The sequence below is a fragment of the Lolium perenne genome, chromosome 4 (genome assembly GCF_019359855.2).
Source record: "Lolium perenne isolate Kyuss_39 chromosome 4, Kyuss_2.0, whole genome shotgun sequence".
Lineage (NCBI taxonomy): Eukaryota > Viridiplantae > Streptophyta > Magnoliopsida > Poales > Poaceae > Lolium > Lolium perenne.
The window spans coordinates 399,304,253-399,376,341 of NC_067247.2; the positions used below are offsets into that span (position 1 = coordinate 399,304,253).

At 46.5% G+C, this 72,089-nt stretch overlaps 1 protein-coding gene and 3 long non-coding RNA genes across 5 annotated transcripts; 2 read left to right on the forward strand and 2 right to left on the reverse strand.

The window, feature by feature from the left end:
• The first annotated feature begins 29,144 nt into the window (after nucleotides 1–29,144).
• LOC127349307 (uncharacterized) lies at nucleotides 29,145–30,245 on the forward strand. The gene is made up of 2 exons (XR_007880197.2): nucleotides 29,145–29,561; nucleotides 29,742–30,245. It is a non-coding gene; the product is annotated as an uncharacterized lncRNA (long non-coding RNA).
• Nucleotides 30,246–33,393: 3,148 nt separating this feature from the next.
• LOC127297567 (uncharacterized) lies at nucleotides 33,394–35,519 on the reverse strand. The gene is made up of 2 exons (XR_007849245.2): nucleotides 34,274–35,519; nucleotides 33,394–34,192 (listed from the first exon to the last, which is right to left on the reverse strand). It is a non-coding gene; the product is annotated as an uncharacterized lncRNA (long non-coding RNA).
• A 3,425-nt stretch (nucleotides 35,520–38,944) lies between these two features.
• Nucleotides 38,945–44,401, reverse strand: LOC127297566 (uncharacterized). 2 transcript variants are annotated; one of them, XR_011744228.1, is made up of 7 exons: nucleotides 42,797–44,401; nucleotides 42,085–42,194; nucleotides 41,705–41,766; nucleotides 41,521–41,609; nucleotides 40,050–41,414; nucleotides 39,372–39,978; nucleotides 38,945–39,268 (listed from the first exon to the last, which is right to left on the reverse strand). It is a non-coding gene; the product is annotated as an uncharacterized lncRNA (long non-coding RNA). The 2 variants fall into 2 exon arrangements; XR_007849243.2 differs by having other exon boundaries at nucleotides 40,050–41,609.
• Nucleotides 44,402–61,946: 17,545 nt separating this feature from the next.
• LOC127297565 (pollen allergen Lol p 1-like) lies at nucleotides 61,947–63,112 on the forward strand. The gene has a single exon (XM_051327888.2). The coding sequence runs from the start codon at nucleotides 61,995–61,997 to the stop codon at nucleotides 62,784–62,786; it is 792 nt and encodes a 263-aa protein (XP_051183848.1). The 5' UTR covers nucleotides 61,947–61,994; the 3' UTR covers nucleotides 62,787–63,112.
• The last annotated feature ends 8,977 nt before the right edge of the window (nucleotides 63,113–72,089 follow it).

The window sequence follows — 72,089 nt, forward strand, 5'->3', positions numbered from 1 at the left end:
CCTCGTCGTCATCATCATCATCCTCCTCCGACCCGGCGCGGAAGCGCTTCGCCGGTGGGTACTCATCGGAGGAATCGTCCTCCGCTTCCTCCTCCTCGTCGGAAGAGGAGAAATCGCCCCAGGAGAAGAGGTCATCATCGCTCTCCTCCTCCCACTCCCCGTCCACGAGGAACTGGAGGTTGTCCTCCCCATCAGTCAGGGATTCCTCATCCTCGGACCCAATGGTGAAGTCCCAATCTCTCTCGTCCCACCACTCTGGGGCGCGGGCCTCGTACGCCCTTATCGGGTCGTACTCCGGCATCGGCTCGCTAGAGGAATCGGACTGGAAGGAAAGACCAGAGGAGGCAGAGAAGGAGGAGGAGTCCATGGTGCAGAGGAGGGCTTTTCGGTTGCTAATGAACAAGGGGATGAAGAAGCGAACTGCTCGATGCGGTTAAATAAAGGGGATATAGTGGAGATAATTCAATGCTGCGGCGGTTTCCGAGGACGTGGTGTCGAATCTGTCAAGTCGTGCAGTACAGAGAAGTGGAGAAGGCAAGGCATCATGATGAAGGATACTGCAGCGGTTCTGCTCTGCCACGCATGACCCAACAAAAAAAAACAGAGTAGTTTTGGAATTATCATTGCCAAAACCAGGGGGGCATGTGTTATCACCAGAATTTAGCCAGAGCAGGAGATGGGCTATGATTGAGATGGGCTTAGAGGATATACACCTAAAGAGTTTCGGAAACGGCTTTGGGCGAGAATTTGGGCTAGATTTCCCGTGTATCTGTAAATTATGGTAGATTATGTGTCGGTTAGAATTAAGAGATAGAGTTTAGCTCGTACACGGTTGGGTTTATTCCCAAGTTAGAAAGTCTACGGACTATAAATATGTATCTAGGGTTATTGAAAAGGGAGGACAATCACGTTCACGACAAACCAATCTAGGCGCATCGCCACCCCTTGTTTCGAGGGTTTCTTCCGGGTAAGCGTCATGCTGCCTAGGTAGTATATGTTTATTCGTTGCTTGGTGTTGTTCGTGCTGAAGCCTTGTTGAGGGCGAGCAACACCGTTATCATAGATGTTTTGGGGCTGACGTGGATACTTTTCGGATATACTTGCTTAGCTATGCTGCCCCTCAACATCTAGCTGCCTTTGCGCCTATCTTGGGTGTAAGGGCCGCATCTTACTTAATCTTTGTTTAGTAGAACCGATCTGTTACAGTTGCTCCTTGTTCTCCAAGGATTAGTTTGATATCCGCATGATTAGGCCTTGCAAACGGGTTGAACGATCCAGTAGTGCGTAAGGCATAGTTTGCTGATCCTAGAGGGATTGTTCCGGGAATCAGCGTTATGTTGGTTTTTAGGCCTCTTTAGGACTAGCTTTCTATTATCTTACGTATCTGCCAGGCTCATCTACGTGTAGGATGTTCCGGTTATGCGGCGAAAACCCTAAACTGTCGTAGATTGATTTATCTTGGTATTGGTTAAGCAGGACCCCCATGCTAACGTAAATCCAACGTATACCATGGGTCAATCGGCTCTTTGAGCCGATTCACAGAGTAACCTAAGAGCCGATCGGGGCTCGTATTTAATGTTTGCGTGTTCGCCATGCAGGAAACTAATCGAAGCAATCCAACACCTTCCTGACCAGGTATAGGTCAGGTGGCACGCCCTCGCACCAGCTAGGACGTGTGCCGGAGCATTGCGGGCCGTCGCCCGAGGGACCAGGGCCCACCGCAGTCCTGGGAGCCTCCCGGCTCTACTGTGTTGCCCGTCGCTGCTCGCCGGTGGGTTTTGGTAGGCAACACTTAGCAATGAGAGACCTGGGGGCGGCATGATGCCCGCAATCCCCTGCGTGGATCTCCCTGAGGATTTCAATGCCATCTTGATTGGAGACGCATTTGAGAAATACTCCTGTTGCGCTTCGTTTGTAGAGCTGTCCGTCAACGATTGTGTAGGATCTTGCTCGTCTGATGATCTGTCGTGCGAGGACCTCGTCCTCTGGCAACTTGCGATCGATGAGGTAGTCCAGGAAAGGCTGTGTCCATGCCGGAATGATAACCATCACTTCCTTAGCCGGAGAGACTGCCACCTCTGGGTTTTCCGGGTTAGCGCCCTTCACCGAGGGTATCCGCAGATGCTCCAGGAAAATGCCAAGCGGAATTGGTTTCTTGCCGGATCCGAGCTTGGATAGCATATCTGCCGCTGCGTTATCATCTCTCCTGATGTACTTGACTTCGTATCCGAGAAAGCATTTGGCGATCTCGTCAACTTCGTCTCTGTAGGCCGCCATGACGGAGTTTCTGGCGTTCCAGGTTCCGGCTACTTGCTGTGCCACCAGGTCGGAATCTCCGCAGCAGATGATGTGCTTGATCCCTATTTCCTTAGCGATGTGCAGCCCATGTAGTAGAGCCTCGTATTCCGCCATGTTGTTTGTAGCTTCGAAGTGGATCTGCAGAACGTACTGCAGTTCTTCTCCGGTAGGGGACTTCAGGGTGACTCCGGCCCCTGAGCCTTGGTGCTGCTTGGATCCATCGAAGTGCATAACCCATGTCTCTGGTTCCGGTTCCAGGTCTATATCCGGAGCTTCTGTCCAATCTGCGACAAAATCCGCCAAGATCTAGGACTTGATCGCAGTCCTGGCTTTGTAGTTGATGTCGAAGGCGGATAATTCAATGCCCCATTTTGCTGTTCGTCCTGTTGTGTCAGTGTTATTGAGAATTGTTGACAGCGGAGCTTTGCTCACGACTGTTACTGGATGCTCCTGGAAGTAGTGCCTCAGCTTCCTGCTACCTAGGAACACTCCATAGGCTAGCTTTTGAAAGTGAGGATATCTTGGTTTGGATTCCGTAAGCACTTCACTAATGTAGTAGACTGGCCTTTGGACTCCATACTCGTGTCCTTCTTCCTGTCGCTCCACCACAATGACGAGGCTGATGACTCTGTTAGTAGCTAGTAAAGGAGCATGGGCTCTGACTCTTCTGGCACTGCTAGGATAGGTGGGGAGGTGAGTATTTCCTTCAACCCTTGAAGTGCTGCATCCGCTGCATCATTCCAGACAAATTTATCTGTTTTCTTCAATAGCTTGTACAGGGGTAGCGCCTTCTCGCCAAGACGGCTAACGAACCTGCTGATTGCTGCAATACAACCAGTTAGTCGTTGCACATCTTTGAGACAAGTTGGCCTTTTGATGCACATGATTGCCTTGATTTTCTCCGGGTTAACTTCAATGCCCCTGTTAGAGACAATGAAGCCAAGGAGTTTTCCGGCTGGAACGCCAAAGATGCACTTCAGCGGATTCAACATCATCTTGTACCGGCGGAGATTCTCCAAGGTTTCTGTGAGATCGCTGATCAAGTCGGATCCTTTCCGGGTCATGACCGCGATGTCGTCGACGTATGCGTGTACGTTCCGGCCAATTTGGTCCTTCAAGCACCGCTGCATCGTACGTTGGTAGGTGCCATGATACGTCTCCAACGTATCTATAATTTCTGATGTTCCATGCTAGTTTTATGACAATACCTACATGTTTTGCTCACACTTTATAATGATTTCATGCATTTTCCGGAACTAACCTATTAACAAGATGCCGAAGTGCCAGCTCCTGTTTTCTATTGTTTTTGGTTCCAGAAAGGCTGTTCGGGCAATATTCTCGGAATTCGACGAAACAAAGGCCAAACATCATATTTCACCGAGACGGACCAGGACACCGAAGGGGAGTCGGAGAGGAGGCCCAGGGCCCCCAGACCTGTCGTTGCCTAATCGACGGTACCTCGGAGGAGGGATCCTCACAAGGGGGAGAAGAAGTAGGGGCCATAGGGCGGAGTGCTCTCGGGACGGTGGTACGCGAGTTACCCAGCTTCGGAACACCTGCACGATGACAGGGCCTACTGCTGCTTGTCTGGAATTATCTGGGCGCTTTCGCGTTGTTACAATGAGTTGAGGTTCTGCCTCTAGGGCTCCCAGGATCCGGCTTATATAGGCGCTCGGATCTAGGGTTTACATGGAGAGTCCTAGCCGGAATACAAGTTGCCTAACTACGGTACAATGTCTTGCCGTGTACGTCAAGGATCCGCCTTCCTGCAAGTACGTGCTGGATCCGGATACTTCATGGGCTGTCACGGATCCGGCCTCCTTCGTAGGTCGGTTGAGATCCGGCTTCCTGTTCCTGGGCTGGACTTCATCCTTCATGATCTACAGCAACTGGGCCGCCCGATGGGCCACATGCCTCACCACCAACTATGGGCCACCCGGGCTTGCCGGATCTAGGCCATGCCGTTGATATACCCATAAAGTATACCCACAACAGTAGCCCCCGAAGTTCTCCGAGATTCATCATTCCTCCGACTTCATTCAGCTCGGATCCGAAGAGAATCTTGAAGAGCTTCAAAACTTTTACTTGATTCCGGGTTCGTTCGCTCGGAAATCCTTCGTCTTCAGATTAGGTATCGCAACGGAGACTCCGCTTTTCCCGCGCACAACTTCCTTTTTCCCCGCACTAAATTTTCGCAGATGCAAATCTTTAGCCGGAAATCTCGGGAGTACATGGTTAAGTTACCTCCACGTCGTTTTACCGCACTTGACCTAAAACACGTGTTGTCCATCCAACGGTGTGACCGTTCCGTTTCCACCGTCGGATCCGAATCCCGAATCTCCGTGTGTGGCCTATAAATACCCCGCGGCTCGGTTATTCTCCATTCTTTCACCTCTCCTCACCACTTCATCTTCCTCCTCGCGCCGCGCCGCCCGACAGATCTTGACTCCGGCGAACTCCACCACAGTGAACTCCGCGCGCCGCCAGTCCAAGCCTCTCCTCGCGCCAAGACCGCTTCGGTTGAACGGGAAATCCTTCCCGCCGCCAATTCGTGGTCACGCGAGGTGATTCCCTGCAAGTCCGGCGACCTCGACTTCACTGGAGCTCCGTCGAGCCACCGCGCCATTAACGGTACGTGCGCCGGCCTTGTAGAAGACAAACGTAGTGTAGATCCGGGTACTCAAACAATTTGCATGGGTGTAACCGGAAGCATGCCACGTGATTCATCGCACTGTACTGGTAGCTCTCCGAGTAGCCCGGATCCCAATTCATTAGAACCAATATGTCCGGATCCCATAGCATTCCTGCCACCATATGTTTCCGACATTAGGTTAGCTCAACCGTTTTCCGCATCTTCCAGCACCGCTCCAAGCCGGATCCCCTCCCTCAAAGAGCTTCAAGAAGAACTCGAGGGACAAGCTAGGATGGCAGCCAAAGTACAGGACGCGGAAAACAAGAAGGCATCCAAGGCCCGGATCCGTGAAGGAGAGCGAGGTCAGTGGTGGCCCTGCGCAACTACTGATGTGGAGCTTAGAGAGCTCCAGAACGAGGGTATGATCTCCACTCACTGGAGCTTCACACGTGATTCCGACGTCCCCAAGCCCGAAGCCGGAGAAATCGTCATGACTAAGGCTTGGGTGGAACGCGGACTATCACTCCCTTGCTCGGAGTTTTTCCTCTCCATCCTCAACACATACGGGCTCCAGCCCCACAACATCTGCCCAAACTCATACCTCCTCCTTTCCAACTTCGTAACTCTTTGCGAAGGGCACCTTGGGATCCGACCAGATGTCAAATTATGGCAGTTCTTCTTCCGGGTGAAGAAGGAAACGAAAGATAAAGCAATGGTGAACTGTGGGAGTATGACGTTCATGCTCCGACCTAGCCGCATGTATCCTCCCCACGATTCGCACGAATCCGTCCGGTACTGGAACGCCGGATGGTTCTATGAGAAGAACGCCTCAGTCCCGGACATCCACGATGGCTTGCCCAAGTTCATCAAAGAGCCTCCGGAAGAGCTCGCAAGCTGGAGCTTTGTTCCCTCGCTCGCCCAAACCCCTATCTTGGAGAAGGCAGCGCGGAGAATCTCCTGGCTAGTCCATGACGGGCTAACCGGATCTCAGCTTACCCTTAGCTGGTTCTCCCGGAGGATCCAGCCCCTGCGCCACAACACACGGCTGATGTGCGCTTACACCGGGGCGGACGATCTCCTCCGAGTCACTCGCCACGATCTTCCGGCCGACTCCCTCAAGAGAAGGTTCAAGACGTTGGTGAAAATTCCTCGGGGCCAACAGGTCCCGGAACTGATCAAGGATATCTACACAAACGACCAGTGTCCTCCGGTAAGCTCTGTTCTTTTCGTTACTTCAAACTTCACGAGTTTTTGGATGTTAACTTTAACTTTTATGCATATTCCTCCCAGCTCAACACTTTGACGGAGGAAAACTTCCGCACCATTATTCGTGTCCCTGTCAGCGGCGACGCGGCGGAGGAGGTTCCGGAAGACGAAGAGGAGGGAGAGGAACAGGCACCCCGCAAGGTGGCCCCTCGACCTTCGAAGCGTCCCCGCGCAAACGCTTCCGGCTCAGAAGCCGGAGCTAGCGGCGAGGCCTCCGCCAAGAAGTCCAAGACCGTGAAGCCACCTCCGCTAGACTCGAGGAAAGCGGAGCGTGCACGCCTGAAGATGCTTTCAACAGTTGGCAAACGCACGCGCCCCATCATCCCCGGCGCCCCGTAAGTTTCCGAATATGGTGCACCTCTATTTTGGCGAAATTATTTCTTATTCGATTCCTTTCACTTGTTTGCAGGAATCCGAGTACCACCGCCACGCGGACCATCAGCCAAGAACCTATCACTAAATACATGAAAAAGTCTCCGGCAGTTGGTCCTGCAACTCCAGCTCCGCCAAGTACTTCCCACCCTACTCCTCAGCCGTCTCCCCCTCAGGCTGATCAATCTCCCCCTCCTGCTGCGAACACTCCACCAGAAATAATTCCGATTAGCAGCGAGAAAGTGGGCGGAGAAGATCTTAAGGCCAAAGGCCCTGCCCAAGAAGACGCAGAAGAACAAGGCCAGGGAGAGGCTGAAGTCACTTCTTCTGAGAAGGCCGGAGACGGTGCTGGCGACATCGTCATTTTTCCGAAAAACTTTGGAGATCCGGCTGACACCACTTCCACCCCCAAGGCATATGCTACCAAGTTTTTCAACAAGTTAACCGAGGCGGAGAAATGGGAGTTTGAACAAGACTTGCTCAACGCCATACTGAACAACGCCTGGGGGAAGCCTGACGCCGCGACATCGGAAATTCATGACTTTAAGAAGGATGTCGGCCAGTTCTTCGACAAGCTCATCTGCAAGCAAAAGGTACTCCCAAGTAGCCCCCAAGCATGTAGGCGGAAACTCAAATAATAGTTAGCGCTTAGATGCTTAGAGATAAATTACTTCCGGGAAAGTTTTTAAATTGGACCAGTAGCCCCCAAGCATTATGGCGGAAAGGTTCCGGCAATAATGCTTTGAAAGAAACCACTGTTACAGGCCGAATTTTTACTCCTGCACTGTTTATGTTTTACAGGAACAGCAGGCGCTGCATTACGAGCTGCACAAGAACATTGCCCTGCAGCGCCGCGTTACTCTGAGTCAGGCGGAAAATATCCGGACCCTGAAAGATGCGAATGCGGAACTAAACAAACAACTGGCGGACGCCCAAGGTTGGTTTCCGTCTTTTTGGTCATTAGTTCATATTCCGACTTTGAACTTGTTTTTGACTTATGTTATTATAGGCGCATCCTCTTCCCTTGCTACAGCCTCGTCGGAACTTGAGAACCTGCGCTCCTCGTACCAAGAATTGGAAACGAAACTGAAGGAGGCGGAACTAAAGAAGGAGCAAGCCGAGAAACGGCTGGCGGAGAAAAACTCCGAGCACGTCAGGGAAAAGGGCGAATTTATATTGAAAAGAAATGCTGACAGCGAGACCATCAAGAGGCAGCAGAAAGAGCTCCATGGGTTCCAGAAATATATGGAGACCGTGGAACATCACTGGGATTTGCTCATCGAGAACATCTTGGGTACGATGCTGAAAACTTTGTCTAGATGTTTGCTCCGATTTTTTTCTTTGTGCTCAAATTGCATGCTTATATCCTGATTATCTTATGCAGAGCCGCTTGGTTATCCGGAAAAGCGTCGGAATTTGTTCCCACGAGACGACATTCTTCAACTTGCAGGCGATGATTGCAAAGATCTTATCTCCGCCTCCCGCAAGATATGCCACAACTTATCCATCAAGAAGAGTCGCACTTGCAACGTTCGCAAACTTGTTGGAAAAATGGACGTTTTTCCGGAGCTGGTGACGGATCTTCAAGCATCATCGGCCCGAGGCGCAGCTGCAATGACCTTAAGTATGTGCTTAGCACATAACCCGGAGCTTGATCTTGAGCAGGTAACCACGGGCGTTCCTCCGGATGCGGATGTTAACGCGCTCCTGGATGCAGTGAGCGGCTACGACACCCGTATCGCGCGCAGGATCCGGCATGATGAATTCTACGACAAGGTCGTTCTTCCTGCGGACGAGCCCTTGGAAGCCGAACTTCAGAAGGAGCGCGACGCGGAGGCACGACCTGCGGAATCCGGAGCCCAATTTACCTGGACCAGCTCCAAGGACGCTCCCCAAGAGGAACCCAAGACCAGCGCTGCAGTTTCTGAAGAAGAAGAAGAAAGTGATGAAGACGTGTCATCTCCGGCCGGAGACGCCAAAGGAAAAGATCCAGAGGGCAAGACTTCTCCGGCTAAGGGGGAGTGAAAACTTTTATTCCTGCGGGAGAAACAATGCATCATTTTGGCCCCAGCGAGGGTTTGTAATATAACTTTAAATTTTTAAGTATCTAGGGACGAAACAATTATGCATGGGCGGAAAACTTATCCTGCTATCCGTTAGAATTATTTGCATGTTTCGTTTGTCAAAAGCAAGTGCTGGTTTGTTAATTTTCCGGCTTACTCATTTGACCTTCCACGAGCCGGAAAACCTTTGGCCGGAAACGCTCGCCTGCGGCGACGAAGCCCAATGGCGTCCGTCCATAACCGCGGAAACAAGCCCCCAGCCTAGGTGCCGGAAATCGCTACCAGGAATCCACGAGTTCGCAACGAAAAATTTTTCCACCAGAAAACTTAAGCTTACGTCCTAAAGGACGATTTTGAAAATCACAACTTTCATACACGCCTAGGCGGAAACATCCAGCTCTGCGGTTTTAGTCGGAAAAAACATACACGATCTAAAATGAACAAGTAAAGGAGGTAAAAGACTCAAAGAGTGAACCATAAGCTTTATTTCATTGATCATGTATAACTATTACAGAGTTTGTAACTCGGAAAAAATATGCTAAGTGTAGAAAGGACGTAGCTGTGCGATGTTCCAAGGGCGATCTGTCTCGTCGTAGATGTCATCCGGATCCTCACGCTTGCGTTTCCGGTGCCAATTAGCAGGTCTATCCTTCAGCTCGCGGAAATCAACAAGGTAGTACGACCCGTTATGAAGCACTTTGCTAACGACGAAGGGTCCTTCCCATGGAGATTGCAGCTTATGGTCTTTCACCTGCCGAAGGCGGAGGACCAGGTCTCCAGCCATGAAGGAGCGGTTCCGAACTCGACGACTGTGATAACGTCGGAGCTTCTGCTGATAGATGGCGGAGCGCTGGTCAGCTAAGTTCCGAGCTTCCTTGATCAGGTCCACAGATAGCTGTCTGGCCTCGTCAGCTGTTTCTTCATTGTAGGTGGAAACTCGCGGTGAATCGTGGATGATGTCGGAGGGAAGCACGGCTTCGGATCCGTATACCAGGAAAAAAGGGGTAAACCCTGTTGATCTGTTAGGGGTAGTTCGTAAACTCCACAAAACAGCTTCCAACTCATCAGCCCAAGCTCCAGCTGCTCGTCGCAGCGGTTCTTCAAGGCGCGGTTTAATTCCTGATAATATCAGGCCGTTAGCCCTTTCGACTTGACCGTTGGATTGTGGGTGAGCCACAGATGCAAGGTCCAGCCTAATCCCTATTGTCTCACAGTAATCCCTCAACTCTCCTTGAGCGAAGTTTGTGCCATTATCTGTGATTATGCTATGTGGGATGCCGAATCTCATCACGAGACTGCAGACGAATTTTAGTGCTGTAGCACCGTCGGCTTTTCTCACTGGCTTAGCCTCGATCCATTTGCTGAACTTGTCAGCAGCGACCAAAAGGTATTCAAAACCGCCAGGAGATGATCTTTTTAACTTACCAACCATATCGAGCCCCCAGACCGCAAACGGCCAGGTGATAGGTATGGTCTTCAGCTCTTGGGCTGGAGCGTTTGGTTGAGTAGCATAGTACTGGCAACCTCGGCAGGTTTTTACCAACTTGTCAGCATCTTCTTTAGCTGTGAGCCAGTAAAATCCTAGCCGGAAAGCTTTGGCAACGAGGGACCTGGGGGCGGCATGATGCCCGCAGTCCCCTGCATGAATCTCTCTGAGGATTTCAATGCCATCTTGATTGGAGACGCATTTGAGAAATACCCCTGCTGCGCTTCGTTTGTAGAGCTGTCCATCAACAATTGTGTAGGATCTTGCTCGTCTGATGATCTGTCGTGCGAGGACCTCGTCCTCTGGCAACTTTTGATCGATGAGGTAATCCAGGAAAGGCTGTGTCCAAGCCGGAGTGATAACCATCACCTCTCTAGCCGGAGAAACTGCCACCTCTGGGTTTTCCGGGTTAGCGCCCTTCAGTGAGGGTATCCGTAGGTGCTCCAGGAAAATGCCAGGCGGAATTGGTTTTCTGCCGGATCCGAGCTTGGATAGCATGTCTGCCGCTGCGTTATCGTCTCTCCGGACGTATTTGACTTCGTATCCTAGAAAGCACTTGGCGATCTCGTCAACTTCGTCTCTGTAAGCCGCCATGACGGAATTTCTGGCGTTCCAGGTTCCAGCTACCTGCTGTGCCACCAAGTCGGAATCTCCGCAGCAAATGATGTGTTTGATCCCTATCTCCTTAGCGATGCGCAGTCCGTGTAGTAGAGCCTCGTATTCCGCCATATTGTTCGTAGCTTGGAAGTGGATCTGCAAAACGTATTGCAATTCTTCTCCGGTAGGGGATTTCAGGGTGACTCCGGCTCCTGAGCCTTGATGCTGTTTGGATCCATCGAAGTGCATAACCCATGTCTCTGGTTCCGGCTCCAAGCTTATGTCCGGAGCTTCTGTCCAATCTGCGACAAAGTCTGCCAAGACCTGGGATTTGACCGCGGTCCTAGCTTTGTAGTTGATATCGAAGGCGGACAATTCGATGCCCCATTTTTTGTGCGTCTGTTGCGTCGGGCCGTTGTTGAGAATCGTTGACAGCGGAGCTTTGCTCACGATCACATCGGATGCTCCCGGAAGTAGTGTCGCAGCTTCTGCTGCCTAGGAATACTCCGTAGGCTAACTTCGAAAGTGCGGGTAGCGCTGTTTGGATTCCGTAAGGACTTCGCTAATATAGTAGACTGGCCTTTGGACTCCATATTCGTGACCTTCTTCCTGTCGTTCCACTACGATGACGAGGCTGATGACCCTGTTGGTAGCTGCCAGGTAAAGGAGCATAGGCTCTGACTCTCCTGGAGCTGCTAGGATAGGTGGGGAGGTGAGTATGTCCTTCAACTCTTGAAGAGCTGCATCTGCTGCCTCGTCCCAGGCAAACTTGTCTGTTTTCTTCAATAGCTTGTACAGGGGAAGTGCCTTCTCGCCAAGACGGCTAACGAACCTGCTGATTGCTGCGACACAACCAGTGAGCCGTTGCACATCTTTGAGACAAGTTGGCCTTTTTATGCACAAAATTGCCTTGATTTTTTCTGGGTTTACTTCAATGCCCCTGTTAGAGACAATGAAGCCAAGGAGTTTTCCAGCTGGTACGCCAAAGACGCACTTTAGCGGATTCAACATCATCTTGTACCGACGGAGATTCTCAAAGGTTTCTGTGAGATCGCTGATCAAGTCGGATCCTTTCCGGGTCATGACCGCGATATCGTCGACGTAGGTGTGTACGTTCCGGCCAATCTGGTCCTTCAAGCACCGCTGCATCGTACGTTGGTAGGTGGCACCTGCGTTTTTCAAGCCAAATGGCATAGTAACATAGCAGTAAGTGCCAAATGGGGTGATGAATGAGGTCGCCTCTTGGTCAGACTCCTTCATCCGGATCTGGTGATACCCGGAATACGCATCAAGAAAACACAGAAGCTCCGCCCCTGCCGTCGAATCAATGACTTGGTCAATGCGCGGCAGGGGAAACGGATCTTTCGGGCAATGTTTGTTCACGCCAGAGTAATCGATGCACATTCTTAGTATTTCAGAATTCTTTTTGGGTACAAGGACGGGATTTGCAACCCAATCAGTGTGGATTACTTCTCTTACAAAACCTGCCTCTAGTAACTTTGCTAATTCCATTCCTATGGCGCGGCGCTTCTTATCTCCAAAGCATCGCATAGCTTGCTTCACCGGTTTAGCCCCCGGGTTTATGTTGAGGTAGTGCTCGGCGAGTTCCCTAGGTACTCCGGACATGTCAGAAGGTTGCCATGCGAAGATATCCATGTTAGCGCGGAGAAACTCGACGAGCGCGTCTTCCTATTTGGGGTCCATGTTGGCTCCGATTGAGACCTGCTTGGTAGCGTCATCTTCCTTGAAGTTGACTTTCTTGGTCTCTATCGCGGCCTTGAAGGAGTTTTTCTGTTCGGAGATCTGCTTCTTGGTGGTCTGCATTTCTGTCGGATCCACCGCTGCTCTGTAGCTTTTCAGCTCTTCTCCAGATATCACGGACTCTGCGAAGGCGGCTTCGCCCAACTCGCACTCATGAGCCTTTTTGTAGTCTCCGGATACGGTAATCATACCCTCAGGACCCGGAATCTTGAGCTTGTTGTAGATGTAGCACGCTCTCGCATGGAACTTGTGGTAGGTGGGCCTGCCGAAGATGACGTAGTAGGAGCTCTTGAAGGGCACAACTTCAAACGTGATCTTCTCTTCGCGGAAATTGTGAACATCGCCGAAGGCCACTGGAAGTGTGATGCTGCGGAGGGAATTCACCTTCTTACCCGGAACCACGCCATGAAACTCAGTGTTGCTGTGTTTGAGCTGTTCCTTGGTGAGGTTCATCCGCTCTAGAGTCTCCAGGTACATGATGTTCAAGCTGGCTCCACCATCCATGAGGCACTTGGAGAAGTCATACCCGTCTATGCGGGGACTTACAACCAAGGCGTAGCATTCTTTTGGCACGACGGCAGGGTGATCCTCCCTGCCAAATGTACACGGGACTTCCGACCACCTGACATACTGCGGCACAGCCGGAACTGTGGCGTTCAGGATCCGGGTAGCTGACTTGGTAGCGCGGACTGTTGGGGTTCCGAGGAAAGTGTGGTAAGCCCCCACGCTCTTTTTTTCGAATGGGTTGGATTTACCTGCGGGCCCTGCCTTGGGGTCCGGCGAGTTATCATCCTCATCCATCGCCTCGGAACTATCTTCCTCTTTGTCCTTGTTCTTGCCCTTGCCTCCTTTGCCGCGTGGGCGGTGCTTCCGGGCTCGCTTGTATCCTGCCTCCGGGTCGTTCTTTAGGTCGTTGACCCACTTGCAGTTGCGATTGGTGTGAGTTGACTTCCCTGTAACCGGATCCAGGTGGGCCAGGCAGGGCATGTCTCTGTACTCCTCGTAGGTTTGCGGGGCGCGGGATCCGCCAGCTGTGACCTCAGTGGCATGCTGCTGACCCCTGCCGGCTCCGCCTCCACGGCCGCGTCCTCTTCCGCCTCCTGAACCTCCGCGTTGAAACGCCATGGCGACCATCTCGGATCCGCCACTCTTCTGGTCATCAGGGTTCTTGCGCTTATGGCCGCTGGTGTTACCGTTGTCACGGTTCTTCTTTTGCTGGTGCAGGGGAATTGCCGTCGCTGCTAGATCTCCGCCTGCGTCGTCATCGGAGGCCGTGTGATCGCTGGCGATGGTGATCATGTCATCCAACGTTAGTTTGTTTGCATTGACCAAGCAAGTTAGCTTGTGTCGCAGCAATCCTCCTCGCTACAAGCCCCCAATGAAGGCGTGCATTGCTGTGCGGTTGTCGACGTTCTCGCACTCGTTTCTGCATGCCAACCATCGGGTGAGGAAATTCCTCGATGTTTCGCCCTTCTTCTGGATACATGCCTGTAGGTCGCTTGTTGTGGCAGGTCTCTTGTAGGTGCCCCTGAAGTGTTTCTCGAAAGCGTTCTTCAGGTCAAACCAGCAAAAGATGGAATTCTTCTCGAGGTCACTGAGCCAGATCCGGGCTGGACCTACAAGGTACAACTGAAGCATGCGGCAGGCGATGTTAGGGGTTCCTCCGGCGAAGGTTACAGCATTATAGTAATCCTCAATCCAGGTATCCAGCCTTTCCGTGCCATCATAATTCTTCAGATTTCCGGGTAGCTTGAGATTCATCCTTGGCTTTGGTTCCTCTCGAATCATCCTGCCAAAGCATTTTGGGCCAATGTAGTCGGATCTGTACTCATTGAGGCGTTCTCGGGCGTCGCGTGGGCCGCCGCCTGGGGTTTTTGAGCGGGAGCGGGATCTTCGGCCACCGCCTCCGCCTCTGCCTCCGCCGCTGGGTGGCGGTGAAGGGGACCTGCGAGGGGGCCTGTAAGATTTTTTGCTTCCGGCTTCGGAATCCCGGCGGTCTTCATGAGGCTCGCTCCGGCTTCGATGGCTACCTTCACCTTGGTGATGGTCTCCTCCGTCGTTCCGGCTCCTGCGAGGCTCTGGCCCACGTTCCGCGTTCCGGATCCTCCTGGGCTCCGGCTCGCGATCATTGTTCCGGCTCCTTCTGGGTTCGGGCTCATGATCGTTGTTCTGGTTCCGACGTGGTTCCGGCGTGCGCGCCCTAGTCCTTGACGGCGGCATGTTGTCGCGGATGTTAATTCCACCAGCCCGATGGGGCCTGGTGTTTCCAGCTGGACTGCGGCGGCGAGGTGGCGGGGGACGCGGGTACCCGTTAGGTGGAGGTGACGGATCCCGGTACTTGTTCCTACCAGTGTACATTGCATCCTTTCCCTTCTTTGGGTCTGACGGAGGCGTCTTTGACGGCACGGGGATTGGATTCGGGTGCTCCCTTGCTTTTCTTCTGCGCTCCGTGGATCCGGTGCGCGATTCGTCATCAGGGTGGCGATTGATACGGGCGTCCTTCTGCGCGGTGGATACACAGTGATCCGGATTGGATTCCAACCTACGCGAAGTATCGGTCTTACTCTGCTGCGGCATTGCGGAAGCAACGAGCTTGCAAACGTAATCAATATCAATTTCCTCGTCCTTTTTGTTCAGGATTTCCGCCGCTTTCTGCATGTTATCCTTTGGAGTTGCGAGCGGCTGCTGTTCGACAGGGGTTGCGAAGTTGATCCTGCGGGGAGGGATTGCTTCTCTGACGATCCTATCAGCCTCCGCCTGTGCGTAGGTCGTTTTCACCTCCCACTCTTTTTGCATGCTCTTGACTTGCTCGAGTGTTGCGGTGATTTCGCGATCCTGTCTTTCGAAACGGTCCATGAGATGCGTAGCTTCTTCCCTTTCATCCAATATGGCAGCTGCGGTATTGGCAAACTTCTTGGCTGTGGCCAACATCTCCTTTCTGGTGGCCTCTAAAGCCTCCGGATCTGCGGCGTCGCCAGGCGTTATTGGCTTGTTGAGGACGTCTGACTTTGCGACCAAATCCATGCGTGCTTGCGCAACTATTTCTTCCTTGGACAGGACATCCTCGTACGGTAGTCCCCGATCCAGCGGAGATCCTCTATTGGACGGTCCCGGATCGGAGGCGGTGTCTTCGTCCTCGGGTTCCTGCTGATCCGGCTGTGCCACGGTTGCTAGAACCTGCATGGGCTGGGCGGACTCGACGTCGGGCTGTTCACCGTATCCGTATTCCTTGACCTTCCGATCGAACTCTTCGGTGTCCATGGAATCCCCGGACATTGGGCTTAGGTTGCCAAGGATTGATTCCTCAGTGTTTCCGGCACCCTCTGGACCCGGAGCGTTGTTTTCTCCGACAGCCTCCTGCTGATCCGGAGCGACAGCGTTTTCCGGCGCCTCATCCTGCACGGGGCCAGCTCCGATCTCTTGAGGGGCGGCTCCGGCGGTATGGGCTATGAAGTGCACGAAGTGACACTTTTGCTTCTCTAACACCTGGGAGACCCAGGCGGATCTGCATTGGTCTTCCACCGTTGTTTCCTGCTCAAGGGCGGATTGGGTGGGTTTTGATTTTTTCAGATCTAAGGCGGAATCCTTCTTAGGAAGTTCCTGCGACTCAGATCGGATCTTCGCGACTGCGTCCTGCTCAGCGGCGGTCGCGTGGCGTTACTACCGGTGGGTTTCCGTCGGAATCGACGGTTTCCCCGATGAAGATGTGTATGCCGCCAACTGGGACGATGGAGAGCTTGACGGGGTCGGTTTTAGCCGGAATCCAGCACTCATCCGGAGGGACGATCGGCAGATTTCCGGCGTAAAGGACACGCCCCACATCGATTGTGTCGTCAAAGCTTCCCATGGCGGAACCCTCCCGGTTCCGGCCTCCAGACGCCGCAGGCCCCACCGTGGGCGCCAACTGTCATTGCCTAATTGACGGTACCTCGGAGGAGGGATCCTCACGAGGGGGAGAAGAAGTAGGGGCCATAGGGCGGAGTGCTCTCGGGACGGTGGTACGCGAGTTACCCAGCTTCGGAACACCTGCACGATGACAGGGCCTACTACTGCTTGTCTGGAATTATCTGGGCGCTTTCGCGTTGTTACAATGAGTTGAGGTTCTGCCTCTAGGGCTCCCAGGATCCGGCTTATATAGGCGCTCGGATCTAGGGTTTACATGGAGAGTCCTAGCCGGAATACAAGTTGCCTAACTACGGTACAATGTCTTGCCGTGTACGTCAAGGATCCGCCTTCCTCCAAGTACGTGCTGGATCCGGATACTTCATGGGCTGTCACGGATCCGGCCTCCTTCGTAGGTCGGTTGAGATCCGGCTTCCTGTTCCTGGGCTGGACTTCATCCTTCATGATCTACATCAACTGGGCCGCCCGATGGGCCACATGCCTCACCACCAACTATGGGCCACCCGGGCTTGCCGGATCTAGGCCATGTCGTTGATATACCCATAAAGTATACCCACAACAATAGGGCGGCGCGGCCTGGAGGGGGGCGCGCCAGCCTATGAGGAGGGAGCCCTGGCGCCCTTCCGACTCCGCCTCTTCGCCTATAAAGTCCCTCGAGACCTAAAACCCCGATACCAATTGACAAAACTCCAGAAAGACTCCAGGGGCGCCGCCGCCATCACGAAACTCCGTTTCGGGGGACAGAAGTCTCTGTTCCGGCACGCCGCCAGGACGGGGAAGTGCCCCCGGAAGCCATCTCCATCGACGCCACCGCCACCATCATGCTCCGTGAGTAGTTCCCCCATGGACTACGGGTTCTAGCAGTAGCTAGTTGGTACTCTCTCTCCCATGTACTTCAATACAATGATCTCATGAGCTGCCTTACATGATTGAGATTCATCTGATATAATCGGTGTTGTGTTTGTTGGGATCCGATGAATTGTTACATTATGATCAGTCTATCTATATAAGTTTGTGAAGTTATTGTTGCTGCAATCTTGTTGTGTTTAATGCTTGTCACTAGTGCACGAGTGGCATGATCTTAGATTTAAGCTCTATAATTATTGCTTAGATTATATCTACAAGTTGTTTGCACATATTGCTGTCCGGAACCCGAGGCCCCAAAGTGACAGAAATTGGGACAACCGGAGGGGAAGGCTGTGATATGAGGATCACATGTTTTCACCAAGTGTTAATGCTTTGCTCCGGTGCTCTATTAAAAGGAGTACCTTAATTGCCAGTAGATTCCCTTGAGGCCCGGCTGCCACCGGCTGGTAGGACAAAAGATGTTATGCAAGTTTCTCATTGCGAGCACGTATGACTATATATGGAAAACATGCCTACATAATTAATAATTTTGATGTTCTGTCTTAATGCTTTCAATCCTATCAATTGCCCAACTGTAATTTGTTCACCCAACACTTGTTATTGGAGAGTTACCACTAGTGAAGATAGCTGGGAACCCCGGTCCATCTCTCATCATCATATACTCGTTCCTATATGCCATTAGAAGTAGTATCAACTATTTTCTGGTGTCATTGCCTCTGTGTTACTGCTACTGCTGTTATGTTACTGTTACTACTGCTCTCATATTACTGCTGCTTTCACATCACCCATGTTACTAGTGCTTTTCCAGGTGCAGCTGAATTGACAACTCAGTTGTTAAGGCTTATAAGTATTCTTTACATCCCCTTGTGTCGAATCAATAAATTTGGGTTTTACTTCCCTCGAAGACTGTTGCGATCCCCTATACTTGTGGGTTATCATGGCACCTGCGTTTTTCAGACCAAAAGGCATGGTAACATAGCAGTAAGTGCCAGACGGGGTGATGAACGAGGTCGCCTTTTGGTCGGACTTCTTCATCCGGATCTGGTGATACCCGGAATATGCGTCAAGAAAACACAGAAGTTCCGCCCCTGCCGTCGAATCAATGACTTGGTCAATGCGCGACAGGGGAAACGGATCCTTCGGACAATGCTTATTCAAGCCGGAGTAATCGATGCACATTCTTAGTATTTCAGAATTCTTTTTGGGTACAAGGACGGGATTTGCGACCCAATCAGTGTGGATAGCTTCTATTACAAAACCTGCCTCTAGTAACTTTGCTAATTCCATTCCTATGGCGCGACGCTTCTTATCTCCAAAGCGTCGCATAGCTTGCTTCACCGGTTTAGCCCCCAGGTTTATGTTGAGGTAGTGCTCGGCGAGTTCCCTTGGTACTCCAGACATGTCAGAAGGCTGCCATGCGAAGATGTCCATGTTAGCGTGGAGGAACTCGACGATCGTGTCTTCCTATTTGGGGTCCATGTTGGCTCCGACCGAGACCTGCTTGGTATCGTCTCCTTCCTTGAAGTTGACTTTCTTGGTCTCTATCGCGGCCTTAAAGGAATTTTTCTGTTCGTAGATCTGTTTCTTGGTGGTCTACATCTCTGTCGGATCCACCGCGGCTCTGTAGCCTTTCAGCTCCTCTCCGGATATCACAGATTCTGCGAAGGCGGCTTCGCCCAACTCGCACTCGTGAGCTTTCTTGTAGTCTCCGGATACGGTAATCATACCATTGGGACCCGGAATCTTGAGCTTGTTGTAGATGTAGCACGCTCTTGCGTGGAACTTGTGGTAGGTGGGCCTGCCGAAGATGACGTGGTAGGAGCTCTTGAAGGGCACGACCTCAAACGTGATCATCTCTTCGCGGAAATTATTAACATCGCCGAAGGCCACGGGAAGTCTGATGCTGCCGAGGGAGTTCGCCTTTTTACCCGGAACCACGCCATGAAACTCAGTGTTGCTGTGTTTGAGCTGTTCCTTGGTAAGGTTCATCCGCTCCAGAGTCTCCAGGTACATGATGTTCAAGCTGGCTCCGCCATCCATGAGGCACTTGGAGAAGTCATAGCCGTCGATGCGGGGACTTACAACCAAGGCGTAGCACTCTTTTGGCACAATGGTAGGATGATCCTCCCTATCAAATGTGCACGGAACTTCCGACCACCTGACATACTGCGGCACAGCCGGAACTGTGGCGTTCAGGATCCGGAAAGCTGACTTGGTGGAGCGGAGTGTTGGGGTTCCGAGGAAAGTGTGGTAAGCGCCTGCGCTCTTTTTGACGAAAGGGTTGGGTTTGGCTGCGGATCCTTCCTTGGGATCCGGCGAAGCATCATCCTCATCCATCGCCTCGGAACTGTCCTCCTCTTTGTCCTTGTTCTTTCCCTTGCCTCCTTTGCCGCGTGGGCGGTGCTTCCGGGCTCGCTTGTAGCCTGCTTCCGGGTCAGTTTTGAGATCATTGACCCACTTGCAGTTGCGGTTTGTGTGTGTGGACTTGCCCGTAGCCGGATCCAGATGAGCCAGGCAGGGCATGTCTCTATATTTGTTCATAGGTTTGGGTGGTGCGGGTTCCGGCAGCCGGGACTTCATCACGCTGCTGGCCCCTGCCAGCTCCACCTCCGCGGCCGCGTCCTCTTCCACCTCCTTGACCTCCGCGTTGGAACGCCATGGTGACCATCTCGGATCCACCATTCTTCTGGTCATCTGAGGGATTTTTCCGCTTGCTGCCGCTGCTGTTACCGTTGTCACGGTTCTTCTTTTGCTGGTGCAGGGGGATTGCTGTAGCTGCTATATCTCCGCCTGCATCATCATCGGCGGCAGTATGATCACTGGCGATGGAGATCATGTCATCCAAAGTCAGTTTGTTTGCGTTAGCCAAGCAAGTGAGCTTGTGCCGCAGCAATCCTCCCCTTTGTAATCCACCTATAAAGGCGTGCATAGCTGTGGTGTGATCGACGTTCTCACACTCGTTCCTGGTTGCTAGCCACCGGGTGAGGAAGTTCCTTGATGTTTCACCCTTTTTCTGGATACAGGCCTGGAGGTCGCTTGTTGTGGCGGGTCTTTTGTAGGTGCCCCTGAAGTGCTTTTCAAAGGCGTTCTTCAGGTCGAACCAGCAAAAGATGGAGTTCTTCTCGAGGTCGCTTAGCCAGATCCGGGCTGGACCTACAAGGTATAGCTGAAGCATGCGGCAGGCGATGTTAGGGGTTCCTCCGGCGAAGGTTACTGCATTGTAGTAATCCTCGATCCAGGTATCCGGCCTTTCGGTGCCATCATAATTCTTCAGGTTTCCGGGTAGCTTGAGGTTCATCCTTGGCTTTGGTTCCTCTCGAATCATCCTGCCAAAGCATTTTGGGCCGATGTAGTTAGATCTGTATTCGTTGAGGCGCTCCCGTGCGTCGCGCGGGCCGTTGCAGGGGGACTTTGAGCGTGAGTGAGATCTCCGGCCACCGCCTCCGCCTCCACCTCCGCCTCCACCGCTAGGTGGTGGGGAGGGAGATCTGCGAGGGGGTCGGTTTGACATTTTGCTTCCGCCCTGCGATTCCTCGCGCCCTTCGTGATGTGGACTCCGGCTCCGATGGCTGCCTTCACCATGGTGTTGGCTGCCCTCGTCGTTCCGGCCTCGGCGGGGTTCCGGCTCGCGTTCGTCGTTCCGACTCCTCCTGGGCTTGGGCTCGTGATAGCTGTTCCGGCTACGTCGGGGTTCCGGCGTACGCTCCCTGCTCCTGTTCCTATGAGGGACCACAGTGTCGCGGATATTGATTCCACCAGGCCCATGGGGTCTGGAGTTTCCGGCTGGACTACGGCGGCGAGGGAGGGGAGGACGCGGGTATCCCCTGGGCGGAGGTGACGGGTTCCGGTACCTGATTTTGCCAGAGTACATCACATCCTTTCCCTTCTTCGGATCTGACGGAGGCGTCTTTGATGGTACGGGGATTGGATTTGGTTGTTCTCTGGTTTTCCTTCCGCGTTCCGAGGATCCGGTTCGCGATTCATCGTCACGATGTCGGTTGTCGTAGGCGTCCTTTTGCGCGGTAGAGATGCAATGTTCAGGGTTGGATTCCAACCTGCGCAAAGTATCTGCCTTGCTCTGCTGTTTCATTGCTGAAGCAACGAGCGTACGGACGTAGTCGATGTCGATTTGCTCATCGTTTTTCTTCAAGATCTCCGCAGCCTTCTTCATATTATCCTTTGGAGTGGCGAGCGGCTGCTGCTCGGTCGGAGTTGCGAAAGTGATCTTGCGGGGAGCTATAGTTTCTTGCCGGATCTTATCGACCTCCTGTTGAGCCTCAGTGATCTTGTCCTCCCAATGCTTTCGGAGTTGCTTGACTTTAACCAGCGATTCGTCCACCTCACGCTCGCGCTGGAGAAAATTGTCCACGAAGTGCGCGACCTCTTTCCTTTCATCCAGCATTGCGGCTGCGGTGGTGGCGAACTTTTTGGCTGTGGCTGACCAACATCTCCAGTCTCTTAGCTTATAGAACTTCTGCATTTAATGCGTCTTCGGGAGTGCTGGGTTTGTTGAGGAAATCCGAGTGTGCGATTGCGTCCATGGCTGCTTGCTCAACCAGTTCTTCTGGGGACAAGACTTCCTTACGCGGTCGTTCCCGGGAGAGCGGAGATCCTGCATGGGATGGCTGTGGGTCGGAGTGGGTGCTTTCATCCTCTGATTCCCGTTGATCCAGCGCTGCCAAGGTTGCGAGAACCTGTTTAGGCTGGGCGGATTCAACTTCAGGCTGATCACCGTATCCGTATTCCTTCACCTTGCGATCGAACTCTTCGGTATCCATGGAGGGGGTATCCCCGGAAATTGGGCTTAGATTGCCCAGGATCGATTCTTCAGCCGGAGCGCTGCTTTCTCCGACAGCCTCCTGCTGATCCGGAGCAGCGTTGTTTTTCGGTGCCTCAACCTGCTCGGGACCAGCTCCGGCTTCTTGAGGGGCGGTTCCGGCGGTATGGGCCAAGAAGTGTACGAAGTGACACCTTTGCTTCTCTAACACCTGGGAGACCCAGGCGGATCTGCATTGGTCTTCCACCTTTATTTCCTCCTCACGGGCGGATTGGGTGGGTTTTGATTTTTCCAGATCCAAGGCGAAATCTTCTCTAGGAAGCTCCAACATCTCAGATCGGATCTTCGCGATCGCGTCCCCGCTCGGCGGTCGCGTCGGCGTACATTACTGCTGGGTTTCCGTCGGAATCCACGGTTTCCCCGATGAAGATGTGTATGCCTCCGACTGGGACGATGGAGAGCTTGACGGGGTTTGTCTTAGTCGGAATCCAGCACTCATCCGGAGGGACGATCGAAAGGTTTCCGGCATAAAGGACGCGCCCCACAGCGATGGTGTCGTCGTAGCTTCCCATGGCGGAACCCTCCCGGTTCCGGCCTCCAGATGCCGCTGGCCCCACGGTGGGCGCCAACTGTCGTTGCCTATTTGACGGTGCCTCGGAGGAGGGATCCTCACGAGGGGGATAAGAAGTAGGGGCCATAGGGCGGAGTGCACACGGGACGGTGGTACGCGTTTTACCCAGCTTCGGAACACATGCACGATGACAGGGCCTACTGCTGCTTGACTGGAATTATCTGGACGCTTTCGCGTTGTTACAATGAGTTGTGGTTGTGCCTCTAGGGCTCCCGGGATCCGGCTTATAAAGGCGCACGGATCTAGGGTTTACATGGAGAGTCCTAGCCGGAATATACAAGTTGCCTAACTACGGTACAAAGTCTTGCCGTGTACGTCAAGGATCCGCCTTCCCCTAAGTACGTGCTGGATCCGGATACTTCATGGGCCTTCACGGATCCGGCCTCCTCTGTAGGTCGGTTGGGATCCGGCTTCCTGCTCCTGGGCTGGACTTCATCCTTCAGGATCTACAGCAACTGGGCCGCCCGATGGGCCACATGCCACATCACCGTCTATGGGCCACCCGGGCTTACCGGATCTAGGCTATGCCGTTGATATACCCATAAAGTATACCCACAACAGCGTCCGCGATGGAACTTTTCGTGGTTGGAGGCTCGATTGTTTAGGGTTTTTCCGATAAGATGTATAAATAGGAGGAGAGGAAAGTTCGGTGGGATGCCTGGGGGGCCCACACCACCCGTACGCGCGGCCAGCGGTGGGGCCACGCCAATGTATGGTGTGGCCGCCTCCTGGCGCCCCTCCGTCTCTCCTCTGGACTCCGTCTTCGTTTCGGTAAAATAGGAACTTCGGTTTTTTGTTTCGTCCAATTCGAAGAATATTTCTTCTACAACTTTTCTGAAATACAAAACAACAGAAAACAGAGAACTGAGACCGTGGCATCTTGTCAATAGGTTAGTTCCGGAAAATGTATAAAAATGAAACGAAGTGTAAACAAAACATTTAGAAATTGGTGTAAAACAAGCATGGAGGATCAAAAATTATAGATGCGTTTGAGACGTATCACCCCACTGATGCACACTAGGATTATATCAAATGAATTTAGGGATATGTCAAAGGGACATTGGAGACCAGCTTGTGCATTCACAAGTCACCGTTGGCTTTCATTAGTATCTTCGCCGACGCCGATTGGGCAGGATGTGTGGATGATAGACGGTCCACCAGTGGGTTTGTAGTGTTTGTTAGTCCCACTCTTATTTCATGGAGTTCGAAGAAGCAACCCACAGTCTCGAGGTCGAGTACCAAGGCTCAGTATAAAGCATTGGCTGATGGTGTTGCTGAACATATATGGGTAGATTCTCTGCTCAAGGAGCTTGGTGTGACTCGGCAGGGTACCCCCATATTTTGGTGTGATAATCTTGGGGCTACTTATCTGACGGCGAATCCAGTCTGTCATGCTCGAACGAAGCACATTGAGATCGATTTCTGTTTTGTGCGAGAACGAGTAGCTGCCGGTGAACTAGACGTCAGGTTCATCTCCACTCATGACCAACTGGCTGAGGTGTTTAATATACCAGCCACACAAGAGATGTTAGATAGATTTAAGTCCAATCTCAACCTTGTATGTAGCAGTTTAGATTGAGGAGGAGTGTTAGAATTGTGATTGGACTCTTACCCATCTGTTGTGTAACAACACGTATACGTATGTAACTTGTACCTATCATGATCTATATAAGTGGATCACGTGCGGGGATTTAGATCCACGCACCAAACCCTAAAACTGTTTTTGACTATGGGGACTGCAACCTTTGTAGGCAGCCCATATAACCTACAGATTTTCAAATTTCAAGTTTCTGAGACTAAAGTTTAGTCCAACGCCGTTAGTTGGGGGAGAGATGGACTGAGTTATATGGCGAGCTCTTCTACTCAAACTAAGTGAGTGAAAAGAGAACAAGTTCATGCACACTCCTGCTCCTTACCCTCCGGCTGCCTCGCCACGCATCACACACACGTCGCATTTCATTTTGTGAATCGTGGGTACGTGTCAGCGTGCATGTGTATGTTTGACACATGCCTCTATCTTCCAACGCCTTCAAATCGAGTGGCTCGGTCCCTCCACCTCGCAGGCTATACAAGGAGACACAGAACATATATAGGTCTCACCATTCTCACTTTATCTTGATCATCCTATTTTCTTTTGATGCGACGCTCTTAGTCTTTCCCATCCCAACGAATGCGTGAACATCCTTCGGACCGAAACCCCGTACAATACGGTCAAAGAGTTTATTTCCTAACATGGGTGACTGCATAGCCGTAAGATTGATGCCAATGGAGGTGTTGACTAGTTGGCTCTTCTCCTTTTGTTCTTTTTGTATTCATTTTAGTTGAATTCTGGATTCTCAAAACGGCTGTGTGCCTCTTAATTATGCAGATGCTGAGTGTAATGCTTGATCTTCAAGTAATAAAGCACCATTTATCGAAAAATGCAGATCTTATAGATATGCTTAGTCTGATGCATATGGTTAACTTTGCTAGTGGTTATGTCATTTCATCTCGGTAATTAAACCCACTAAAAAAATTCCTAATAATCGTAACAGCTACTCCATTTGAACTTTTTTTTTGTATAGCTACTAGTAACTAGCAAGTTTTCAGCAAAACGATTAATTACATGAGTGATTGCCAACTAGCAGCAGTCATGTCGATATCTTAATCTATCTCCACCTTGAGTTTTTTGTGGAGCCTGCGTCAGCTCTATAACAGTCGAGAATTAGCAGCTATTGTCATCTTTCTTTTCCTGTTGAAACGAGCAGTTCCTCGCCCAATCTGACTCCATCTTTCTTTGCTCGCACAGTGTACTGTTAAGGTTGTCTTCTAACAAGCCAGATTAACCTACGCTAATGCAACGTATGGTCATTTCCCTAGCAAAATAGCCCCGTTGATTTCAGGTGTTCTACACTTCTACGGAAGAAATTGATTGACTGAACCGACGTCTTTTGTACATCCATATGTCGTCGCCTTTCTCTTTCTGTTTACTTTGGGAATTTAGGACGACCATATGTTCTGTTGTGACGTAAAGTGGCATGATTGCTCCTTACCGTATGAATGAAGATCTAGTACTATGTCCGGACCTAGGATGATGCATGAGAAAACCTCTTTTTTAGGTGGGAACTGAGAATGAGAAAGAAGAAAATCGTTGTGACCTATGGTTTGAGAAGTTGGGCCATAACTCCGAACAACTCGGCCTGGTCATGTCAGGCCGGCCCTTTTGGGTCAGTTCCTAAGATCTGTCAATGTTGTATGGGGGATGATCAGTGCTTTTCCATTGCCTCTTAGCTGCGAAGGCCGAAAATAGTCGTTGCAGTAAGAACTGTCAGCCCATATTCCACACTAGACAAATACGCGCGCTTCGCCGCGCCGCCTGCACTTCGTTTTAGTACTATGTGGCCGGTATGGTAGTGTTGCACGTGTTTTGGTCTGTGTCGTTGGAGACAGCCTCAAGGAGGGATTGACAGAAATTCTTATATGTTGTTGAGAGTTTCGTCATGCCCTTTTTATAGAGGGTTAAGCACGCTTCGAAGCGCCAGCTAAGCTGCTTTTGGCAAGAATGATGTCATTGCAGGGCTGCGTGAGCTGGTTGTACTGACGCCTTCATGGTCGAGCTGTGCGGAACAGAGGAAGCTTTCTGTTTGACGGTAGACTCGGGTGTGATCAGATCAGAGTTAAAAATAGATGCATATCTGTTGGCGACGGTGTTAAATAGGAGGAAGGCAGACTTTTCCAGTGAAGCGCCGATTATTAAAGATCTAAAAGTTCAGAACAGAACTTGGTTCTCTTTTTGTCCAATCAGATTTTGTAAACAGTCAGCAAACACGGTAGTCCATGTTTCGGCATAGTTAGAGCATCTCCAGCCGCGTCCCCCAAAGCGTTCCCCAAAGGGTTTTAGGGCGCGCTAGACAAAAAATGCGTTCCAGCCGCGTCCCCCAAAGCCCATTTTTGTCCGGCGCGCCCGATACGGTGTCCGGCGCCCCGAGCCCGTCCCCGTCCCACAGGGGACGCACCGGGGACGCCGGACACACCGAAAAGCGAGGCGGGCTCCCACATGTCGGCGACTATTTGCATAAATCGTTGGTTCGCGCCTCTTTTCTCCTCGCTCCTTCCTTCCCGCGCCTCTTTTCTCGTCGCTCCTTCCTCCCACCCCACCGCCGCCGCTGGATTTCCCGGCCGTTTGGGCGTCTGATCTCTGCTGAGAGTCGGCACCGTTGTCGCGGCTGGGGCTCCCGCCGGTCGTGCCGCCGCCGCGTCGCCAGCGTGTCCCAGAACGCGCCGTCAAATCCGCCCCACCTCCGCGCACAGAAGGTGCTCGACGACTTGCTAGGTAGGCGCGATTGGCCGCAGTTTATTGCGTCGTCTGCCTTGGCGCAATTTTAACCATTGATTTTGCTTTAGCCATGGACAGCGACGATGAGATGGTTGCCCTGCTGCTGGAGGACGAGCAAGCCTTCGACGACGACCTGCGGGAGCATTTGCTGATCATCGCGTCCCTCCAGGACATGCTTGACGCTGAGGCGGAGAAGAGGAAGAGGCCGCGCCGCGGAGGATCAAGGCCGGAAAGAAGGAAGTCGAAGCCCCGGCAGAGGATGGAGGGGCATGCCATGCTGCACAACGACTACTTCGCCGACGAGGCAACACATGCCGACAATTTTTGGCACCGGTACATGATGAGCAAGGGGCTGTTCATGAATATCCTCCACGGCGTTCGAGAGTTCGACCCCTACTTCAAGCTCAAGCTCGACGCTGTAGGCGTTCTCGGGTTCTCGTCGATTCAGAAGTGCACCGCCGCCATGAGGATGCTTGCATACGGAGCACCTGCCGATACACATGACGACTACCTTCGCATGAGTGAGTCTACTGCCATTGAGTGCATGTACAAGTTTTGCCGAGCTGTGGTGGGAAAGTTTGGCAAATACTATTTGAGAGGGCCAACTGAGGAAGAGACTGCAAGGATCATGGCACAAAATGCTGCCAGAGGATTTCCTGGAATGCTTGGAAGCATCGATTGCATGCACTGGGCATGGAAGAACTGCCCGTTTGCTTGGCAAGGTATATACAAAGGCCGTCATGGATATTGCAGTGTGGTGCTTGAAGCTGTGGCAGATTATGACCTGTGGATTTGGCATTCTTTCTTTGCCATGGCGGGATCACACAATGACATCAGCATGTTGCAGCAGTCTCCGGTGTTCAGCAGACTAGTGGAAGGGCATGCTCCACCATGCAACTATGAGATCAATGGCCACGAATATACCAAAGGCTATTATCTAGCCGATGGTATATATCCAAAATGGGCCACTTTTGTCAAAACAATCTCGAATCCATCAGGTCTGAAGAATTCTCACTTTGCTACGCGACAGGAGGCTTGCAGGAAGGATGTCGAGCGGGCATTTGGTGTGCTTCAAGCGCAATTTCTAATTGTCCGGTACCCTGCTCTAAGCTGGTCTCACGACTAAATGTGGGAGGTGATGCAGACTTGTGTGATCATGCACAACATGATCATCGAGGATGACCGCAAGAATCATGCTAGGTCACATGTTGGTCCCTATGAGTGTCAAGGCCCTCTTGCGGAGGTTGATCATGAGTTGCCTGCAGATTTTGCTGATTTTCTCGCCATGCACGCAGAGATCCGTGACAGCAATGTGCATGAGCAACTTCAAGCTGATCTCGTTGAGCATTTGTGGAGGATCAAAGGAAATACCGTGGCACCTTGATGTAGCATCTACCCCTATTTATTATATTTGTTTACTTGTTTTATTGTTTGTTGTAAATTAATTTGAAAACAATCCTCGCAAACATTTTTATTCATATGCAAGTACTTGATAAATGGTTCTGTGTTAAAAAGAAGTATTTTAAATATTTGGGGGCGGCGTTTGGGGGACGCGGCTGGGGAGCGACGTCCCCCAAAGGCGGCACGAACAAAACACGTCCCCCAAACGCTCAATCCGACGCGGTTTGGGGACGCTTTGGGGGACGCGGCTGGAGATGCTCTTAGGTGCAAAGATTTTTTTGGCCTTTTCGTGTCAACCATGTTGCTTGTGGGCATTAACTGTGCAGGGCTATCTATGATTGTAACATGTTTGGTGGACTTTTTACACTAACATAGTTTCAAGGTACTCCCTCCGTTCTAATTTGTAAGTCACAATTTTTGAATATCTTGGCCCAATGTACTAGCTGATTGGGTCTCATTTTCTCTCCCTCATTGGTGCATGCAGCCCCTTTCTCTCCCTCATTGGTGCATGCATTCTCTTTCTCTCCCTCATTGGTGCATGCAACCCCTTTTTCTCTCTCATTAAATAAAATTATGCCTTAGAGGTGGGGGTTATGGGACAAATAGTTTTTGGGAATATGACTTACACTCTAGGACGGAGGGAGTATCATATAACGTACGGAGTATAATCTAATTCATACCACGGCACCATCTAGTCTTACACAGTGCCCACCTTTTTTCGCGTGTCCGATCACGATCAAGCGGACTGGACCAAGGGGCGCTACCGTCCAAAAGAACGATAGCGGAAAGCTCCCCCGTAATTCACGACTTTTTCGTTTGGTTTGTCATCTCCCCATTCCCCTTTCCTCTCTCCTCCGCATCGAGCTTATCCCCTCCCCCGATCTCCTCCTGCGATTCTCCTCGTCGGTGGCGAACGTGCCAGCGGGAAGGCCCTCAGAGATTGTCCTGGTTGGTGGTAACAGTGGAGGCGGACTCTCTATGGCACGGACTGGGGGATCGATGCATCCAAGGAGGGTGGATGTGATGAGAGGGGTTCTTCGGCGGCGGCGCCCCGCGATTCGACGCCGGCAAGGCGGACGGCCGGCATCAGAGGAGTCGTGCAAGGAGTTTTTGCGGCCCGTCTTCGCCCATCGAGTCGCCCGACCTGGGTGGCCGCACTGGTAGCTTCGAGACAGCGCCTTGCTGGTAAGAGGTAAGAGATTCGGTCTCGCTTGGTTTTCCCCAGCGTGTTTGCTAGACACGCCTTTGATTTTACATCCAATTGTTTGGTCACTGTGGTGTTGGTCCAGTATTAGTAGCAGCAGTTGCTCGTATCCGACCCAAGGCATATGTGCTCTGCATTCGTTTGATGCTCTGTTTTGCTCTGGTCCAGGCACCAGCATGTAGCATCTGCTCTATTTTTGGTCTCCGCTCCAGCCCAGTGCAGCTTGTTGCCGCACCTGAACAATCTAGTTCTTTGCTGTGTGCTCTCTTGAGGATTCAAATGGTGTAATAAGCTGGCTGTAATTTTTGTATCCGGCTGTACTTATCTACTTCTTTTCCTCAATTTCTCTGTAATATTTACATTGGATGTAAGTATAGCAATTTTCTCCACTTCTGGGTGAAGTTTCTGTAACTAGATGTACTTCCTACCATTTTTTACATCCAGATTGATGCAAGTCTCCATGTGTTTTTTCTCAAATTTAGGTGGAATTTTATGTATCTGGATGTAATTTTTATTATTTTTCTACATCTAAAATGCTGAATGGACCAAGGTTTCCCAAGAACAATAGTAGGTTTTCATAGATCTGGATGTATTTTTTTTCTTTTTTCTACATCCCCGCTACTATTTTTTACATCCTCACTTTGAATCACGAATACTAGAATTTTTCTGAGATGTAACTTTATGTAGCTATACTAGTACAATTTTTTTACAAGCCAATACTTTTCTGAACGGTAGATGAGAAAAACGAGGATAGAGCCAGGTTTTTTTGTCCGTGTACTGATGGGGTTCACGCTCCTGCAAAAATCGCGAATGTCTAGTAGATGGATGCTTGTGAAGAATATGGTCACATTTTCTGTTTTTGGTAACTGTCGCTTTCGGCTCTTTGGACCACTTTTTTTTTTTGGTAAATGTTGCGTTCAGGCGGGGGGTATCCGGTGCTAGGGCACTCTAGCATCGTCCATCATATAAGCATAAGGGCATTTCCAGCGGCGCGACACAAAACGGTCGCTGAGCGATCGTTTTCGTCCGCCGTGACCGGAAATGCGTCTGGGGCCTGTTCCAGCGGGGCGACGCAAAGTGATCGAGCCGTCCGTGGAGACGCAAACCTGGCCCAAATATGCGTCAGGTTTGCGTCTCCGCGGACGCTCGTCGGTCGCGGGAAATGTCCGCCGAAAAAGACGTAGGACCCACGCGTCAGTGGCTGGAGGGAGATATTATTCCCGCCACTAGCCATTCCCCCGCGTGAAATTGGAAACTAGACCGGCGCGAGCAGTCCAGAAGCGATGGACGTCCTTGCCGCCGCAGCTACCGCCATGGATGCGGAGCAAACCCTCGCACCCGCCGCCGCCCCACACTCCCCCGTAGCCACGACCATAGCCAGAATGGAGACTGCAGCTCCGGCGGAAGCAAAGCGGGCCGCCACCGGCGGCGGCCGGGAGGCAAAGCCAAAGGCGGCAAAGAAGGTGCTCTCCGCGGAGGAGAAAATCGTGGAGGCTGCGAAGCGTCGCGGGCGGCGCAAGAACCAGAAGATCAAGACTGCCGCGGCCGCCAACCAGCAGGCCTGGCAGATGCAGATCAAAGCCGGCGTCGCGCCAGTAGCCCTCCATCCGAGCTTAGCGGAGGGCTACATGATCGTCAAGAGAGAGGGGATCGCTGGCGTCGCTCCTCCGGCCTCGTCGGTCAGCTCGGTAAGTTCCCAGCTGCGTCCTGGAAATCCCGCTCCCTTGCAGGGCCATGCGGCGTCGCGGTTCGCCTCCGGCCTGCCGCCGGTGAAGTTGACCGGGGCGGCGGTTCCCGACCTCAACCAGACGACTAGAAGCGGTGACTCCTGCCCGGGCGCGACACAGAAGACGCGCCAGATGCCGGAGGAGAGCATACCGCAGCCCCACATCCTGTTCGACGAAATGTCGCCGCCTGCCCCGACGATGGACGACCCGGTACGTGAGCTCTGTCAATGTGTGCGAGTGCCCTGTATCATGCGTCTGATGTCCGGTCGTTCGTAGGACTATTGGAAGGACCGCCATGATTCAGACATCCAGGAAATTATCTACGGCGGCGGCTTCGTTCGCGATGATCGGGCCGGGACAGGCGCGCATGATGACTGGCCACCAACGCAAGATGCGGAGGACATCGACACCGCACGGCTGTTCGCCACCCAGCTGACGCAGCCAACACCCGTGTTCGTCGACGACTTCGACGACGCGCCAACACAGCCCGACATTGCTCCGAAGAAGAAGGGCAAGAGCTTGAGGACACAAGGCTTCGCCGACGATGAGGATAAGTGTGTGTGTGAAGTGTGGCTGGCAACGACCCAAGATTGTATCAATGGCGCCCAGCAAAAGGGCAAGGTCTACTGGGCCAAGGTCTTGCAGCAGTACAACGAGACCAGGATGCATCCGCCCTACCATATCACAGGCCCTCGGACAGAAGAGTCCCTCCGGAAAAGATGGAACTACATCAAATAAGAGACAAGCAAGTTCTGCTCGGCGGTCGAACATGCTATTAACAACCCCGTAAGCGGCACTGGCGTCATGACAGTGGTAAAGACGATAGAACCATCATCATTGTAGACAATTTGCGTCATTGCGTCAATTTGCGTCATTGTACATCATTGGCGGCTATGATTGCAGGTATCCCGCGCCTTGGAGAAGTTCAGGGCGACGCACAAGAAGGGCTTCCATATGGTCCATTGTTGGGAGGTGCTCAAAAACAACAACAAGTGGATGATAAGCTATGCGGCCTACCTAGAAGCTGTGAAGAATGGGACAGCGGTCACCCTCGACGGTGAAGACGACGATCAAGGCCATCCAGTCCTTCCACCTCGTCCACGAGGCCATAAGGCTACCAAGGCCGATCTTGTCCGGGAGGCGCATGCCATTGCGTTCACGCAGAGCAATGGAGAAGATAATGGCCGACAACCGTGCCGCCATGGCTGCTAGGGACGACAAGAGGCGTCTGGAAAAAGAGGCCGCAGCTGCCATCTACCAGAACCTCGCCAAGAAGATCCTCGATGTCCAAAGGCTGGACATCGAGGCCAAAAAGACAGACGGTGAGGCAAAATTGCGTGCAGAAGACACAAGGATCATGCTTGCCGACTTGAGCGGCGTCGACGACGACACCAGGGCATGGCTCATGAAGAGGCCCGCCGAAATCCGCGCGCGAGACGCCTGATCGCCGGTGCCATGCGCCCAACACCTTGGCCTCCTTTTGGACTTTTTTAAATTGCTGTTCAGGCCTTGTTGTGCCCCTTTTGCTCCACTTTGCGCCGTACGAGCTGCAAAGTGTGATGAACTTGTTTCAGCCCTCAATTTGCGGCTGTAATTTCGTGCAAAGTCGACGCTATTTCATCTTTTTTAAATTCTGGCCTGCGCCCAAAATGCGTCGCCCCGCTGGAGCCACCCCCAGATGCAAACGGACACACGACCATTTCCGCGTCCGCCAGGCGACGCAAACGGACGCCCGCGGACAATTTAGGCGTCCAAAATGCGTCGCGCCGCTGGAGATGACCTGGAGATGCCCTAATATGCTGAAAAGGCGCGCTTCGCTGGTAAAAAAAGAACCTGCTAGTCTGGCTAATAATTTTTGGAGAATAACATGTGACTTTTGATTCCTTTAGGAAGTGAAGATGGATACATCAATACATAAAGAAATGTATGCTGACATTTAGTATCACTGAAGTTCACTTTCATGTACCTTTCCTGTGTGTCAGACACTGCAACGTGCAAGCAGAATAATTATCACGTGAGCTTTATTAGAACTTTTATCAGGCAACAAATTTAGCTCATAGCACACAAAAGATAACACCCTTACATCTTCGAGATAACGCTAACACCAGTAGGTACTTTAGCAGAAAAGGAACTCAAGTTACATGAACTCAAATGACAATGCGGGAAATAAGATGGAACTTCTAGTCCTACATTATCATAAATTAGTCCCGGTAACTATATTTTCAATCTAGTCCTAATAATCATAGCTTAATTACCACAATTTTATGGCCACAAGTCTATGCACAAGTAAAGTGGCATTCAGCCAACTATAAAAAAAATATTAGACACGGCGCTGACTTTAGATACATTCAAATTGTTTCTTCTGCAATAAGAAAAGGAAACTATATGTCAATGACTCAATCAAAGTGCATGATTCCGGTAATTAGCACAAAGGGTAAGATTTTCTCTAGGTTTTTATTGTTGAACAGATGACACAAGTTTGTCCCAAACCATGCAAAACCACACATCATATTCAGGTATTAGTTATTTTGAAGTACACAACTATGAGTCGGTTACTTCATGAAGAACAAAGGGACTCAAGAGTCAAGACATCAACAGTAGCTCATCAGTAAAGTGTGGCAGACAACAATACAAAATGCTAGTTCTACAGCTACAATCTACCTCCTATGGTGATGCATCACAGCGCTGAAGTTTCTATCCGCCTCAAGGCTAAGAAAACAATAGACAACAGAGACAATGGGGCCATAAGAAATTAAAATCAGAAATGTGTAGTTATTGGCCAATTACCTTGAATACTCTCCTCACAATATATGCACCAAGACACTGGATATCTCGCTGTCTCTCGGCCTCAGAATCAACGGGTGACCCATAAATATGCTGAATGTAATACTCCTATTGAACCATGCCAGGATAAGAGATCAGCTGTCCAAATCAAGATATATATTTGAATGTTGGAAGTAATTAAGATGCAACATGGTAGGCTTCGAGGCCCTCGGTGTCGGCACTACCATGGAAAACGACATATTGCATATCTGTAAAAGTGCAAACTGTATCGAAGAGAAGCTTTGGTCGAACCTTCCACCAAACTGTCCGCACAAAATAACCTTGCCGAGCCAATTGACGACCGAGAACATTTATCTTGCGTTCACATTCTCTCTATATACTTATCGTACCTTTCGTAATCCCAATCCTCAAGCATCATCTGGTACAGCGTAGGCTCTATGTTGGTTATCCCTATCGCAAGTGTCATCTAGGTATCATGGCTCATGTTGCTTCCCTTGAAGACATTGCGCCGCCGCTCCTTGATCCTGCATAGTCATTCTGTACATCCAAGAGCGCCAACACAGTTTAAGTATCACTGGCGTACATTACTGCTGCTCGTTTGTAATGATTACCTCTGTATTCACCACATCACAATACAGATTTGTGAGCACCATGCTCACTTCTGAAATCAGACCAGGCCTGCCAGTTTTATTTAGTTATATCAATGTGTAGTCAGAGGATGGCTGCACTCCATCATATCTTGTCTATGAAGGAGAAAAGAAAGAATAAGACCAGAGACATTGCAGGAAAAATTGTACAACTTTCAGTAGTGAAATAATTAAAGAAAAATAAGGAATTCTCATGAAAGTGATAAATCTTTGTCCAAATCAGATCAAGTGGTACTATGTATATTCTCTTGCATTACACATAGAAAATACTTACGTACAGCAAAATAATTTTTTTCATTGCGACTAATTCCACACCATAACTCTGATCTAAGTTTACTGCTCATCAAGAATAGTTCTTCAGAAAAAATATGTGTTGATAATCTAAAGTAAATGCCTTAACTGATGAATTTGCATCTGACGTCTACCAGGACATAAACGTTTGCACTAAATTTACCTTCATCAAACCAATTTAAGTGGAAAAAAGAACAATACTTCTAGCTGTACCTAAATTAGTAACATAATTGCCACAACGGCTTCGGCGCGGCCACGTGGTCGCTGGCCTTCCTCGGACTCTCCTCCTACGGAGCAGACCGTGGCGAGCCTCCTCCTCCGCGGGGAGGCCATACTCCACCTGAAGATGTCGGCGCCTAGAGCTGGCCGCCAAGGTTGCGGCAGGATGGATGGGAAAGGTGGAGGAATTGGGGATTTTCTAACCCTAGTTCCTAATCAGCCGCCTCTCCTCTCGTGCTCCTCCGTGACTCAAGAGTCAAGACCACCTCTATGGCTGTAATATGGGACCGTAATAAGCCTGGCCCAGCAGAAGTCGAAACAAACAGACACGTACAATGGTAATAAAGTTCATTCCAGAAGCCCAAATCGTATGTACCTGAATACTCAGTGCAATGATCCAACGGCCAGCAAACAGCTCCAGCGGGGAGGCCCTCACCAGACGGGTAGGCTTAATTGCTTTTAGTAATTTCTCCCAGAAGCTAAGGTTGTTTCCTAAAAAAATTGAACTGCTAAGTAAGAGCTTTGTCAAGTCTGCAACTGTTCAGTTCAAAAAAAAGAAAGAAAGTCTCCAACTGTTGGGTTCTCAAAATAAAGTCTGCAACTGTTGGATTCACGCTTGATTCGTATTAGTCCGGAAGTTATACATGTGCTATATTTCTTTTAGTTCAGCATTGAGTTGCAAGTTAGAAAAAAATAGACAAATCAAGTTAGTGCTGGGTTAAGTCTTCGACCATTAGATTTGGCTAGTATGCTGGGAGTTTTATATGCATTGCAAAAAATTAGGTTTAGTTGTACATAGGTTGCAACTCAATTTTTTTTTGAAACATAGTACAATCAAAGACGCTCATACATACGCGCACACACTCACCCATATGAACGCACACATGCACATCCTACCCGTATGAGCACCTCCAAGAGACTGCGTTGAAGAACTGATCCGGCAGGTCTTAAGATTGACGAAGTCACCACAAGCGACTCGCTGTCGACGGGAACGTCACCTCCCACTGAAGAATATTCCACCTTTATGAGATATTTCCTGCAACACGAGGCAGATCCACATGTAGGACACCAGGTAAAATAGTTTCTACCTAACACATCCATTTTTCAGTACACATGGACTTCTTTTTTGAGTGTTAGAGCTCCAGTCGCGTCCCCCAAAATGTCTCCCAAAAGTTTTTGGACGCGTCGGACATTTTTTCAGTCTCAGTTGCGCACCCCAAAGGTCCCTTTCACCTGGCGTAGCATAATACATTGTCCGGCGTCCCGAGCCCGTCCCCACATGGGACGCTCCGAGCGCGCCGGATATAGCGCGAAGCCAGTGGGAGTGGTGGGCCAGACGCGTTATTGACACATGAATGACGCCCAACCGTTGCCTACCTCGTGACGGAATTATTGGCGCGTAGCGACGGGGAAGTTACTGGAAAGGAAACCACCGGAGTGGCAACCGTGTCATCGACGCGCGAACTGCCGGAAAAGAGCGCGAACTCCGTGGAAGAGCAACCGCAGCCCTCTTCGATATCCGCGCCGCCATTCATCCCTGCTCAATAAGACCCCTACGTCCGTGCATTCGCATCTCCAACCGGCCGGCGCCCTTCATCTCTACGACTGAGCAACCTCTCATCTCTGACCATGAGCAACCTCCTTTTGCCATCAGACTCCGATAGTGAGGGGGAGCTGCCGGGATGGTGCCATTGGTGGGAAAAAACTGCCACACCTAGCAGCTCTAGCTCCCCAGCGACGGACGACCAGGAGGAGGAGGAGGGGGAGCTTGTCGCCGACGACGGCCATGAGGAGGAGGATGAGGAGGAGGAAGAGGAAGATGATGAAGATGCCAGGTGGAGACGGCTGGATGCGGAGGAGGCGGTTGAGGAGACGACGACGATATAGAAGGAGGCAATGGCCCGGGCGAAGGCGAAGGTCACGCAGCCGACGTGCACCGATGACGACGAAGACACCAAGGACTACTCATTGGATGGGGAGACAAACTGCTCGGACGCATCGAACGGTACTACCTCTTCAGAAGAGGTGACGAGCAGAAACGCCTCCGTGAGGATGACGAGGCGGGACCATCAAAGAAAAAGTAGCTTAGTATAAAAATTAGTTTGAAATATTTTTCCATAGTTTTTATGTTTAATTTGTTTCAACATGTTGTACTACTTTCAAAATCTCGATTCTACCTACAAATTTCTTCTCTCTATTAAAATGAAAACGCAAAAAAAAACATTTTAATGTTTGGAAGGCGCGTTTAGGGGCCACGACTAGGGAGCGACGTGCCTAAACACGACGCGAAGAGAAGGCATCTCTCAAACGTCCGATCCGGTATCGTTTGAGGACGCTTTGGGGACGCGATATGCACTTCCAAAAAGATGTTTTTCTATGTTGTGGCACGGGAAGGCATGGATGTATTGTTTGTCAGATATGTCCTAGCCATGCCAGAAAAAAGAAGTCCAAGACTGTACCACATGGCACATGCTCTCTTTGTGACTTAACTGTCGGATTTCATACGGCGATACTGTCTGCGTCATCTTTTTTTTCGATACGGGAGTATTGCTCTGACATTTGAATCAATAGATGCACACAACTATGTTTTTATTGAAAACTAGTATAATTGCCCGTGCGTTACCACGGGTTCTCAAATTTTATTTTTTAATGAAGATATATAATTCACAACTCACCATGAATAAGGCATCTGCGTGGTTTCAAGTTCTTGGTCTTTTTGTTAATCTTCCGCGGAAAGTCCCGTTATTGGCCGTCATAACTGTCAACTCAACAACCTATCCTTTTAGATGTATTATTGTCTCATAAAACGTGGGCGTTGTAAACATAAGTATAACTGTGAGAGTACTTCTTTCTGATTAGTTCAAATAACACTTTGATATTCATAAATATCCGGACACAACCTAGATTACATCCTTTTGTGTCAAACATACAAAAGGGGCTCGTCACTCTTAGCAGAAAAGGAATCCTAACACTTTCTTTCTAGAAACCCTTTGCAGAAAAGGATTGTAACAATGTAAGGCCAATCGCCTCCTCACTCTTTCGAGTTTTATACATAATGGTAAATTACACAATTTAATAGCAGGTATGCTTTGTAGTTGAGTAAATTACGGAAATTCAATTCGGCTCCCGGGTGCGTATGCTCCCTCTACCAAAAAAACATATTTCAAAATGTCAAAAAATTTGGATAAAAAATTCTACATGTACATCTCCATAATGTATGTGCATTCGTTAAGTTTGACGAAAAACGAATATTTTTTGTGGTCTATGTAAAAAGGAGAAACTTTATCTTGTGAAAAGTATTATTTTTAGCACTGAATTTTGTCTTTTTTACACACGTCACATGATAAGTCTATTTTTTATGAAACGACTGAAGATGTACGTACAAATTTTTTGTTTCAATTTTTTTGAAATTTAAAATGTACATAACATGCATTTTAAAATATAGGGAGCATATGCACCCATGTTCCAAAACACCACTCCCAGTAAATTACACACTTTAATAGCGGGTATGCTTTGTAGTTGAGAGAGTATAAATAGACCTCCATGTGACTCTCGTGTGCCTATAAAGAAAGTGTGCATTGTAGTTTAGCTTTCTTTTGTTGATAGAATTTGCAACGCTTCCTAAGTATCTCATCTTTCTTTTCTTTATCCATTTCTGCATATCTCCGTGAAATATAGGACATATATCAACAAACCAGGGAACAAGTAAAATATCATTGAAAAATTGATAGCTTCAAAATATAACAAAATCATCACACCTATTTAATAATGTATCTATAAATTTAGGAATTTTAATCTGAAAAATTATAAGCATATGACACCCCTTATCAAATTTTGCACGCAATTTGATTGGATGGCTCACTTTGCCTGTCCTTATCAAACTTCTGATTTCCACCAAAAGAGGGTCATATATATGTCCAGTCTCCATTTCTGTTTTTGCTCACATTTGATGTCTACATAGGTACACTAAGTTCTGCACATGTACATTCATCTGGGATGAACAATCATAGTGAGCAACATTTAGAGCCTATAAAGAAAACAAACAATAGTTTAGGCAACCAATAATTTTATATAACAGGCTATATTGTTCATCTCCTTAATAGATAAATAAACTGGCAAGTATATATTACCTATCTCCGATATTTGCACTGCTCATCTGATGACGCAATGTTTCTGCGTAAGTTTTTAAGTCCACAATAAGACATCCAGAAGTGAAAACCTCCAACACGGAATCGATGGCCCATGCAACATATTTGTGAGGATATACAGACAAGAAATACGAAACTCATTTAGTTCTGAACCAGATTCTTAAGAACCATACTTAAAGCATTAATCACCTGCAGCACCATTGCTTCTAGAAGGCCAATTAACATGAGGCATGATTTAAGATAAGGTCGGAAAATGGATCACAATCAGGAATGGGGGAACAATAATCCAGAAGAAGTTCAGAAGAAGAAAATGAGGAGGTGTCGGATTCAGTTGAGTTGCAGCACGTTCTGCATCCATTACCAACCAGGACATATCTGTAAAGAACCAATCAGTGAAAACAAAGGTACAATCCATCCGTATCCATGCAAGACATATCCATGAAGAAACAAATTGTGAAATAACATGGAGTAGCTCCTGCCGGGTGCTATTAGGAACATAGAGTTGGATATCCCCACAAACTTCATGCCGTAAGTTGCTTCAGGTGTGCAGAGAACGGCTTCTTCTTCGAGGCGTCCCCGCTCAGTGACCCTATACCCATGGATCTAACATCTAAGGGAACGATTAAATCCAAAGCAGGGCACTTGAGGAGAATGGCTTACCAGTCCGGTAGGAGGTCCTCGCCGGAGGAGGATGAGGTCGTCGTGGGTGGCGAATGCCTCACGGTAGCACACATAAAGCAAGGCGCCGACGTCAGCGAGGCCAAGGACCGTGTTGGACCAGCCGCTGCCACGGTTCTATTCCCCACCTGGTTGGACCTGTGGCTACACGTCACGATGGCGCCACAGGATCTGGAGAAGGATGGCCCGCACGTTCCTTGTCACCCCCGCTTACCTGATGCATCTGCTTCCCCAACGAGCGCATCGGCGCGACGCTAGTCGTCCACCGCATTAGCATGCTCCGCTGCCGCTTCCCAGCATCTCGTCCGAACGGATTCGCGTCTAATCTTATATTTGCTCTGATTTCCGCAAATACCAAATCTGTTTTCTCTCATAATTGTTTAACCAACCGCTGCTCGACTCTTTTCCTTCATCCATATCACCATGCAGTGAATCGGATCCCGCCATAAAATTTAGAGGTGACGAAAAATCAGAATGCCACAGGAGTTAGGAATAAGCAACCATGCTTATGTGAACTACACTGTAACAGCCCATTTCCATTGTATGCTATAACAACACTTTAAATAAGGCTAAAAACAGATGTAATGCACCATCAGTGGTAGTCTCAATAGCATAGATTCTAAACAACAACTACCAGCAACCCATCACTACTAATCAAATGCAACAGAATATTTCAGTTAATAATGAAAGAAAATGCCTCTTATAGTTAGATGGCTATTCGTTAGCTCAAGCCCTACACCCGATCCTCTAGGTCTGCTGCTTATGCAAACTGCAGTATGCACACGTTTTTGACCTTCAAATGCTGCTAGTGATGAGATTATTCTGGGAGCCCTGCACCCTATATAGAACTCCATCGGAGAATAATCTCCAGTAGCCCAATGCATATGACCACTAACATGGAACATCAGAATGCAAAGGCAGCAGATTCTGAAAGGAACTTGGTCATCTAGAAGGATACACCAAACATTAAAGAACATAAATGGTAAAATGAAACCTAATGTCAAAATGTATACATAGTTGACCAATATTATCTATTATGGCATACGATAAATAAAGATTGCATACAATGACCATAGTATACTCACGAGTTACAGATAAACCTCTGAAATCACAAACTGATATAAAAGTTTAAAAGAAAAAAATGGCAAGGTCCATATCTCAATCAGAGATGCATTAGGAATGATACGAAACACCATTGACACATATTAAAATTAATTTTCGCATTTAGAAAGTCAATCTTATGCTTAGTTCAGCGGCATAAATATTTTTCATTGGGTTTGAACAAGAGAACAATAAAAATATGAGCACCCGACATACCGAATCTCTCGAGAAAGGAAACGATAAAACCTACACCAGGAAAGAGAGAAATAGGGGTTAAAAGAACACAATTTGAACATGTGTGCACTCTTAATTTGTGGAAACTGAAAAGCTAATGGCAAATATAAATTCTGACCATGGGCATCTTTGTTGACCGAAAAAAGTAGTATTCAATGAAACTACAGAGCAACAAGAGCATGTTAGTATCACCTTACCAAACCCACCCTACAAAACATGGAAAATGGATGAAGGATTTAGAAACTGATGCAAAATGATGTTAATGTAAGAGTACTAAACATGTAATGGAACTCTTCTGTCACCTGTGCGCTATCCCCATCTTCCTCATATTCGTCCTCTTCAGCGTCATGATGTATCTCTTTCCCTAATGAAAACACCACACTAATAAGCATCCAAAACCCGGAGTGGGAGAAAACAATTCTCAAAAAAAATTCTACTAAGAATCCAACTGAAATGAACATGACATATCTATGTTCCATTTTAGTTTGGACAGTGAAAAAACTGACAAAAAAAGTCGTGCTGCGTTAGCACCCCAAGCAGTCATTAACAGCGTTCTCCCAATAGAGATTCTACTGTTTCAGCGAGGAGAAACACAGATCACAAACATATTAATCTAAGTTGATTGTTCTGTTCGGACTGCCGAGGTAATAAAAAAATCAACTTTGCTTTTAGATTACACTACCTGCTCCGGCGGCTGCGTGTAGCAAAGAGATTGCTCGATCAGCTGAAATGAGTCTACTTTGCCAAGTGAAAAAGGACCGAAGAGAGTAGAACCTCCTATTCATGTTGTCTCTGCCATCATCAAGAGTAATTTTATAGTCAGAAGAAATGGTAGAATTAACTATCAATCGACGGGAGTAAATGAGCAGCTGACGTACCGAATATCTTGTTAAGATGTGTTTACCACCCCTAAACTATTCAAACACCATATATCTTTTATGAATTTTCCCATATCAAAACATGGTGATGAGACAGACTACGAGATAAAAGAACATTTATCTAATATGTACTCCAGAAGTTGTTGGTCGGAAAACATCACCATTTCCATGGCATCATTCACGGGCAAGATTATATGGCTGACAACTGCAATCAGCTATTTCATCTCTACAAATTTGGGGCGTCTAGGTAGAAACATGAACCTTGATAATAGATCATAAGTGGCAGCAAATACCTCAACATATATTTTTGACTGAAGTTGACATACAAAGGGAGAAAAGAGCACTGAACGGTGGCATGAATCAATTTGGTCATAGCTTATGGTTGCATCTACACATCTGGCAAAATGGCAGCCTTAATACTGTAATAAATCATGTCCAATTGAGCTTTGTAGCGTAGGTACGACCATTGTCTTAGCAAAGAGATTAGTTGATTACATGAAAAAGTAGGAATTATACCTCTGACAGAATGCAAGAAAATCCCGTCCTTGGTCGCCAATCCTTCTCCAATCGATGGTTGCAATGTACAACTCGCGTGGACTTCTCATAAAATTTACAGTCCCTGGTCGCTGAGCACCGGTCATCCCGCATACCAAAATCGCCGAACTTCCATATCTCCTCTCCCACGGGGAACATCTCTACTCTCCACGAATCTGCAGAGATGAGATACAGAAGAGGAGGTCAAAGATATAGAAGATTGGGGTTAGAGTCTTAGATCTGCTAGGTCACGCCGGCCAGAACTTCCTTCGTTGGTAACTCGCCGCAGTTGGAGCTCTACGCGGGTGATGACGGGGCACGGGGTCGTCGGAACCGCTTCCGATGTGTCGCGGCGGCGGCCTTCGCCGTCGTTGGCGAGCATAAGGGAGGGGCTGGTAGGGTGGGCGGCATGGGTAGCTATATTAGGCACCATCGCAGACGCGGGTATGAGGTGTCGGGGCGGCGTCCTTTGCCGGCACAGGCGATCTGGAGGGAGGCGGAAGGGGCTCTATTGGCGGCACGTTGTACGGCGTGAGTCGAGGAGAGATGATCTGGGCAGGGCGTTGGGGGAGAGGTGGTGTCGGCCGGATTCGTGTGCAGGATGCCGGGTGACGCGGGGTAGGGTTTTGGGGTTCTCTCGGAGGAAGGCAAGCAGGAGTCCCCACCAACGGATCTACTACGGGGACATATCAGGTGAAAATGGACAAGTTCTGCAAATCTGAAAATCCATGTTCTTAGCCCTTGGATCATGTACCAACGGCAGACTCCATTCCACGACCAGTCAGTAGATACACACTTGTAGAAAACACCCTGCGCCAATGCCGGTATGGTAATTCCTGAACCTTACTACTTGCTCATCCTCACGATTCGGTGATGGGCTGAACAAATCAATTTTATCCCGATTTGAATAAGAAACTTGGGACTATTTAATTACTCTGTGATCATAAGCATGAATAAAAAAAAATCCAGATTCATTCGAGTTCGTGAACAAGCACACAGATGGATCGCACAGTTTGGATTTGGATCAGTTCATGAGAGAAAACAAAAGCGCTTGCATATTCAGCACTCCTCCACCGTTGCAGCAACAGACCAGCACCATACATGGGTAAGGAGGGATCACGAACACACACAAATCAGATCTGAACAATACAAAAAATCATGAGCATTCAACCATTCGGATCGGGTAAGAAATCCCAAGATTCAAGAGGAAATCACTTGACGAAAACAAGGAAAAACAGGGAATCTTTAGCAGAATTATATTGGAAAGGGTCAATAAATTCCAGAAATCAAGACTCAAGAGGAGAATCAGAACATGAACTTGTCTTCACGAACAGAGTCTTTGCTCCAAATCAATCTTGTGGGTGGATCTGCCCTCCTAATCCTGCATAATCGAGGAATAGCCACCAGACTTGCTGCGAGAGGATTCTCATGGGGTTGTTGGAAGAGGTGGTGCTCGTCGCCGGGAACAGCATCCGTGCGCAGCCGGAGACGGGGAAGAAACGGAGGTGGGCTGGAGAGTTGAGGCTGGACGGAGAGAGAGGAGCTCGTTCCGAGAGAGAGAGGTAGGAGAGAAATGAGGATGGTATTGATACGTGATACGTTCCCGATCTACTGCCTACGTTTCATTGGGCCGGCCCATTTGAAAGCGTGCGGGGACGAGGACGACCAGAACGACCAAAAGGACGACGAAATAGGGGGAGAAGGGGGAACATGTTCCTTCTTTTTAAGTAGTAGAGACTAGCATAGGGGCCCTCGCAAATGCGAGGGCAGCGTCTGAATATGTCTAAAAATTATTCTGGTTCTATAATCACCATAAATACTATCCAAAATTAAATATCAACTGTTTGGGAGACATGTTGGATCACTTTAATTTGATTTGTGGGATAATAACTAATGAATAATATTAATTTTGATTTCTCGAAACAAATTTATAATTGTACAATCTCCTTCAGTGGTATACTATTTATCTAATTGTTTGCGTTCAAGGTTTAACCGTAAATTTTACTTTAAACTTTTTTTAACGGTTATAAAATCATAGCCAAAAGTATTGTTATTGTTATATATGTACAATAGCCATGAAATTCACACATGTGGGATATTAAATTGGCAAAGCTTTTTTGTAGTACATAAAACCCAAAAAGAATATTAAAAGACAATAAGAAAATAAGAAAATCTTGATATCAAAAGTGCGCTCTAGACCAAGCAAAGGAACCGACGAAAGAAATGAATAGTCAATCCCATCGGGGTGGTCTGGTATGTCGTATTTTATTACATATATAAACGGATTAGGATAATGGTGGTGATGCTATTATAAAAACTCACCGATAACGTTTTTGTTGAGACCCGATTTTTTTCTCGGCCGAGATTTCCAAAATTACTTCGAAAACCGATTTTACCTTTTACCATTGCTAAAGTGTAATACCGAAGAAAATATACTTTTATTCACACAATTACATCAAATTAAAAAAATGACTAACTTTCACTAAGTTTGTAAATTCATTTGACAAATGTTGGATGGTATTTTGACCAGTATTTTTGGTTATATTTTTTTGACAAACTTTAAAAGAATTTATAATTTTTTTTGACAAATCTTAAGCATTATTTTGCCGATATTTTTGGTGTTTCGAAAAACTGGATTTACTACTACCCAAAAGTATTCTTTTTCCGAGGAAAAAAACATGGGTGAAATCCGCCACAAACCATATCAATGAGCTTGACATGGTAATACCCGACACGATTTACTTTTATTCACACTATTACATCAAACTAAAATAAATGAAAAACTGTAAACAATTTATAAACTCATTTAATAATTCTCGGGCGGTATTTTGGCTGGTATTTTCGGTAATTTAAATGAATTTATAAATTTGTTTGATAATTCTCGGGCGGTACTTTGGCTGGTATTTTTCGGTAATTTAAATGAATTTATAAATTGTTTGAAAAATCTTGAGTGTTATTTTTTTCAGTATTTAGAAAAATGGATTTACCTGTGCCCATGGTAATGTTTTTGCTGAGAAAAAAACCCTGACTGAGAGACGTGTGTCCCGTATTGTGCATGATCTCATTAAAACTGCCTAAACGCATCGCCAGGTAATACTTCAGGTCTCACTTTTTTTCTTTCTTAGCAATTCACTTCCCACCTTTTCGGGTGCCATCACGTTTTGGCCTTATAGTTACTAGCAGAAATGGGCACGGCGGCACGCCGCGCCGATCGTACAATGATATGGTGTAAATAATTTTAAAACCACACTTGAATTGATAGAAGTAATGAATATTTTGTTGTTTAAATAATGTGTTTTAAGGTGGTTAATAACAAAATTTGATACAATTACGTGCATTATAAGTTGATCCTAAGAATGGTGTAAATAGGCTGGCATTAGAAAGAAACAAAAATTAACTCTGGTAAAAATAATTGGTTCTCACACAAAAATTAAGTCTAGTAATAATATCTGAGTGAACAATAACCACATCCATATTGAGGAGAAAGCTCGCTCAGGCGTCTGAACTTGTAAGTACAGTTGCGCTCATGATAGGGATTCCATTTATGGCATGAGGTGAAGTTAGAAGAATGTACTCACACAATAACTGGTAAATAAGCGAGCATCAGAAAGACTCAGCTCTCTATCTTATTTTCGTTTACGTTGGATTCGAGACTTTACATGTCACACAATTAATCAACAAACCAGTACATGAATTCATCAGTCTCTAGGAGAAACTCGCAAGTTCTTAAAGAAAAAAGAAAGAAAAGTAGGATTATATTAACAAAAGTAATACAAATATTCATCTTTCTAAGGTGTCGCAAAAGAATTTACGTCGAAGAAGTTAAGCTGTATGTCTGTCTTTGCCCTATCATGATCAAACTGTTTTAGGACTTGGCAGTAATTCACTAGGAAAAGAAGCGGAAAAGCTTATTCAGTAAAAACAACTTCTATTTGTTTTCTGTATTTGACAAATAATGTACCTTCACCGGTTATCTAAATGATGCAAATGTGAGATGCCAAGGACAAACCTGTACGCCATAGACATTCAGAAACAACTTGAGTGGGCATAACATAGTGGGAGTTGAAGAGTAAAAGTATATAAAGAAAGCTATGTGAGAAAATACAGCTGCACTCCCACGCAAGAGAACAATCAACGATGTAGATTTTTAGCCCAGTGCTTTGGTTGATACAAAAATAGAAATAATAGAATATGTATGCAAAAGATAGTACCAAATAAACGGTTGGTTGATCTGAGTTTTCCATGCCCATGAATAGAGAAGAACCAATAACTTCAAGGAATCAAGAACAAAATTCAGACAATGATCCCTCTATGTTGTCCTCTCACACTAAAATATGTAGAGTTTGTCAATGTCTTTTTTAACCTGGTCATGTAAACAAATACTTACTGTACAAAGGAAAGAAGAACTACATTATTACAAACTAAAACTACTGAAACTTTTTTTGTATCGCATGAACCTTAATGGTAATATCAATATACATTGAATGCTCACTCTCGAGATGGTCCAAGAGGAAAAACCATGTTCACGGACAGGACAAAAGATGAAGACATATTTGTTCAGGGACATGAGGAAAGATGAAGATACAACAATCTCCAACCGCAAGGACAGGAGGTGCGGAAAAAACACCTTGCCTCAAGTAAGCGTCAAGGTGGACCACGCGGAATCCGTGCGAAAAAATAGCTCACCCCAAAGCTGAGAATCTGCCTCGCCTTCCTTGTTAACAGAAGAAAGCCTAATCCACCTGGAACATTCCAGATCGACGGCGTAGGACAACAACCTGAAGGAGGGACACCTCACTGGGGTCAACAACACACCACAACTCAAAAAACAAAGCACAAGATCTTGCATTCAGAATAAAAATCTTCTATGAAACAAAGAAGAACGACAATAAAAAGAAGTTACTTACATTCAACTTATCATATAAAAGGCAACTGACTTGAAACGTATACAATTTCAGCGAAACAAATTACAAAAAAATCGAAAGGGCTGATCAGTACATACGGGACATGCTCTAGCATTTAAAATTCTTCAATAGAAACTCCTGAGTGATGAGAGCATATCACTGGCTTGCGCATTTGATGTCTCACTACCTGATATAAGAATAATATCATGTAGATTCGATTGTAAATTAATCTTTACATAGGAAATTAGGGAGGATTTGACCCAAGAAAATTATCGGAAATAATCAAAAAAATTGTTCCATCCATAATCAAAAGAGGAAATATAACCAATGCTATAACTCATAATACATGTGATAATTTAATCTAGAGCTGCCAACTTTCCTAAACACGCTGAAAGCAAATTATTTCTACATTCTGATTACAAACAACACATGAACAATCAAGTTGAGAGAAATGGCATACGGTTATCAGAAGTAGCTATCTAATGTTTACTTCTAAATTAATCCGATATTTACTTATTAGCCCCTACAATTTTGGCATTCCGAATGAAAAGAAAATTAGCACTTGCAGTCGGCTAAGAAGTAGTCGTGATCCTCGCCGGTTTCACTCTATAATGCATTATCATGCTAAAAAACGAAGGTGTACCGTGCGGAATCTTCGAAAAATATATACGGTTTAGAGAAGAAAAAGCATGAGCGCTGTTTTGCTAGCAGGGGCTTCGCTCTTACACCCTGAGATAAGGTCAGGGCTATTTTACCGCTGATGACCCTGGGATTAGGTTGGGGCTGTTCTACCGCTTATGACCCTGAGATTAGTTTGAGGTTGTTCTACTGCTGATGACAATAGTTATGTGGCATTCCTCTCCTAGAGTCACATCAGTTAGTCTTTAATTGGATTGCATTCATGTGCTTTTACTGAGACTTGCATTACTTCTATTCTTATAATGTTTAAACTTTACCCCATACTTGGGGGAGTTTCCTAACTCTTAGAATTATAATACTGAATAAATCCTAAAAGATACACAATTCAGCTAGCATCGTTAACTTACATGTAAGATTTAACAATATCAAAGGTATCATACCATTTTTAGCTGTGCATGGATAGTATTTATGTATGGATCAACTAAATTGGCTGGAGTAAATATGCCAATCCCGATCTCCAATTCAGGAAATGATATGACAATAGCAAGAAGTATTTCAAACAGAGTAGAACGTAATGCATGAATCATGATTACAATGTCAATGAAAAAATAGAAATGTTCAGATAGTTATAATCCATATCAAGACAGTGTCAGGTTCCTAACTGCTCACGACAATAGGATATCACCATGCGACTACATTTATCAAGACAACACCTCTGCTGCAAGAGAATGCCAACCCACAAAAGAATATGATAATTGTATATGGACCCTTAAAAAATATGAGGTCATGGACTTCAGCTTCAGAGTTTGATAAAGAGCTGGCCCAAGAGGAATAACCCGTGCTGAGGGATCCGGTTAACAATTACTGGTGCTACTATGTAGGTTTGAACAGAAGCATGGGATCATAAGTTAGGTAGCTCTGTTCTCATGTGCTCCATACAATGCGGGAACTGCACCAAGGCCATGAGCTTGGTTCCACAATCTCGGATCTCTTGGAGCTCCGTAGATTGCCTTCATGTACTTGTTGGATGACCAGAGACGGTCGTTAAAGGTTCAGGTCAGACCTATTAACGTTCCTTCCGACGCATGTTGCAGAATTTCCTGCCAAACGTCAATAACAAAATTAATTTAGCATCATTTGCATAGTACCATACAAACTAATTGAGAATAAATTACACTGTTATTTGTCCAGATCAAAAATTCACTGGTTCCAAAAATCAAAATGCCTCGTGTGTCTATTGTTGGCCTTCAGTCTCAAGTTGTTATATATCTTGAAATAACAGCAACCGCATAGTTGAGATCAATTAGTGAAGGCTAAATAATTGCAAGCAAAGAAGCTCAGCACAGTTGAAACTTGTAAAGTTCAGTAATCAAACCTGTAAGTCCATGTGTCAGGAATATATATAGCTCGGAGTTTTTAATATATAGCAGGAAGAGTATTCTGCTAAGAACAACACATTAGTTACTGCATCTTTGTTCTGCCGTACTAAAATACCGAAGATTGTTCATGTCACTTTTTCCCTCTTGTTGGACAAATAAGCTCTTATATTACAGAAATGCAAGATTAACTATGTTACTACAAAATTAAACCTATATCTACAATATAGAGGTGGTTGGAGACAATAAGGGGAGTCACAAGGTGGGCAAGGGGTGTCCATTAGATGGATGTGCAGCGTTAGGAGTTCACCTAATCACCTCATGACTCTCTCCGAGACACTACATTTCCACTCGCAGTAGCACTCACAAGTCTCCTACCAGGAGAAAGAGAAACAAAAAGTGAATGGGCTGCAAAGGGAAATCACATGCAAAGAGAGAGATATAGAAATAAACAGATTTATTTTGAGCACCCTGTTTCCACCTTCCTCTAATATGTACTAAAGATCACACATGGAAACAATGTTTCTGAAGTGTGAGCATTAGGGCATTTTTACCTCAACCAGAAGATTGCAGAAGATACAGGTCACGTGGCAGCTCTTTGGTGGTCTCTAACATGGCCTAGGTACCTAGTACAATCAGTAGAATGAAATTGGAATGGCCAAGATATAATAGCATTGAATTTCTACTCTTTCTAGTGATCTACGATCTTAGGCTACTGAAGCCTGGGAGATCCTAAGAGTTCTTGGCAGCTGACCGATTAATGTATGGCTTTTATGCTATCTTGATACATCACTAACCACTCTTATATGAATTCACCACTAACCACTCTAACATAACTTTCTTGGCATTAATGTACCATCTTACAGAACTCCAACAGCAAGAGATCGAAAAGAATGGATGCAAACACAAACATGAGTACATACCATCTAGATTTTTTTTTGAAAACTCAGTGTAATATAATAGATCATCAATCAATGGGAAAACACAGATTCAACTGGTTGATATGAGATACGTAGAAACAAGAGAACAACTGCATCAAGTAATGGTTTTATTATTTCTAAAATGGCTTACATCACTTCAGTAGATCTATTTTGTAGAATTATGCAAATTTTAGCTAGAATTGAAGAAGCGCGTATTAAATTATACATTTACTGTTGTATATATATCTTTATTTTCCAAAACTATTATTTTATAGAAGTTGGTATATTGTTCTAGGCTTTCATACATACACATAATAAAGCTACATGAGACAGATATTAGTTACAGTCTTGTCTAACTATAGAGGAAGTTATAGTTTCTATACTAATTATATGCTCCTGCAATTTTCTTCTAAGGAAAATGGATCATTACCTATTTAATTTAGAGTAAATACAATTAAAAAAATTGTAGTTGAACCAAACTGTTAAAAATTGGAGCAGAGCAACACTCCATGAAACCTCTCAAATCTATTATTCTTGTTGCCTCCAGTGCTCCTACACCGTTGTATCATCGTGAATCCCTGCTCTCCATGTGGACCCTAGATGGATACCACGGAGACCTTGCATGCCTCCTCATCCTAGAAAATCATCAACCAAGCGTGGCTGCTCCACGAACCCCATTGTCTGTAGTGACATAGAACTCCATCACGATGCACCAAGGCCAGGGGTTCGCTGCAACACAATGGAAATCTGATGTCCAAGACCAAGGTAGCTATGTTCGAGAAGGGGCACTAATTACTCTACACCCCTGCAGCGTCATTGCTGCGTGAAAATTGACAGAAACAGAGAGGGGAGGCGAGACGGGAGAGGCATAGAGTGGAGGAGGAAGTACATGCACACCAAACTGGGAGCGCGCCCACGAAGTGGACCTTGCTCCCACACGGCAGCGTGCCCGCCCAGGGACTCCACTGAAAAGTGGACCATCCGCTCGCGCAGCGGCGGCGGGGACGGGCGCTCGATCAGCTCCCACACGGCGGCGCACGGTGGCACGGCCGTAGGGGAGGCACGCAGGTGACCTTGCTGTCAGACCTGTCATTCTGCACATCACAGGCCCAGGAGCCGGGATCCGCGACAATCGCGGGGCGGTGAGCAGTGGGGCGGTGGCCGCGAGCGGGGAAGCGGCTTGAAGCGCTTGGAGGAGGGGATCCGCGGGAGGTGAGAGGCCGTCGGAGGAGCTAGGGGCGTTGGAGCAGCTGGAGGCCGTCGCCTCCTCCTGTCCGTCCTCTCCATGGTGGCGTCGGCCTGTCGGCGCGGATCAAGCCGGGGCGAGGTAAAAGATGTGGAGGAGGCCGAATTGGAAGCAGCTGTGGGCTCGCGCGCCGTCCGTGACGCCCGCCCGGCGAGCGGTGGCGCGCGGTGGGGAACCGCTCGCGGGCGGTGCGGCCACGCGCGCCGGCGGCGCGCGCGAGCGGCCAGTGGCGGCGGGCCGCGAGCAGCCATGGGGTGGGTGCGTGCGGCTAGCGGTGACGCGCCGGCGTCCAACTCACCCTCCTGAGGAAGCGCAGTCTATTTTGTTTTGCAGGTCGAAGCGGTGGAGGTTCCCGATTCTTTTCTACTGCTTTGACCGAGAAAATAGGCTAGACACACCCAGGAATAACCACCACATGACGAACCAGGGGAGTTAAAATAGATAGGCAGAGCTAAGTACCCCCACAAATACACACGGAACAGAAAGATGCACAACATTACACGTGTACGCCAACGGCATAGGCCCAAAACAAACCCAAAATTCTGTAAAAAATCGAAGCTGTTCACGAATAAGTATAGTATTATAGCTAGGTAGTGTATGTTTCTCTTTTGTTTCCCACGTCTTATCTTGTAAGAAATTTTCTTTATACTTTAATAGGTACCTCCAATATGGAACGTGTCAAACCACTTTAGTAGTTATGTACGTAACTACTAATCTCTTGTTTAATCGTAGCCATATAATTCAGATTTAGGTTTTCCTTTAGATATAATAGATAGATAATAGATAATAAACTATACTTAAATCCTGAGAAAACAAAAAAAAGTAACAATAAATCTTGGTTAGAGATGAAAGTTTGAAAGAAGAAGCCACACTTAGGATGCAAGCTCTGTAGGAATTTATGGCTTTAATATTTTACATGTTAACTACATTGTTATACTCCCGGAATCAAAACCTCAATGTAGAAGTATATTCATGGAAACAACAGGGAACAATTGATGTGGAATTGTACTTAAGGAAATATACTTAAGGAAGCCGGTACATCTATATTGGAACACAGTGTATAAGAATATGCTGGAATTATACCCGGGAACATTATAGAGTGGAATGCCAGGTTGTCTATAGGATTGGCTCTATAGATTGTTAAAGCCTGCGAGTTTGAATATGAATTCAAACTCGGCGCACGACTCACACATGCGTGTTTGGGACCTAATTGATTAACAGTATTAGGCTCGGTAACTGGCTGTTAATGATAGTGGTTGGTTTAACATGTCACGAGTCCTAACTGGAAACAGATTGTAATATCTGGAATTTGGAGTCTATATAAAGGTCCCACCCTCTAGCCTCAATATGCATTGTGAGCGGCACCACCGATAAGGCAGAGGAATAGAGGGTAGGCCGAATAGCTCCCGCAACCCTAATTTTCTTACATTGGTATCAGAGCCGCCGAAGGTTCAACGCGGGCGTAATCCGCTGCTGCATGCCGGAAACTCTGCACTATCCTACCTGGTTCTCTTCACGCCAGCATAACCGCGCTTTCGTGGCTCCAGCCGGCACGTCCGTAAGTGTAGGCTCGTTCGTTCCGAGCAATGCTACACCTACGGACAACGCATACGGAAAGATTTTACGGACTCACAGCAGCAGGAGAAAGGATGAGAACGTGGCCCGATTTTTCAGCACTGAATCAAAACTGAACCAATCAACCAGCTACACGTTTGTCCGTATGGTTTCCGTAAGGCCGGCACGTCCGTAAGTGTAGGCTCGTTCCTATCGCTAGGTCACGGGGAAGTCCAGATTGGCGACCGTCACCGCCGACGCCGAGATCAATCCCCGGGCAGAATTCTTCCGTCGCCAACCAATTCCGCTGCTTAGTCTGCCGCTTCAAGCTGGGCGTCCGCTCGCCTCCGGTGTCCGCTGCGCTGCCTGCGCACTCCGCCGTCAAAAGAAAATTCTGCTGCAACTCTGTCATGTTCGCTAGATCGGCTGGAGAATCTCTCGGATTCTATATGCGCCAAGTTGCTCTCACGTCGGGATCTTCGTCGACCTACCACTTCTTCGACCACGTTCGCGCCTCACGGGAGTCCCGGACACACGCGATTCGGCCGCGTCCTTGGCCTATCGCGGAATCAACGACCTGCTGGACCCGTCGGTTCTCGATTGAGTTCACCTACTACGTGACGAACTCGACGAGCTGAACGAGTCCGCGGAACCCGTCGCACCTTGGGGCAGAAAAAGGGCGAAACCGCCGCGAGCCACGACCTGCTCGCAAAATCCTGCAGCTGCACGGAAGCTGCCCAAATTGCTGAAGCTGCACAAGCTGTTATCGGGCACTTGAGTTGACAGATAAGAATTTCGAATCCTTGATTTATTTTTCTGTAAATTGCAACAGGAATTTTCAGTCCCACTTCTGAGGAATTGCCTGTTAGAAGTATTATAATTAACGTTTTGGAAGAGATTGTTTTCTTCAACTCTGACATACACCGAATTCGGTGTGCTCTGAAACTTGTTGCAGAAATCAGCATTATTGTAGTGCTCTGCATATTTGCCGGAATACTATGGAGTTCACGTCTTCACCATCCACCTGGCCGTGCGAATCTACACCATTTTCTTCCTCTTGTTGATTATTATTGCTGATGGACGCTGATAATGAAATCAAGGAAATTTTTCATCTGAATATGGCGGACCATATTGGAATTTTGAAACGATTGGGAGGCAAACAAAGATCACCCGCTGACCACTCCGCGCAGATGCTCCTCGCGGCTGCTTGCATTTTTTTTTCTCCAATTTTAAGGAGAAGGAACTGTTTGCTATTCGTCCTGCAAAGGAATTACTGTGTTTTCAGCGAGAACATAGGAAAAGGAGCTCGTGGCTGGATTTTATTTTTCTTACAAAGTCATGGAGGAAAACTACAAATCAGGCGCATGGCTTTACCGTTTCACCTGTGCACATGTACAGGGAAGGCTGATGTAATCTGGTCTAGCCTTTTGTAACTTCACGGAAATTTCGGGAAACCAACAGGGAATTATTTTGCATACCTGAAGTCTTGATCTGGATTATTATTTCTTCTTTCGGTTTCTCTTCGCCAAGCTGGCAATCTGACTCGATAACGCCCGATGAAGCTGCCACAGTTGTGGAAAAGGAAATTTATACTCAGATATGTTTGGGCTGGATAAATAGAAGAACTCACATATTGAAATCAATGGTTGATTATGAGAGTGAACAAATTACGCGGAAATTATGCGTAATCTGGAAAAGTTTATGAGATATTTTTCTTACCGAGACATCACTTATCTTTGGAGTAAAATGGTGAACACTCCATGTAAAAGGGAATAAATATGTTACTTAACGGACACGACATTCAACTACAATGGGAAGGAATTTTACTTATTGTTATCTATCGGCTTCTATTACTAAGACACATGCTTGGAAATTTATTATTGAAGATATTTACGGCTTGGTTGCAAACAAGGAAAACATTAAGTGACTAATTCATTGTGGAATTATATACTTAAGTGGGAGGACTATCAGTTATGGATTCTATTCTTTAATTGCGACATTTGAGGTATTTTGTTTTCACACTCCCACTAGAAGTTCAATTATTGTATCATACGTCTTGGTCCCATATCAAGGAACAGAATTAGTGACATATTAATTCTGGAATTCTAAACTTTAGTGGGAGGATTATAAACGACTTTGTCATCATGGTTTTATGGTATTTCTGGATTCTCCCACTAAAGGTCAAACACTTTATTTTATTTCATTCGTTCATGATTGCACTTGATATGGTTATTCATATGATTTACATACAAGTCGGAAGGCCTTTATTGTTTTATTACGAATATCTCATACTGAAGTGGAAAATCAGTTCATCAAAGGATTCAAAGGTTTGTGAACTGATTGGTGGGGGAAGTACACTTCAGTAATTAATGGATATCTATATGTGAGCATGGAATTATTCACCATTGTATTATGTGTATACTCCATGGTTGACTGGAGGAATATAACACCTTGCTCTTCCCTTGTTCAACATTTCATCATCTCTCACGGTCACGGGTAATATTTAGTGGCTGGAAAGTATTTTTCTTTATGTTTTGACATTATCGATATGATATGCTATATTACTACAAAATCACAACTATTATTCTTGTTATTTTTTGGTGAATCTGGTGATGCAGTGGTACCACTTTTGGTCTATAAAACATGGTGAAAAGTAGGAATACACTACCTTTTATCAAGGTTGGAATTACTAGCAACCATACCGCATGGAATCTTGTGTGGATTATATTATATACCCAAAGGAAAACACATGTTAAACTCCCAACACTAACATGGTTAGAAAAGTGGGAGGAATTAACATGGTCTATCATATCTTGGCTTTTGTTGTATGTTCTTTGAGGGAGGCGCACTCTAAGTTTTAGAGGAACAAGTAGACTCATATAAATGACTTAAAGTTGTTACTAATGTCAACTATAGGTGGAAGCATTGCAGGAAGGAATAAACTCTATGAGGAAGAATAGAAGTTTGGGAAATTTTTATCGAACCAAACAACATGCATATAGGTTCTAAATGAACTTATTTACAAGAATTTTTTTAATGCAACATGCTTAGTGGAAACCATAATTCTAGGCCGGTTGCTAAATGCTTCACAGAAACGAAATATTTATACTTTGTGGAAACTCTTTTCTCCTATGGAATATTTTTGCTTCTCTGGAATTTAGAGAAAGTGGGAAGAAAGATAGGGTTTGCTAGCTAAATATATTATTATTACATGTTCTTGGAACAAGGTTCACATCAATGGTATTTCAGGTCATATGGTTTTCTGAATGATGGTAGATGATCATATACAAAGGTTAGTGTGAATTATTTTTGTTATTACTATATGTGATAACAATGTTCTCATTTGTTATAAATATCACATTGATGGAAGTGAAAGCTTGGTTTGGTTCTAACTTTCGTACGAAAGGTATGCTGAATCTTCCATTATTGTGGGAGTGGCAATACATAGAGAATGTTTTGAATTATTTTTTCTATGGAAATTTGAAACCTGTCAAGTACCTTTGATAAAGGGAATGATACTCTGTGAGGAATTAAGTTTGAACTCTCGAGGAAAAAGGAAGAATAATTGGTATCCCATAGTTATTATGGGACATTATTCGTGCGACCTAATCTTAGCCATGCTGCTGGAACTATTGCTATTTTGATTAGCATGTTAACTCACACTTGTTGGGATTGTTAGCAAGTGGAAGGTGAATCCTGAAAGGATCCTAGAATAAAAGGAAATTCTTATGGCGTAATTTCAAGAAATCATGGATTATTTATCATTGGCTGATTGTCACTACCTACATTACATGGATATATTGATGTTATTATTTGGCAAGACAATCTCCATACAAGGTAATATTATTTTTATGTTATGTTTTAATATTTGTTGTTGTAGGTATTTATGGTGAAGAAAGAAAATAAGATTTGAATGTTCTTTCATTATAAATGATGAAAACTTTGATAATGTTAAAGCATCAAAGGAAGGCATGTAGCTAAGGAATTATATTATATAACTATATATGGTCGTGGAATGTGCATCATTACCTGTTACTTTGTGATAATATGACTCCAAAAGACACAGAGTTTATATGCAACATGAATGCATTGAGGGAATTTGTTTACCATGTTAATAGCATGGGAATTCATCTTGCTGGATAAAATATTTTCAGCCAAGTGGGAGATGTAGGAATTTATGGCTTTAATATTTTACATGTTAACTACATTGTTATACTCCCGGAATCAAAACCTCAATGTAGAAGTATATTCATGGAAACAACAGGGAACAATTGATGTGGAATTGTACTTAAGGAAATATACTTAAGGAAGCCGGTACATCTATATTGGAACACAGTGTATAAGAATATGCTGGAATTATACCCGGGAACATTATAGAGTGGAATGCCAGGTTGTCTATAGGATTGGCTCTATAGATTGTTAAAGCCTGCGAGTTTGAATATGAATTCAAACTCGGCGCACGACTCACAAGTGCGTGTTTGGGACCTAATTGATTAACAGTATTAGGCTCGGTAACTGGCTGTTAATGATAGTGGTTGGTTTAACATGTCACGAGTTCTAACTGGAAACAGATTGTAATATCTGGAATTTGGAGTCTATATAAAGGTCCCACCCTCTAGCCTCAATATGCATTGTGAGCGGCACCACCGATAAGGCAGAGGAATAGAGGGTAGGCCGAATAGCTCCCGCAACCCTAATTTTCTTACAAGCTCGCATACTGCATTTAGAAACCTGGATGAAACATGAGAGAACTTACGTGTGTGCATGGCATCCAAGCAGTTTGGCCACCTTTTTTAAACGCACACAGCAAGAGGCCTAGAGCCCTAGGAGAACACGGCAGATTTAAACAACAACTTCAACCGGTCAATTTTTTTTTTTGGAGATGACCGGTCAATTCTTATGGTGCGGTAACTTGTTTTATAATCGGTACATAGTCGAATGTGTCAAACAATTACGTAACTATTAGACTCTAACCATCAACATAATTAGGATAATGATGTGGATTAACCTTGTGTCTCTATTTTAGACATCCGTATTTTGCTTTTAGTATATAATAGATAGATAGGTTCAAACAAGTACCCTTGTTACAATCAAATAGTATCTAAAGCTGTGACAATATCCAGCCAAACAAAGATGAAAAGAAAACAAGATCTATCCATCTTCAATCTTCAATTCTTTTAATGTGCCGCCATCCAGTAGCCTGAAAATAGCAACCCCGTGTGACCGCTAAAATTCGGTTGCATCCAATATCCATAATATCTCGCTGGTCCTCCGGGAGAAGGTACGCCCATAGCTGTATCCAATGCACCACAGAAAGAATAACCTACAAAAAATTGGTTCCCTTTTGTTTATTAAACACAAAGTCATTTCTACTAGTCCATATGGACCAACAAATTGCAGAAATACCAATACGAATATGATCTTTATCTTTCTTATTCACTCCATTCAACCAATTACCAAATATATTAGTGATATTTATTGGAGGAGGAATGTTATAAGCAAAAAATACCATTCTCCAAATCAATTTTGCAAACGGACAAGAAAGGAAGAGGTGATCAATCGTCTCATTATTATCACAAAAACAACATTTTTGACAACCTGTCCAATTTCTCTTAATTAAATTATCCTTAGTAAGTAACACCTTATTACTAAGAAACCAAATAAAAATCTTTATCTTAAGGGATATTTTAATCTTCCAAAGATATTTTCTCAGAAATCTAGTATGTCCATTCATAAGATCAAGATACATAGATTTAACTGAAAATAAACCTGAATCTGTTAGTTTCCAAACAAACTTGTCATTTTCATGAGTCAACTGTACCGACATTAGGCGTTCACATAAGTGTAACCACAAACTCCACTTATGTTCATCAAGGTATCTCCTAAAACAAATATTAATAGGAGATTGATCCAAAACCGTAGAAACCAGCACATTCTTTCGTTGGACAATATTATAAAGAGACGGATATTGTTGAGCTAACGACATTTCTCCGAGCCAGACATCCTCCCAAAACCTAACCATCGACCCATTTACTATTTTAAATATACCTCTCTTAAAAAATCATCTTTCACCCGTATTAATCCCTTCCAAAAAGGAGAATCACTCGGTTTCTTTTCCATTTGAGACAAAGTCTTATTCTTAATATACTTGTTATGCAACAATTGTTGCCAAACTTCTTCTTCAGATAATAACTTGAAAAGCCATTTTCTTAACAAGCATTTATTTTTCAATTCAAGGACTTCAATACCTAGAACCCCTTGATCCTTCGGTCTACAAATGATATTCCAATGAGCTTTTTTTGTTCATCAGATTGCCAAAAAAATCACGATCTATAGAAATCAAGTCTCTTCCTCACTCCTTCAGGAATCTCTAGAAACGATAGCATTGGTAAGCTAGTAAGAACGGAGTTGATCAGGATGAGACGATCACCATAAGATAACATTTTACCCCGCCAACATCCTAACTTTGCCGCAAAACGATTTTCCACCGGGTTCCATTCAGAATTACGGAGCATTATATGGTGAATCGGAATACCAAGATACTTTAGAGGCAAAGATCAGGATGCACACCCAAAAATATCTTTATATTGGTGTTCCATCTTCGATGCTTTGCCTAAATAAAATAGTTCACTCTTATGAAAATTTATTTTGAAACCCGATAACTGCTCAAATATGCACATAATGAGTATCAGAATATAATAGTGAACTAAGTCATTCTCCATAAATATAATAGTATCATCCGCGTACTGCAACACCGACACACCCCCCTCCACCAAATGGGGAATTAAACTACCAACCTGTCCAGCTTCTTTTGCCCGTGCAATTAAAATAGTTAACATGTTAGCTACAATATTGAATAAAATGGAAGATAACGGACCCCCTTGCCTCAGTCCCTTCTTAGTTTGGAAATTATGACCAATATCATCATTAACCTTTATCCTGACACTCCCCCCTGTACAATTTTTTTGACCCGATCACACCAAATAGGATCAAATCCCTTCATCCGCAATACTTGTTGAAGGAAAGGTCATTTCACCTTAGCATATGCCTTCTCGAAATCAATTTTAAAGAGCACTCCATCCATCTTTTTACGGTGTAATTCCTGAATCCTCTCAAGCAACACTACAACTCCTTCCAAAATGTGTCTCCCAGGCATAAAAGCCGTCTGCGTAGGTTTGACAACTGTGTGCGCCACTACCGACACACGGTTAGTAGAGACTTCGGTAAAAATCTTGAAACTGACATTAAGCAAACATATAGGCCTATATTTCTGAATTTGTATCGCGTTCTCTTTTTTTTTGGTAGCAATGTTATAATCCCGAAGTTTAATTTGAACAGAGGAAGCTTCCCGGCCTGAAAGTGGCCGAACATGGCCATCAGGTCCTCTTTAATAACATCCCATTTTTTTTGATAAAACTCCGCAGGAAAGCCATCCGCCCCCGGTGATTTGTTATGTTTCATTTGGGTAATGGCTTGAAAAACTTCCTCCTCAGTGAAATTTGCTGTTAGGAGAACATTCTCCTCCTTAGACAGCTGTAGGATGTCATTAATACGATTTTATATCATTTGAAAGTAATTATGCTCAGGTGGTTCGAAAAGTTTCTTGTAATATTCGGTAATGTACACTTTTAAATTGTCATCACCAACAATTGTACCTTCTTCTTGCTCTAGTTGGAAAATCTTTTTCTTCCTATATTTGCCATTAGCAATCAAATGAAAGTACTTTATATTATTACCTCCCTCCTGTATATGTTTTACTTTTGTCTGCGTAATCTCTACTGGATTTTGGTGTCGACACTGATCAACTGTATTCTGTTGAAACAACAGACTGACAGAGTGAGCAAAGTGTACGGCCGTCGTATAATTTCAGAGTGAGCAACGTCAACAAAATAAATACGTACTACAACTTTCTCTATCTATAAAAGTATGTTTTTTTTGTTTTAAAACATAGTACACACGTAGACTCTTAGCAATACAAACACATTACAGATCACAGGTACCTCGCTGTCGACGCAGAGTTTGAAGTCTGGTTGCCGGGGGCGCCGCTGCTTTTCTAACAATTCAACCACACATTGATTCTCCATAAAAAAGATATCCTAACTGTGACTAAATTTATATGTATCTACACACTAAAATATGTCTAGATTCATATATACTTTCACAAAATTGATACATCCTTTTATAAATAGAGGAAGTACTTAGTTCAGTCTAGGTGTTTTTGCTGACGTTTTAATGTCCAGGAGAAACGTACTGTATCGTACGTGCATCCTATGCACGTCTATTTATAGCTAGCTATGATCCAGAAACTAGCGGTTCACTTCGACATCGCCGGACGGCGGACCAAGAACATGCACCTCCGACGATGATGGCTAGCCGTGTATGCATGGACGGACAAGCTATCCTGGTCACGGCCAGCCGCCTACAGCACCGACATCGCCGGACGTTCCCCTATTAGGTCGCCCGCTTCCGCCCTTAAATACCACCCCTCGTACGCATCACAGCACAGCAGCATTAAGCAGCAACCAACAAATTCAAGACAAGATGGCGTCCTCCTCGTCGGTGCTCCTGGTGGTGGCGCTGTTCGCCGTGTTCCTGGGCAGCGCGCATGGCATCGCGAAGGTACCACCGGGCCCCAACATCACGGCCGAGTACGGCGACAAGTGGCTGGACGCGAAGAGCACCTGGTATGGCAAGCCGACCGGCGCCGGTCCCAAGGACAACGGCGGCGCGTGCGGGTACAAGAATGTCGACAAGGCGCCGTTCAACGGCATGACCGGCTGCGGCAACACCCCCATCTTCAAGGACGGCCGTGGCTGCGGCTCCTGCTTCGAGATCAAGTGCACCAAGCCCGAGTCCTGCTCCGGCGAGGCTGTCACCGTCACAATCACCGACGACAACGAGGAGCCCATCGCACCCTACCATTTCGACCTCTCGGGCCACGCGTTCGGGTCCATGGCGAAGAAGGGCGAGGAGCAGAAGCTCCGCAGCGCCGGCGAGCTGGAGCTCCAGTTCAGGCGGGTCAAGTGCAAGTACCCGGACGACACCAAGCCGACATTCCACGTCGAGAAGGCTTCCAACCCCAACTACCTCGCTATTCTGGTGAAGTACGTCGACGGCGACGGTGACGTGGTGGCGGTGGACATAAAGGAGAAGGGCAAGGACAAGTGGACCGAGCTTAAGGAGTCGTGGGGAGCAGTCTGGAGGATCGACACCCCCGATAAGCTGACCGGCCCATTCACCGTCCGCTACACCACCGAGGGCGGCACCAAATCCGAATTCGAGGATGTCATCCCTGAGGGCTGGAAGGCCGACACCTCCTACTCGGCCAAGTGAGCAGGAAGTGAAGTGATCTTCGTCCAATCAGCTTAATTTTGACTCAAGATCTCAATAATCTAGCCGCACATATATACGAGGCGGTGAGACATACAACCTCCTCATGAATGAGTATATTCATTCATGCCGTATGGAGAGAAGAGGTACCTGAACAATAGTTTTGAGGTCTGACACCTTGTGAGGTGTGAGAGGTCAGAGGTGTAAGTAGGAGGCAGCTAATCAAATTTGGACAGCCCTCCCGCCCCACTCTCTACAGTCTTATTCATGTACCTAATACTGTTCATGATTCTGAAAACATTATAATGATTTTTTTACACATTAAACAAGTTCTTCATGTTATATACTATCTCTATTCATAAAAAGATGTCACCAATTTATCTAAATTTTGATATACCTAGACACTCTTTTGGTGTATAGATATATCCAAATTTAGATAAATTTCTAATATCGTTTTATGAATAGAGGAAGTAATATAATTCGTTCATCAACTATATTATTTGATAGAAAACAGTGGCATTCCACTGCGTCTTCTGGAGCTAGACTAGGTTAGGCGCGCCTTTCTCGCGCTGGTTTACGCTGGTTTTGTACAGTGGAGCAGCTTGCGGATGTGGCACTTAAGAGCATCTCGAGTCGCATTCTCAAATGGCACCGGATTCGAGCGTTTGCGGACGCGTTTTATTCGTGCCGCGTTTCGGGAACATCGCTCCCCAGCTGCGTCCCCCAAACGCCACCCCAAACATTATTATTTTTTATTTGTTTACATTTTTATTTCAATAAAGAGAAGAAACATTCCACAAACTAATACATAATTGAGAACGTGGTTTACACGAAGACATAATTTGGAACATGGTTTTCCACAAACTAATATATAGTTTGAACCATGGTTGATACAAATATAAACTATTGCAAAATAACTAAACCTAACTAGGCCGGTCATCGCAGGTTTCTGTGTTCGCTGCCAAGAAAGAACACTCTCAAGCACACCCAGTCACCCAAACTGGAAAATCTAGCTGGTACTGGTGCCCCTGTTGGTTCTTTCCGAGGAAGAACATTCAGAAACATCCGTGCCTATTTTCGCTGCGAAGAAACAACACTTCAGTCGTCGTCCTCCTCGGCGCTGTCACCGTTGTAGTGCCGACAACACCGCCTCTCATCGAACACCTTGACGCCCATGTCACTCTCGCCAAAGTAGGAGAACATGAGCACGAAGCAGGCTTGGAAGCGGTGGTAGCGCGCGAACTTCTTCCAGTCGATGTGGAGGTACATCTTGCCGCGCGCGTCGTAGATCACGTCGACGATCCACTGATTGTAGCCGCAGGCAGCCTCCCGCAGATGCAGCGAGCTCGGGCGCCCGTCGCTGGCGACGAAGTCGGCGAAGGTGTCCGGTAGCCTCTGGATGGCGTGTGGGTCGCCCTTGAGGACGACGACGAACTCGATCAGCACGGGCCCCTCCTTGTCCTGCATGTCCGACGATGAAGACGATGCCGTCGCAGGCGACATCGAGCGTGCAACACTCTACCGCGGCCATGACCACGGCCGCGAGCTCGGCCTGCGCCTCTACCAGCCATGGCGTCGACTCTTGAGATGGTGGCGGTTAGCTTTGGCGAGAGAGGCGCTAGGGTTTGTGTGTGAGAGGGACATTGAGAAGCGGCCCTTTTTATAGGCCGGAGGGAGGCGGGGGAGCGGTGGCGCTCATTAACGCCGGCACGCAGAGCTAGGCGCGACGAGACGCTTCGCCGCGCCTGTGCTGGAACTGCACCGTCGCTGCGCGCCAATAACTTCGGTCGCGAGGTCGGTGACGGTTAGGTTAAAATTCAATGTGCCGCTGACGCGTTGGCCCGCCACTCCCCGCCTCGATTTTCGGTGTGTTCGGCGTCCCCAGATCGTCTCTTGTGTAGCGGGGACTGGCTCGGGACGCCGGACACCGTATCGGGCCACGCCGGAAAAAAAGACGACTTTGGGAGATGCGACTGAGAACGTTTTTTTGTCTGACGCGCCTCAAATCCCTTTAGAGAACGGTTTAGGGGACGTAACTGGAGATGCTCTACCCAGTATGAAAAAGTACATTGCATTGCCAATGACGCAAGATGTTTTTCGTGTAATATTTTGTAGGATGTACTAGTTTAGCGTGCTCCATGTTTTTTAGGTGCATTTGTTGTAGCGCTTGCGATGTGGGCCGCACCAAAAAAAGACTGGACATCATCAGAGCATCTCTACAGACCCCTATTTATCAGAACCGAATAAATTGAGTTCAGTCTCCCGAAAAATGAATTGCGAGCGCATTTAGGTACGACGCAGAACAGAAACCGAAAACGCAAACCGAACTCGCGAAAATCAAACGTCGCTGGAAATCGATACTAGCGATTGCAGTCGATTTCATCCGATCAAGCTTAATTCGTTCATAATTTACAATAATAGTGGCAAAATATATCCGCATTGGACCTACATTACGTACTACGGACCTAATTAGACTAGAAATTTAGGTACCCGGAGACTATACTGTCACCGGGGCGTCGGCGGAGGGTTTATGGTCGCCGGCATGATGAGGACATCCCTACCTCACTACCACCTCCGTCATTACCAACTGAAGATGAACCTGCTGTGAAGCTCAAGTCCAATGAAGTTCGGATTGGACCGATTACAAGAGTTCGTGCAAAGCTACTTAAACAACAGGTGAACTTGTTCCTAAATGATACTTTGATTGATCAGAAATTTATACTACCTAAATACTATTACTTATGTATCATCAGGTATGAAGATGAGATAAGCATCGCATGAGGAGCAGAGGAGCAGCTGGACATGGAGATGGACGTGGAGCTGGACAAGGAGCTGGACATGAAAATATCTCATAGACGCGCGAGGGAGGAGCAGGAGGCATGCGCGAGAGGAGAAGATGAAGTCCAGGCGGCCCAGCACCCGGTCAGACCGGCCGGCGCGCCCGGTCCCTGGCCCGGTCCGACCGGGCGGCAGGCCGGATCCACCCCGGCGTTGACCGGGCGCCACGCTGATGCCAACCGGGGACGTTACTGCGCGACAATTCCAGCGCCCGGTTGGAACCCGGTCCCTGGCCCGGTTTGAACCGGCCAGCCCGGTCCCAGGCCCGGTCGACCGGCCCCCAGACCGGCCGTGTCCGAGTCTGTCTCGACCAGATCTACTCTGGGTCGGTTATTTTCGTACTTTTTCGACCAGAGGTCGTCCCGGACGCCTATATAAGTGCCCAGGACGCCCCCTAGCTGCTTTAGACCACGTTTAAGATAAACCCTAGTTCTTAGTTGTTTGCACTGCAAAACTATTGAATTCCCTACGCCATATTGCTTGATATTGCGTAGATCTGAAAAGTCTTGTGTGATCTGCTGTTCCATTGGGAATTAGACGGTTGCAACTTACCGCTTCATGGTCGGCGGCTACGTGCGCAAGTGTGTGGAGTTGCGAATATCTTGCAGGGTTGAGAGTTGTTGCATTGGCGACAGGGACCAATCGAGAGATCTCGTTGCGTCATACAAGTTATCATCCACTTCATCCAAGTTACCTCCGCTGCAATCACCTCGTGATCATCATCACCATCGTTGCTTACTGAGAAGATCGGGCCACCCCTTATCATCTTGTTATCAGATTTCCAGTTTTCCTCGGTAAGCCATGCACAATCCACCCCATAGTTGAGTTGTGAGTGTTTTCCTATCCAGAAAAAGCCAAAAATATTAGGGTTAGGGTTTGGCATAGCCTTGGATTGCACTAATTTCAAGTTTTAGTTGTTTTTCGTAGTTGTTTTTGCGCATCTTTTTCTTGCATCTAGTATTGTTAGGGTTTGAGTCTCTATTATCATCTAGTTTCAGTTTTTGTTACTCCGAGTCCACATAGCGTACAGTGTGCTTGTTCCCAACCATAGACACAGCCTATCGATATAAAGTGACTAGGAACTTCCCCAGACGAGACTAGTTTTACCGCTCGACAGGCTGCTCATTAGGGTTTTGGTGCTTTGCATATCTTGTTGGCCGTGTTATCAAGGAGTTGTGTCATAACATCAAAAAAAAATTGAAAATTGAAAAGAAGCAAAAAGAGCTACATAGCTGCGTTACAAAAGAAAAATCCAAAAAGAAAAGTGAAGTGCTAGAAGAATCAAGTGAAGGCCTAAGTTTACTTTACTGCACCCGTAGTTGAGCAATCTTGTGCCTGTCTCGTTGAGCTTTGCTAGCGTCTCTCTAGTGCATTGCAACCTTTCCTCCATATAGTTGCATTGCCCCATTATATCGCCTTGTGTGAGTATCATTGGTTGTCTACGGTCAGCGCTAGAGCTTGTTATTGGTGCACATAGGTAACCTACCTACAACCCCACATATATCCTGCTTTGCCGTGTGATTTGTTCTTATACCCTTGATCTTCTCGGGCATGATGTGCGAAAGGTCCATGTGAAGACTAAAGAGTTGATAGAGAAGAAAGGCAAGAGCAATGCTGCAAGGATGAACAAGAAGCGCAAGGAGATGTTGTTCAAGCCTGGTGATATGGTCTAGGTACATTTTCGCAAGGATAGGTTCCCGAAGCTACGGAAGTCCAAGTTGCTTCCTCGTGGTGCTGGTCCTTACAAGTGCTTGCCAAGATCAATGATAATGCATACTCGATAGAACTTCCACTTGATGAGTTTGGTGTCAGTAATTCTTTCAATGTTGCTGATTTGACACCATATGACGGAGAAGACCTTGGAGCGTCGAGGTCGACGCCTTTTGAAGGGAGGGGGGGGGGGGGAGATGATGAGGACATCCCTACCTCACTACCACCTCCGTCATTACGAACTGAAGATGAACCTGCTGTGAAGCTCAAGTCCAATGAAGTTCGGATTGGACCGATTACAAGAGCTCGTGCGAAGCTACTTAAACAACAGGTGAACTTGTTCCTAAACGATACTTTGATTGATCAAAACTTTATACTACCAAAATCCTATTACTTATGTATCATCAGGTATGAAGAGGAGACAAGCATCACACGAGGAGGAGAGGAGCAGCTGGACGTGAAGATGGACGTGGAGCTGGACAAGAAGTTGGACATAAAGATATCTCATCGACGCGCGAGGGAGGAGCGGCAGGCATGCGCGAGAGGAGAAGATGAAGTCCAGGCCGGCGCAGCACCCGGTCAGACCGGCCGCCACGCCGGCGCGCCCGGTCCCTGGCCCGGTCTGACCGGGCGGCAGGCCGGATCCACCCCGGCGCCGACCGGGTGCCACGCTGATGCCAACCGGGGTCGTTACTGCGCGACAATTCCAGCGCCCGGTTGGAACCCGGTCCCTGGCCCGGTTTGAACCGGCCAAACCCGGTCCCAGGCCCGGTCGATCGGCCCCCAGACCGGCCGTGTCCGAGTCTGTCTCGACCAGATCTATTCTGGGTCGGTTATTTTCGTACTTTTTCGATCAGAGGTCGTCCCGGACGCCTATATAAGTGCCCAGGACGCCCCCCTAGCTGCTTTAGACCTCGTTTAAGATAAACCCTAGTTCTTAGTTGTTTGCTCTGCAAAACTATTGAATTCCCTACACCATTTTGCTTGATATTGTGTAGATCTGAAAAGTCTTGTGTGATCTGCTGTTCCATTGGGAATTAGACGGTTGCAACTTACCGCTTCATGGTCGGCGGCTACGTGCGCAAGTGTGTGGAGTTGCGAATATCTTGCAGGGTTGAGAGTTGTTGCATTGGCGACAGGGACCAATCGAGAGATCTCGTTGCGTCATACAAGTTATCATCCACTTCATCCAAGTTACCTCCGCTGCAATCACCTCGTGATCATCATCACCATCGTTGCTTACTGAGAAGATCGGGCCACCCCTTATCATCTTGTTATCAGATTTCCAGTTTTCCTCGGTAAGCCATGCACAATCCACCCCATAGTTGAGTTGTGAGTGTTTTCCTATCCAGAAAAAGCCAAAAATATTAGGGTTAGGGTTTGGCATAGCCTTGGATTGCACTAATTTCAAGTTTTAGTTGTTTTTCGTAGTTGTTTTTGCGCATCTTTTTCTTGCATCTAGTATTGTTAGGGTTTGAGTCTCTATTATCATCTAGTTTCATTTTTTGTTACTCCGAGTCCACATAGCGTACAGTGTGCTTGTTCCCAACCATAGACACAGCCTATCGATATAAAGTGACTAGGAACTTCCCCAGACGAGACTAGTTTTACCGCTCGACAGGCTGCTCATTAGGGTTTTGGTGCTTTGCATATCTTGTTGGCCGTGTTATCAAGGAGTTGTGTCATAACATCAAAAAAAATAGAAAATCGAAAAGAAGCAAAAAGAGCTACATAGCCGCGTTACAAAAGAAAAATCCAAAAAGAAAAGTGAAGTGCTAGAAGAATCAAGTGAAGGCCTAAGTTTACTTTACTGCACCCGTAGTTGAGCAATCTTGTGCCTGTCTCGTTGAGCTTTGCTAGCGTCTCTCATAACACCAATCAATTTTTGAAACAACACTCATAATAATTTATCAATGAAGACCAGAGAGCTAATCATACCTAACTAAAGAAAACTAACAAGCTCTGAACAAGAGATGCATGAAAAACAGGAGCTAAAAGCATTGCAGTAGCTAGACAAGAATATTCAACAAATATAAGTGAAGAATATGAGTATTCACATGAAAAACAGGAGCTAAAAGCATTGAAGTAGCTAGACAAGAATATTCAACAAATATAAGTGAAGAATATGAGTATTCACATGAAAAAGCAGAGCGTGTCTCTCTCTCATACACAAGAATGCTAGGATCCAACCAAGTTGATTACAACAAACAAAACAAAATAAAACAAAAACAAAAATAAAGACGCTCCAAGAACAACACATAGTATATGAAGTAATAAAAATATAGTGTCTTGAAAGATGACCTGATATTTTTGTTGATGAAGAAGGGGATGCCTTGGGCATCCCCAAGCTTTGACACTTGTATCTCTTGTATATTTCCTGGGGTGACATGGGCATCCTCAAAATTAAGATTTTGTCCAACCTTCATCTTATCACTTGCATTATTCTTCTCTCCCTGCACTTGAAAACTTCCTTCATACAAATCAAGTTTGGTTCAATTTCAACACAAGTCAATCATCCATTAGAACATAAGCTACTTTAGCAACTTTTTTTAAAAGCTCTTTCTCTCAAAAGTAAAAAATAAATAGATTAAGAGGCAAATGCAAATAGTGGCAGAAATCAGTCAAAACAGAACATCATGTAAAGATCATTTTGTTCGAAAATCCTAAGTTGATCAAATCGAAAAGTGCAAAACTAATGAAAGTTAGATAATAACCGGGAGCATATGATAAAAAATTATCAGATCAATATGACGTTCTGGCTGAGAGTAATAAGTTTTTTGGTGGAAGCACAAAATTTGTTTCGGGACAACAACTTTCCCAAATCTTACCTTCTTTCTATTAGAGGCTATTCTTGGCACAAAAATAAAATAAAAAAGATAAGGAGTGGTTGTTAAAGAGGTAACAACTTCCAAGACTTAACAAAATAAAAATTATAGAAATAAACATGGGTCATCTCCCAAGAGTGTTTTTCTTTAACGCCTTTCAGATAGGCACATTAGTTTGAGAAGATGCTCACATAAGAAATATGAATTGAAGTAAAAGAGAGCATTAAGAAGAAAATTTAAAACAAATTTAATTCTAACCCACTTCCTATGAAAAATAATCTTGTAAACAAACAAGTCATGGAAGCACAAAGCAACAAGCATAGGAAAGCAAAACAAGTGCAACTTCAAAAATTTCAACATAAAGAGGTGAAACTTAATAAATATCACATAAAACATTATTATCATGAGCCACATGCATAAAATAATTATTACTCTCCACATAAGCATAGTCATTCTTATAAATTGTAGTGGGAGCAAATTCAACAAAATAGCTATCATTATTATTCTCATCACGATAATCATCAAATATAGGAGGCACATTGTAATCATAATTAATTTTCTGCTCAATAGTAGGTGGAGTAAAAATATCATATTCATCATTAGTTTTTGACTTGTAATATCACTTTTATGCTTTGATTAATATTGTTTTATCGCTATGCATTATTATGGCATTATTGCTCTCTTAGTTGGTCGCTCCCAGTCTTTTGCTAGCCTTAGCCTATACTGAGTATGAGCTCTACTCGTGCATCCAACCACCAAAAATAAAAGTTTTCCAATTGTGTCCACCAAATCTACCTACTAGCATCATTGCTATTCCACGTATATTCATCATGTTTTATATTTATCTTCCAAATTAAATTTTGTCATGAGAAAATTAGTTAGTAAAGCTCTCACGAACTTGATGGCACATTTACTTTCTTGCACTTAATAAACTTGAGCCATTGTGACTATTTTATGAAAATTATATGCTAGAAAATTACGAGTTGGGATTTAGCACAACCATGTTTTCATTGGGCACACTTTCAACATTGCACTTGTTACTATTTAGTTGATATCATGTTCTTATATTTATGGATGGCCCAGCAGTGCGAAATAAAATGGGAACTTGTAAGTCCATAGAGTTTGTATATACGTTAGAGAAAACGCCTGGGTGGCCAATTTAAGCCATGCATCATTGATGGTGTAAATTTACAGCGAACCATAGTGAGCATTCTATGACGCATCTTCAATAAAAAGCTATGCCCATAGTAAATAAAAGGATTGCCGAGATGCTCATTGTATGTTTCTATTGTCATTTTGGCATGGGATTGCTCCTATATCTGAAGGAGTACTTCTATATCATGGGGCAGGAGGTACCCCATTGGTGTTCTCAAAAATACATATATACTTACAATGACAAGAACTTACCTGGGACCTAAGTTGAGTAGCATGAGGTTTAGGTACTCGTATTCAAGGGGCACGAGATTTTCAACTTGTGATTTGTCAAGCATATAACTCGTATTTGCCCTCACATTAACTTTAACCATTCAAGATGCTTATGATAGGGGTAATGAGAGCTCAAAGCTAATGAGTACCATACTTTTTGGAAGGTTTATAAAACTTGTTAATCATACTTCCTTCTTTGAAGGACCCTTTCTTTTACTTTTATGTTGAGTCTTCATCTTCTTGCTTTATGCACCAATTAAGAGAGCATAGTTGTCATTCTGAGTATAATGTGCATAGTCCCAAGACTTATTGATTGATTCATTATTATGCTATTGCTTGTTCTTAAATTACTTGTATCTAGTCACCCTTTGAACTTTAAAGGCTATTCCATGAAGGACAAGTTGAGTACCACTTTGCTATGTTTTCTCTATGCTCATAAACAAACAGTTGCTTTCAGTGCATAATTATTCATTATCCTTTGTTTGATTTACTTTTCATGTTATAACAT

Bases quoted from the DNA above. Each gene is read 5' to 3' on its own strand.
- LOC127297565 (XM_051327888.2), top strand. From the start codon at position 61,995: ATGGCGTCCTCCTCGTCGGTGCTCCTGGTGGTGGCGCTGTTCGCCGTG.